Source organism: Zingiber officinale, chromosome 2A (genome assembly GCF_018446385.1).
Source record: "Zingiber officinale cultivar Zhangliang chromosome 2A, Zo_v1.1, whole genome shotgun sequence".
In the NCBI taxonomy this organism is placed as follows: domain Eukaryota; kingdom Viridiplantae; phylum Streptophyta; class Magnoliopsida; order Zingiberales; family Zingiberaceae; genus Zingiber; species Zingiber officinale.
In genome coordinates, this window is record NC_055988.1 from 148935663 (window position 1) to 149007321 (window position 71659).

The 71659-nt window shown below is 38.4% G+C and overlaps 5 protein-coding genes across 9 annotated transcripts; 2 read left to right on the forward strand and 3 right to left on the reverse strand.

Moving 5' to 3' along the window:
* The first annotated feature begins 19028 nt into the window (after window positions 1-19028).
* Window positions 19029-21258, forward strand: LOC122042623 (ACT domain-containing protein ACR8-like). Its single transcript, XM_042602822.1, has 6 exons — window positions 19029-19423; window positions 19506-19551; window positions 19641-19823; window positions 19912-20484; window positions 20574-20678; window positions 20767-21258. The coding sequence occupies exons 1-6, from the start codon at window positions 19080-19082 to the stop codon at window positions 21130-21132; spliced, it is 1617 nt and encodes a 538-aa protein (XP_042458756.1). The 5' UTR covers window positions 19029-19079; the 3' UTR covers window positions 21133-21258.
* Window positions 21259-22005: 747 nt separating this feature from the next.
* LOC122042624 (AT-hook motif nuclear-localized protein 1-like) lies at window positions 22006-26325 on the forward strand. 3 transcript variants are annotated; one of them, XM_042602824.1, is made up of 6 exons: window positions 22010-22188; window positions 22328-22823; window positions 23733-23812; window positions 25247-25378; window positions 25519-25680; window positions 25808-26325. In XM_042602824.1, exons 2-6 carry the CDS (start codon window positions 22328-22330, stop codon window positions 26084-26086), a joined length of 1149 nt encoding a protein of 382 aa, XP_042458758.1. In that variant the 5' UTR covers window positions 22010-22188; the 3' UTR covers window positions 26087-26325. The 3 variants fall into 3 exon arrangements, with proteins under 3 accessions (XP_042458759.1, XP_042458758.1, XP_042458757.1); XM_042602825.1 differs by having other exon boundaries at window positions 22006-22823; window positions 25283-25378; XM_042602823.1 differs by having other exon boundaries at window positions 22010-22823.
* A 902-nt stretch (window positions 26326-27227) lies between these two features.
* LOC122042625 (enolase-like) lies at window positions 27228-32391 on the reverse strand. The gene is made up of 17 exons (XM_042602826.1): window positions 32230-32391; window positions 32008-32071; window positions 30885-30949; window positions 30657-30704; window positions 30443-30529; window positions 30250-30330; window positions 30064-30165; window positions 29907-29987; window positions 29756-29830; window positions 28951-29013; window positions 28774-28854; window positions 28428-28622; window positions 28296-28346; window positions 28121-28209; window positions 27981-28032; window positions 27750-27806; window positions 27228-27525 (listed from the first exon to the last, which is right to left on the reverse strand). The coding sequence occupies exons 1-17, from the start codon at window positions 32293-32295 to the stop codon at window positions 27445-27447; spliced, it is 1338 nt and encodes a 445-aa protein (XP_042458760.1). The 5' UTR covers window positions 32296-32391; the 3' UTR covers window positions 27228-27444.
* Window positions 32392-33953: 1562 nt separating this feature from the next.
* On the reverse strand, window positions 33954-39594 carry LOC122042626 (molybdate-anion transporter-like). Of its 3 annotated transcripts, none has more exons than XM_042602828.1 (10): window positions 39304-39594; window positions 39027-39171; window positions 37984-38152; window positions 37639-37894; window positions 36547-36635; window positions 34981-35163; window positions 34808-34893; window positions 34646-34730; window positions 34376-34551; window positions 33954-34271 (listed from the first exon to the last, which is right to left on the reverse strand). In XM_042602828.1, the coding sequence occupies exons 1-9, from the start codon at window positions 39518-39520 to the stop codon at window positions 34417-34419; spliced, it is 1365 nt and encodes a 454-aa protein (XP_042458762.1). In that variant the 5' UTR covers window positions 39521-39594; the 3' UTR covers window positions 33954-34271; window positions 34376-34416. The 3 variants fall into 3 exon arrangements, with proteins under 3 accessions (XP_042458762.1, XP_042458761.1, XP_042458763.1); XM_042602827.1 differs by having other exon boundaries at window positions 33954-34284; XM_042602829.1 differs by having other exon boundaries at window positions 33954-34300.
* A 2868-nt stretch (window positions 39595-42462) lies between these two features.
* Window positions 42463-43823, reverse strand: LOC122042628. The gene has a single exon (XM_042602830.1). It carries the CDS (start codon window positions 43698-43700, stop codon window positions 42771-42773), a length of 930 nt encoding a protein of 309 aa, XP_042458764.1. The 5' UTR covers window positions 43701-43823; the 3' UTR covers window positions 42463-42770.
* Between the last annotated feature and the right edge of the window lie 27836 nt (window positions 43824-71659).

Sequence of the window (71659 nt, forward strand, 5' to 3'; positions counted from 1 at the left end):
ACCTAACTTAAACCCTTTGCCTAAACACCAAAACATATGGTCCCACGGACCATTGGAATTGCTCTAACAAGTACAACAACGAAAGTCCAAATGGGATCTTGGCAAAGTCAATGTCTAAGTGGGAATCTTGGCGGTGTAAGTCCATATGTGTAGTTTGGGTAATGTAAGTCTAAGTGTGACTTAGCAAGATTGAAGTCCGGAACAAGGAGCTTTTGGCAATGAAATACTTGATAACAAAGGACAAGGTTAAAGAAAACTCTCAAAAGTAAAGCATGAAGGATCGAGAAGCATCCGAGGGACGAAAAGTTGATGGAGGAGACTAGAAAGCAAGGTCAAGGTTGTGCAAGTGAGGGCGAGTGAATGAAAGATTGTACTAAAGGTAAAATCCTAGGTTTAGGATTTTACCAGCCGACTGGCAATTGGACCAGCCGAGTGGGGAAGGGCACAAAATATTTCTATGCCCAGCGGCTGTGAAAACCAATCTATCGGTACTGTAGCTAGCTGACTGACACTATAGCTAGTTAACTAGTACTATAGTCAATTGACTGATATACTGTATCAGTTGACTGGTAAAGAACCGTTAGTAGAATCATGGATTCTGTAAAGTGTCGTTAGCCAGCACCAGTCATCTAGTGAAAGGAGCAATCGACTAGTAATGGTAAAATCAGCTTGCTAATTTTCCTAAGCTCTATATAATGAAGCTTGAGGAGGCTGCCCTAGGTGACAAAAAATTAGAGGTAGTTAACTCCTAATTAGAATCATCAAGCTTTCATATGGCTCTCGTGCTTTTAATCAAGTTATGGTAAGGTTTCTCTACCGACAAAGAGATTTGAGCTAGCCGAAGTTTGCCAGGTAATCATCCACCAACGGATAAGAATCGTCCACCTTACGGATAGTCGTGGAGTAGAAGCATCATCTCTGAACTACGTTAAATGAACGTGTTTGGGTTTGTGTTTGTTTTTCTTAGCATGTATTGTCTACTAGGGCTAGCTTTCATTAGTACTTGTAGTTTGTTTTCTATTCTGCTGCGCTAACAAGTTTAGGAAGCGAACATTATGGGTGATCGGCTATTCACCCCCTCTAGCTGGCATCAAGATCCCAACAATTGGTATCAAAGCAAGGAGCGCTCTTGAATGACTAATCGCCTAAAGGAGCAAACGCTAGGAGAAGAAGATGGAGTCGGAAGGACCATTAGAATGGGCTATCCAAATCTCACTCCATATGATTGAGACGATTTGGAGTATTGGAGGAAGTGGTTGGAGACATTGTTCCAAATAGATTTCGAGTATCCATGGCAAGAGAAAGCACTAAAAAAGTCTCTTTCGTGTAGGCGGAGAAGTCTCTTATGCTCGTTGAACCCTCAGAAATGTGCTAGGAAATGAATACAAGAGTTGTTGAATATTTTCTAGGTCCAGGGGTCTTTTTATAACCCTTGAAAAATATTATCTGCAGCTTGAAGGTGCCTTCAAAGAGGTCTAAGGCACCTTCCATTAGATAGAGTTTATCTACCGAGGATAAAACTTTATCCTCGGCTAATGGCTAGGGAAGGCGCTGGAAGGCATCTTCGCACTGTTTATCGAAGGCGACTTCCAAGCCATGAAAGGCACCTTCCATAAGGTAGATCAACTCCCATAAGCTAATCTCTTCGTGTTGGTGATGCTCCAGCTATCCAAAGTTGAGCTCACTTGAACCCAACTCTAATCTTCTCTTCGATCAGTCTTCCTACCCGACTTCTCATCCCTTGGATCGTCGTGTGCATCCTTCTTATCCACTGGTGTACTCTTTCGTAGCACCTCGTTTTTCGGATACATCGAGCCCGTCGACTCCTTTCAAGTGTCATCCTTCCCGCTAGCTGTGTCTTCTGCTTGACTTCTTGTGTTCCTAAGCTCTTGTACACTTAGACACAAGGATCAACTATAACAGAGCTTAACCTAACTTAATTGGCTACATTAAAACTACCACAGGATACTTATACTTCCGACTTAGGCATAGTCGGGGATCAACTTACCTCCGACTCTGTCGGTATTTGAGAGTCTTGAGATCGAGCTTATTATTCTATCTCCAATTCTACTAGTACTCGGGAGTCGTGATATCAAACTTATTACTATCTCTCGACTAGGACATAATCACATATCGACTTATATTCTCTTTGACTCCATCAGTATTCAAGAGTCTTGAGATCAAACTTATTATTACCTTTCGACTTGGGCATAGTCATAGATCGACTAATTCTTTCTCCGACTCCATTGGTACTCGGGAGTCGAGATCGAGCTTACTATTCTTTCCCGACTTAGAAATTGTCACGGATCAAGTTATTATCTCTCCTATTCCATTGCTACTCGGGAGTTATGAGAATGAGCTTATTATTCTCTCCCGACTCGGATATAGTTATTGATCGATAATGCTTTCTCTTCTGACTCGGCAGACACTTGGGAGTCATGAATCAAGCACAAGGTTATTTATATCGGTAAGCCTTTCCTAAGCACGATGTCGGTAAGTCTCTCCCTGACTCCATGGACACATGGGAGTCATGGACCGAGCATGATGCTATAAATGTTGATAAGCCTCTCTTCGACTCCGTGGACATTTAGGAGTTGTAGATGGAGCACAATCTCACTTATGTCAGTAAGCCTTCCCTGAGCACAATGTCGATAAGCCTCTATCCCTAAATCCTCAATTGGAAGCCATCAATCTAATTATAGACTCGCCAACTCTTTCCCGACTCCTCAGTCGGAGGACACAACCTCGTAACAGTCTCACCGACTCTTTCTCGGTTGCTCGGTCGGAGGATACAACCTTATGACAAACTCACTGACTCTTTCTCAACTCCTCAGTTGCAGGAAACAACCTTACGACAGGCTCGACTATTCTTTTGCCCATCCTATCATAACACAATAGTCCAGTCAATCTGACTTACGTTTCCTTTGACTATACTTAAGGGGCAGACTTATGATACAGAGATATACAATAGGCTTCACATGGATGAGTGATGTTTTTATCTTTTTCCCCCTTTTATGGTCAGTTAACTTGGGAGAATAGAAAGCAAAATTAAGGAAAAGTTTTCACAGTAAAAAAGGTTGCATCATTTATTTCATTAAATTTTTAGATGGAAGAGACACGCAATCCATCAACAGATAATTTTGGAGCCAAAATCGATCACCTCAAAATCGAACGGAAAGCAGTGGATAGGAAAAAACAACGAATGTACCCCTTTTAATTCATAAAATTACACCATATATATATAAAAAATAATGTATGTACTCTTTTTAACTCATAAAATTACATTATATATCCCAAAAATGACCATGTACCTTTTTTATTTACAAAATTATGTTACATGTTCCACCTTCCTCTATCAAGATAAATAAGCATGCAAAGGAAGGGATTTCTTCACTCTTTCTCTTCTCTTCTTCCGAGGATAATTTTCTACCATAGATTCCTTTCCCTTCCTCATTCGTGCTTTAGAGTAAACAAAGCTTTAGGGTTGGGATCGAGGGAAGGACAAGGGGATCCTTTTCCTTATCTCGCGCACGACACTGTTTGAACAGGGTGATTTCCCACTCCCTCGTCTACTTCTGCAAATCAACACCGCCATTGGTAGGCTTTTTCTTAGGTCCTACACCACAACCCTTGCAATGGTGGGCGTTACCTGCCTCGTTGCCTACCTGATGTGCGTAAATATTATGATCGTTTATGCATGTTTTAACGCACATTCACTTACTTTATACGTATATATTTTTTACATGATTGCCTCTATTATCATGCATGTACTCATCATATATACTCTTTTGTTTGAATATCTACTCTTTGTTTGATTTTGTGCTGACAGGGATAACTTTCGGAGCAAAAACAGTGATTGTTGTCGCACCAAAATGAGCCAAAAAAACACGACCGTGCACCTCGCACAACCGTGTTGCCAAACAGAAGAGGAGCAGTGCACGGCCGTGCAACTCTTGCACGGTTGTGCGGCCAACCAGAGGCAGATAAGAGCATGACCGTGCAAACCTACACAGTCGTGCCCCCCATGACCGAAGCCAAGCAAGGAACAATCGTGCGACCCTGCACGACCGTGTCCTAGGAGCCGAGCCCGAAGTTCATACGGTCGTGCCAATTGACACGCTCGTGCAGCGCAGCCAGAGACAAGAAAGGGCACAACCATGCCATATTGGCATGGTCGTGTCGCCGCAGTCGTGCCCTAGCCTATAAAAAGGTTTTAACCCTTCTCGTCAAAGGGGGAAGCCGGAAGCGAGCCGTCAGAGAGGGAATCACCTTGGTGTCGTTCCACGTCGTCCAAGACCTCCGTCCAGCGATCCTTCATCACCACATCAACTCTACAAGCAAAGGATTGGATCCGAAGATCACTCGTCGTCGTTGAATAAGCATCCTTTCTCTTTCTCTCTTCTTATTTGAGATTGTATGCTTAATTACATCATGTCTTCGGGTTTTTCTCTAGCGTCTATAGAGTAGATTTCTTGTTCTAGGTTTAGGGAGTAGTTGAGGATCGGTTTGATGTAAGACTCGTACTTATGCTTATATTCATTGGATGATTTCGCTTACTTTGTTTCAATTGCATATTAATTGATTGTGTAGGAATTGCTAATCTCGTAGAGAGATTATCTTAGATCGTACACTCGAGGGGACCTAGTGACAGGGATAACCTATTCACGGACATCTAGGGTATTTCCTCGAAAGGAGAGGCAACTTCTCCGTAAGGAAGTAAGAGACCAAACCGAACACTTACTTCTATCCTTAATGACATCAATTAGAGTTACGTTCTTGTGATCTACCGAGGCGCCCTAGTGATAGGGGTTAACTGTAACAGGATTCCACAAAGATCTTCTTTATTTAGTGCTTAAGAATAGTAGCTTTAGCTTCCGACGAATGCATGTTGATGTGTTAGAGTGTATACTAAAAGCCTAGCTTTTGGTATAAACATTTATCTAGAAATAAGAATCACATTGGTCAAATGTCTACATTTGTGATAAATGTAGTTGTTCAATTAATTTATATTGTAGATAACATGGTGTGTGGTGTCACACACAGAGGATCATGTTATCAGTACCTTATAAATTATAAACAGTAGCTCACGACCAAAATGAAAAGGAACAAACCATTAGAAGGTCGTAGTGTAATTAGGTATTAGTTTATCTTGACTGTATAATTACACTAGTACACTTAGAGTGTATTGAGTAGGACCATTTGAGGTCGTTTCTTTTATACTGATTTTATAAAGAAACAAAGACCTCGGTTATTATGGAAGTGTGTGCTCTTAATCCTAATATAATAACAAGCACATATATTTGATATTTATTTCTTTAATTTATCAATGGGTGAGATTTAGTTCGATGAATCAATAAGCCCGATAAGTTGGGAAATGGTATCACTTATAGTGTGTGTTGTTGATTATAAAAGGAAACTGTGCCCTAGAGATACTAGGTTGATAATGTCCTCAAGAGGAGCTCATAAAGATTGTCATGTTAAACCCTGCAGGTGGACTTAGTCCGACATGACAATAAGGTTGAGTGGTACTACTCTTGGACTTAGATATTAATTAAATGAGTTGTCAGTAACTCACTTAATTAGTGGACATTCGACATCTTAAACACAGGGAGACTAACACACTCATAATAAGAAGGAGCCCAAAATGTAATTTGGGATTGGTGCGGTAGTTCAATAATAGTTCTCTAGTGGAATGAATTATTATTGATAAAATTAAGTTGTGTGTTCGGGGCGAGATGCTTAATTTCATCGGGAGACCAAAACCAATTCCTCCTCTCGGTCCCTATCGTAGCCTCTAGTATATAGAGATTTATACCCACCGCATACCCACCTTCTTACCCATCCAATGGGGCCGGCCAAGCTAGCTTAGAACCCAAGCTAGGGCCGGCCAAGACCAAGTGGATGAGCCATGTAGGTGGCCGGCCAAAGCATGGGTCCCAAGCTTAGGTGGTCGGCCACTAGAATATTAAAAAGAATTTTTATTAAAATTATTTCTTATGTGGATATCATAGTTTTAAAAGAGAGTTTAAAAATTAAAAATTTCCTTTTATAGCTTTCTACAAAAGATTAAGAGAAGAGATTAATCTCTTTCCTTATTTGTAGTTTAAAAGGATGGTTTTAATTTTTGGTAAAAACTTTCCTTATTTGTAAATCATCTACATGTTTAAAAGAGAGTTTAAAATTTGAAATCTTTCCTTATTTGTTGATTAAAGGAGGATTTTAAATTTTAAGAAAACTTTCCTTTTTAAACATGTTCATGATTTAAAAGAGAGTTTAAAAATTAAATATTCTCTTTTATAAGTTTCTACAAAAGATTAAGAAAAGATTTGATATCTTTCCTTATTTGTAGATTGAAAGAGATTTTAATTTTTATAGATAACTTTCTTTTTATCCACATGTTTAAAAGAAAGATTTTAATTTATTAAATTTCCTTTTTATAAACCAATCATGAAGGGATAAAATTATTGGAGAAATTTTTATAAATTTCCGGAAACAAATTAGGAAGTTTTAATTCTTGTTTAATTAAAACTCTCCTTGATTTGAGGAAATAAGTGGCCGGCCATGTTTTAGTGAGAAGGAAAATTATTTTAATTAAAATAAATTTTTTCCTTTTCATGGCAAAAGAATTAAGGAAGTATTTAATTAAATTTCCTTATTTGCCAAGACCAAGGATTATAAAAGAGGGGGTAGAGGAGGCTTCAAGGCTAACGACTCTATTCTATTTTTCTCCCTCTTTTCCTTGGTGGTGTGGCCGGCCCTTCCTTCTTCTCTTCTTCTTCTCTTTGTGGCCGAACCTCTTCATGCTCATGGAGTTTTAATTGGTGGCCGGATTTAGCTTGAGGAAGAAGGAGAGAAAGCTTATATCCCTAGGAGCTTGGTTGGTGGAAAAGATCTTCATCTTTTGGAAGCTTTGTGCTTGGCCGAAATTTGAAGAAAGGAGAAGGTGCTTTGGTGGTTTCTCATCTCGGAAGATCGTTGCCCACACAACGTCCGAGGTTAGAAGAGGAATACGGTAGAAGATCAAGAGGTCTTTCTAAAAGGTATAACTAGTAATTTTTCTTTCCGCATCATATTAGTTATTTTTGGAAATAATACCAAATACAAGAGGCATGCGATTCTAGTATTTCGAATATGTTTTTCGATGTTGTGTTCTTTTGTTTTGTTTTTTTTTCTCTTGTGATTTGATTGTTCTTTTCGGTTAACCTAAAGTTATTTTAGGAAATTAAATATTAGCTTTCCATAAAAGGTTTTGTCTAGTCGGTGGTGGTTGCTCCCATATCCAAGAAGGCCATGTGCCTCGCCACGTCAGTACTGGGAACCAATTATGGAAATTAATATTTAATGGAATTAATAACTTAAGGTGATTTGGGTCGAACGTGTTAAGTTCCGCAGGAGACCCAAGTCAAAACCTAAAAGAATGAATAAATCAAGTTTTGGATCAAACGTGTTAAGTTCCGCAGACGATCCAAAATTTAATTTAAAAGAACACATGGTAGCTAGGAAAAGGTTCAGACCTTTGTACAAAATTTTTGTACAGTGGAACCTCTAGGTTTTCCGAGTAGCAACCAACAATTGGTATCAGAGCTAGGGTTTTGCCTCTGTGTATTTGGTATTAGTTTAATTATGCACATGTCATACATAATTTAGGCAGGTTAATAGTAGGATGTGCTAACTCTGTGGATGCAGGATCCAACTATTATGGCTTTTAGTTATTATGTGTGTGATTGGACCCTTGGACATGTCAAGGGCATTTATATGTGTGTGCATGATTGTATTAAAATACAGCAGGAGCTGTATTTAGATTTATTAGGATTTTATTTTTGATCTAGATACATGTACATTCCTTTTATGGAATATAGGATCAAAATGTAAAATTCTATTTATGTCGCGGATCGAATCTTGCAAAGCGTGGAACCTTCTAAGGACCAGAGGCGCAGCGGAACTAGGAGCAAGATGGATGCGACAGCTAGACCAGGTGGCGTTGGCAAATATGGCAGCAGCTTGGGATGACAACACACGGAGGATAACCAGAGATAAAAGCCATAATAGTTGAAAATTAGATTTTTCTATTTATTGCTTTTATATTGTGCTGTGTGTGCATGTTAGTTTACAAGTTTAGTAGGCTAGCATAGTTAAAATTCCTCATTTATAAATAACTAAGTGGGAGAGGGATTTTAAGTAAAACCCATGGTCTCCATTACTGGTTTGTAAGTGATGCAAACAAGCTTGCGCGTTGGCTCTGAGTGCCTTCCTCCATAACGGATGAGCTTGTTTGTGGATCACTAGAACAGACTTCCATTTTTGGATGACTATAGGAAGTTAATTAAGAGCGTGTGATCTTCCCCAACGGAAGGGGCATAATCTTATTAATGGACTTAGTGTCAAGTAATGGTATACACTTAGACACATCTAATAGTATCCTCCCCATCGGAGTCACTGCTATTATTTGTGTGACCAAATGAAATCAACTATTAATTTGTCATAAAACTAGGTTAACAAGATAATAAAATTAAAGGGTTAAAACCCCTCTTACAAATGATTGATTTTGTATACGTCCACACTAACGTGGCATACAAAATTAACGGTGTTTGAGATAATTTTATTTGTCATAAAGTTACGTTGACAAGATAATTAATGGGTAAAACTCTCCTCTTACAAATGTTGATTTTGTATACGTCCACACTAACGTGGCATGCAAAATTCACGGTGTTTTGAGGTGATGGTAAATTTAAATAGTATTGTTAGAGGAATCAATATTATTTTAAATTTAGAGTCTTGACCAAATATTTGATTAAAGATAGACCAACTATTAATTTTATTCGTCATAAAGTAAAGTTGACGAGATAATAAAATTAATGAAATCTCCTCTTCAATTTTGTATACGCAAAATTTATGGAGATTTTAAGAAGTTGATCTTGACCAAATATTCTTGTGATTCTTAGGATGTTTGTCAATCCCTAGTAGTCATACTATAGAAAAGGACTTAGTAGTCCCAATTGTAATGATTGGAAATAGAACTTGGACATTAAGGTAGACTGTCTTCTTAGAACTAAGAACAATTTAGGTGTATTTAATTCATTAGTTGAAACATGTCTAGTGGTGTTATCTACCAGAACCTGGAGTGTAGATACAAGATGCCATTAATCATGTCTGCAATTCATTGCAGGGTTCCAGGAAACCCGACAACTAAATGAAAGGAAAATCACCGTCCACATGGGCACTACTGTAAAAGTGGTAGCTATTGCAGTGGGAGATGTTTATCCTTTGATAAGAATAAAATATGGATTTTAAGTAATTGTCTTTACGTACCAAGTTTAGAAAGAACTTGATTTCAGTTTCTAAACTATTATAGATATTGTGTCTATTTTGATAACAAAGTTGTTATCAAGAAAAATAGGGAAGTTATCTATTCTGGTATGATGGTTGACAATTTATAATCCAATAACTCCCACGATGCAACAAATGGAAATTAGTAACACATCTTCTAATTTTAAGAGAAAGCAACCTTCGGAAATGAACCAATTATATCTTTGGCATCTAAAAGCTAGGTTATACTTGAGTAGGATTCATTGGTAGCTGATGAACTTTTGGGTTCATTAGTAGTGGAAATCTTTCCAACCTGCGAGTCTTACTTGGAAGGAAAATAACCAAGGAGCTTTTAAGTCTAAGGGGTATGGAGCCAAAGATATATAGGAATTGGTTCATTCTGATTTGTGTGATCCTATGAGCATCCAGGCAAGAGGTTGTTTCAAATATTTTATCTATTTTATAGACAACTATTTGAGATACGGATATATTTACTTGATGTGCCGCAAGTCTAAGTACTTTGATTAGTTCAAAGAGTACGAGGCTGATGTGGAGAAACGACAAAGTAAAAATATCAAAGACACTACGGTAAGATCGTAGTGGCAAGTACCTCTTGGGAGAATTTAGGAGTCATTTATCAGAAGTAGGGATTCAATCCCAACTAACTGCATCTGGTACACTCCAACAGAATGGTGTAGTAGAAAGAAGGTAAAGGACTCTTATGGAATAATTAGATAGATGATGAGTTATTCAGAAAATTATCAAATTTGTTTTAAGGATAAACTCTGAAAACGAAAGTGAACATAGTACCTTCCAAGTTAGAACTCTCTACTCATATAGAATTGCTGAATAGGTGAAAACCTATTTTGAAGCATATTCGGATTCGGGTAATCCAGCACATATGAGAGACAATGATAAGTTGGATAGGAGTTCACTTGTTTGTAAGTTATCCTAGATAAACAAAAGTAGGTTTATAATCTTAAAAATCAGAAAGTCATTGTTAGCATCAATGACTGATTTTTAGAAAAGGACTATATAATGAACCACGTGCTCATAAGTAAATTTGTTCTTAAGGAAATAATAAAGGACATGTCTAACCTAGTACCAACTGTATAAGATGAGATACCACAAGAAAACTGTAACACGTATCACAAATGATATACAATTGCAGAAAGTGCCTTGTCGTAGTGGGAGGGTTGTTAGGCAACCTAAATAGGTCATGTTTTGGGAGAGTTTTTGGACTCGATCCCTGAAGGACATAAACCTGATCTCCGGACATATGACGAAGCACTCCAAGATAAATATGCAGCATCTTGGCAAAGAGTAATGAATAATAGAATTAGAATATATGTATTCTAATAAAATCTAGAAGCTTGTAGAACCACCAAGTGGTGTAAAAGCCTTTGAGTGTAAAAGGTCTATAATAGGAAAAGAGGGATAGACAGGAAGGTAGAAACCTTCAAAGCAAGGCTAGATGAAAAAGGAAACTTTTTCACTGGTAGCCATGCTTAAGTCTATTCGGATTCTTTTATCTATTTGGCAAGTGGATGTCAAGACAGCATTCCTTAATGGAAGTCTTGAAGAAAACATCTATATAAAGCAACCAGAAGGGTTCATTGCAAAGGGTTAAGAGCATCTTGTGTGCAAGCTCAATCAGTCTATGGACTGAGGCAAAGCTTCAAGGTCTTGGAACATCCGGTTTATCAAAGTAATCCAGATCTATGGATTTAGTAACCGGATAAGTCTTGTGTATACAAAAGATGTGATGGAAACGTGGTGATATTTCTTGTACTATACTTAGATAACATTTTTGGTAGTTGGAAACAATATCAAAATGTTGTCAGAAGTAAGGGTATGGTTGTCCAAACAATTCAATATAAAGGACTTGGGAGAATGTATATATTCTTGAGATCAAAGTAATAAGGGATCGCAAGAAAAGAATATTTTACTTATCCCAAGCTTCATACATCGGAAAAATCCTTGCTCGTTTTAAAGCATACAAAACTCCAAGAAAGGTTTCTTACCTTTTCAGGATGGAGTAACTTTATCTAAAGATATGTCTCTGTAGACATCAAAGGAGATAAAGGAAATAAAGGCAGTTCTTTATGCTACGGCTGTTGGAAGCCTAATGTATGCTATGCACGAGATTAGAAATCTGTTTTGCCAAGGGCATAGTTAGCAGATATCAAAGTAAGCCTGGACAAGGACAGTGGACTGCAGTAAAGCATATATTGTAGTACCTTAGAGGCACTAGAGATTATATGCTAGCTTACAAGGCAATTAATTTAGTCCTTGTGGGTTGCATGGATTTTGACTTCCAATCGGATAGGGACAATAATAAGTCAACCTCGGGGTTTTGTGTTTACTTTAGGAGGTAAAGTCATAACTATGGAAGAGTGATAAGCATAGGTGTTTTTCTGAACTCCACCATAGAAGCTTAGTATATGGCAAACCTCTGAGGTAGCCATAAAAGCTGAATGACTCAATAACCTCAAGATAGACTTAGATATGATTTCTGGTTTGTCCAAAAATTATTACAATTTATTGTAATAATGTTGGTGCAGTAGCAAACTCGAAGAAACCATAAGTCTATAAGGCAAGTAAACACAATAGAGCGCAAGTACCACCCAATACGAGGAATCGTATAAACGAGGAAAAGTTGTTGCCGCCTAGATTACATCAGGTGATGACCTATAGATCTTTTCACTAAGGTCCTTAAGGCAAGAACTTTTGATGGGCATGTTGAAGGGATGGAAATCAGATGTATGGCAGCAGATATGGCAGCTTAGTCTTTTAGTATAAGTGGGAGATTGTTAGAGTGTATACTAAAAGCCTAGCTTTTGGTATAAACATTTATCTAGAAATAAGAATCACATTGGTCAAATGTCTACATTTGTGATAAATGTAGTTGTTCAATTAATTTATATTGTAGATAACATGGTGTGTGGTGTCACACACAGAGGATCATGTTATCAGTACCTTATAAATTATAAACAGTAGCTCACGACCAAAATGAAAAGGAACAAACCATTAGAAGGTCGTAGTGTAATTAGGTATTAGTTTATCTTGACTGTATAATTACACTAGTACACTTAGAGTGTATTGAGTAGGACCATTTGAGGTCGTTTCTTTTATACTGATTTTATAAAGAAACAAAGACCTCGGTTATTATGGAAGTGTGTGCTCTTAATCCTAATATAATAACAAGCACTTATATTTGATATTTATTTCTTTAATTTATCAATGGGTGAGATTTAGTTCGATGAATCAATAAGCCCGATAAGTTGGGAAATGGTATCACTTATAGTGTGTGTTGTTGATTATAAAAGGAAACTGTGCCCTAGAGATACTAGGTTGATAATGTCCTCAAGAGGAGCTCATAAGGATTGTCATGTTAAACCCTGCAGGTGGACCTAGTCCGACATGATGATAAGGTTGAGTGGTACTACTCTTGGACTAAGATATTAATTAAGTGAGTTGTCAAGAACTTACTTAATTAGTGGACATTGTTATCTTAAACACGGAGACTAACACACTCATAATAAGAAGGAGCCCAAAATGTAATTTGGGATTGGTGCGGTAGTTCAATAATAGTTCTCTAGTGGAATGAATTATTATTGATAAAATTAAGTTGTGTGTTCGGGGCGAACACGGGATGCTTAATTTTATCGGGAGACCAAAACCAATTCCTCCTCTCGGTCCCTATCGTAGCCTCTAGTATATAGAGATTTATACCCACCGCATACCCACCTTCTTACCCATCCAATGGGGCCGGCCAAGCTAGCTTGGAACCCAAGCTAGGGCCGGCCAAGACCAAGTGGATGAGCCATGAAGGTGGCCGGCCAAAGCTTGGGTCCCAAGCTTAGGTGGCCGACCACTAGAATATTAAAAAGGATTTTTATTAAAATTATTTCTTATGTGGATATCATGTTTTTAAAAGAGAGTTAAAAAAAAATTAAAAATTTCCTTTTATAACTTTCTACAAAAGATTAAGAGAAGAGATTAATCTCTTTCCTTATTTGTAGTTTAAAAGGATGGTTTTAATTTTTGGTAAAAACTTTTCTTATTTGTAAATCATCTACATGATTAAAAGAGAGTTTAAAATTTGAAATCTTTTCTTATTTGTTGATTAAAGGAGGATTTTAAATTTTAGAAAACTTTCCTTTTTAAACATGTTCATGATTTAAAAGAGAGTTTAAAAATTAAATATTCTCTTTTATAAGTTTCTACAAAAGATTAAGAAAAGATTTGATATCTTTCCTTATTTGTAGATTGAAAGAGATTTTAATTTTTATAGATAACTTTCTTTTTATCCACATGTTTAAAAGAAAGATTTTAATTTATTAAATTTCCTTTTTATAAACCAATCATGAAGGGATAAAATTATTGGAGAAATTTTTATAAATTTCCGGAAACAAATTAGGAAGTTTTAATTCTTGTTTAATTAAAACTCTCCTTGATTTGAGGAAATAAGTGGCCGGCCATGTTTTAGTGAGAAGGAAAATTATTTTAATTAAAATAAATTTTTTCCTTTTCATGGCAAAAGAATTAAGGAAGTATTTAATTAAATTTCCTTATTTGCCAAGACCAAGGATTATAAAAGAGGGGGTAGAGGAGGCTTCAAGGCTAACGACTCTATTCTATTTTTCTCCCTCTTTTCCTTGGTGGTGTGGCCGGCCCTTCCTTCTTCTCTTCTTCTTCTCTTTGTGGCCGAACCTCTTCATGCTCATGGAGTTTTAATTGGTGGCCGGATTTAGCTTGAGGAAGAAGGAGAGAAAGCTTATATCCCTAGGAGCTTGGTTGGTGGAAAAGATCTTCATCTTTTGGAAGCTTTGTGCTTGGCCGAAATTTGAAGAAAGGAGAAGGTGCTTTGGTGGTTTCTCATCTCGGAAGATCGTTGCCCACACAACGTCCGAGGTTAGAAGAGGAATACGGTAGAAGATCAAGAGGTCTTTCTAAAAGGTATAACTAGTAATTTTTCTTTCCGCATCATATTAGTTATTTTTGGAAATAATACCAAATACAAGAGGCATGCGATTCTAGTATTTCGAATATGTTTTTCGATGTTGTGTTCTTTTGTTTTGTTTTTTTTTCTCTTGTGATTTGATTGTTCTTTTCGGTTAACCTAAAGTTATTTTAGGAAATTAAATATTAGCTTTCCATAAAAGGTTTTGTCTAGTCGGTGGTGGTTGCTCCCATATCCAAGAAGGTCATGTGCCTCGCCACGTCAGTACTGGGAACCAATTATGGAAATTAATATTTAATGGAATTAATAACTTAAGGTGATTTGGGTCTAACGTGTTAAGTTCCGCAGGAGACCCAAGTCAAAACCTAAAAGAACGAATAAATCAAGTTTTGGATCAAACGTGTTAAGTTCCGCAGACGATCCAAAATTTAATTTAAAAGAACACATGGTAGCTAGGAAAAGGTTCAGACCTTTGTACAAAATTTTTGTACAGTGGAACCTCTAGGTTTTCCGAGTAGCAACCAACATGATGGACAATGAGTAGAGGATAGAACGTGATACATCAATATCACCACAACGAAACCGAACTCCTAGAATTTTTCATAAACCGAACTCTCTTCACTAGTTCTCGTTTCCGCTTCTCATTCTCTTTTCTTTAGATAACTCACAATCATCGATAGTTTAACTAATCTTAAGTGAACCATTGCTAGTGCTTATAACTAGTCCTCATGGGATCAATAATCTTTATTACTGACGACGAATCTGTGTACTTGTGGAATCATAACACTACCATATGTCGCCGTGAGAGGAACTTCTTCCTGCCACGACCACCCCTCTCGCTCTGATCTCCTATGTCGCTCGGTGAGGATGCCACCCCTTTCCCTCTGATCTTCTGCACCGCTTGGGGAGGACACCGCCACCTCTCCCTCTTATGTCCGACACCACTAGAGGAGGATGCCACCTCCGCCTCCCATGCCGACACGATGACACTCATTCTCAGGTCGTCACCTACTAATCGTCTCTCAAAGTCTTCTCCATCTCTTCCTCACGTTGTCGTTGTCACCTGCGGCCAAGAAAGGAAAAGAGGAATGACATCTCTCCCTTATGTGATTGTCGTCAGCTAGTCCTGCTATCCCTCTTCTCATCCCCCCTCCCCTTAGCGTTTCCTCATCGTTTCAGTCAGACATCTCCTCTTTAGCAATTGGTCTCTGACGGATCTCTTCTCCCTCTCTCACAAGATCGTCGGCTCCTTCCTTGCGTCTGACCACCAACTGCCTCCCATAAGACCCTCACGTGAGGGGCTTCCTCCTCTCACATCTCTCCTAGCCATCGCCGCCACCCTTCTTGCTCCCCCCCCCAACTACCTCTCCCTCTCACGCTCTCCCTCATATGGGATGTCACCGACTAAGCCGCAAGGAGCCACAGACCATGCGCTTGATGTCGCTGACTACACCACCTGATGTAGTAGACATCACTGCCCTCCACCGCTATCATCGAATTGGCCTCCCTCACCAACCATCCCTGCATCTACTGACAGCTATCATCTCTGTTTCCCCTCTGTTGTTGCAGTCCACCTCCACCATTGAGCCTGTAGCCGCATTGGAGAGGCGACGATCGTGCCTCTCTTGGTGCCTCCATCTATGACAGATGCAACTTCAAGCAACCTCCAGTGCCACTCTGTAGTCCAACCTTCGTTTCCGGTGTAAATCCCACTATTGTCGCCACTTCTGGCACAAATCCAACCATCGCCGCCACCTCCAACACGGATCCAACCACCACTTCCGGTATAGATTCCATTGTTGCCACCACTTCCGGCACAGATCCAACTGTTGTTGTCGCTTTTAGCACAAATCCCACAATTGTCGCCGCCTTCAGCTTGGTTCTGCTGTTGCCGTTGCTTCCGATGCAAATCCAACCGCCACCTCCGCGCGTAGATTCTGCTGTTGCCACCGCTTTTGGCACGAATCCAGCTGCCACCTTCGCTTCCGATGCAGATCCCCTGTTGCCGTCACCTTCGGTGTAGATCCCACCGTTGTCGCCGCTGCCTCCTCTAGCATAGATCCCGTCTTCGTCATCGCCTTCGGCACAGATAACGACGACGCCACCCTTCTCGCAACACTGCCTCCCTCGTCACCGCTTCCATTCTCTTGTCGTCGTTTCTATGTCGCCTTGGTTGTCGACCTCACACTCTAGTCCTCTCTCTCCTTATACGATGCAACCACCAACCACACATTCGGCCACCTCCCATTTGTCGCCGCCTCTGACGACAGATATCACCGCTGTCGCGAGCCCCACGTTGCTATGCTCTACCCTCAAAGCCCATCGACCATTGAGCCGCCGCCGTGCATCCTGGTGTGCTTCGCCTTCTTGGAGCCCTCTAGCCTCCTAGTGGTCGTCGTCACCGCTGCACACTCCGATTGTGCTCTGCCTTTTGGAGCCCTCCGGCTTCGAATCCCTCGTCGTTGAACTGTTACCCCGCTGACTTGGCGCTCCAATTCACCCCCATTCCCACCACGTGGGTCAAGGTACACGTATATTTTTGCACACTTATATTTTCGTTAGCCTGCTACTGTGCATCTTCTTTATCTCCCCTATCGAAGACTAATTTGAGCGTCGGAGTAGACGAGCCAAGACACCCTTGATCTCCATTCTAACACTCTCATGCGCTCCTCTACTTTCCACAAGCTCTTCAAACGATTCAGTTCTCCCTGCAGCATCCGTGACACCATTCTATGGCTCTGTAAATATTTTCGATGGTCCCACCTCCCTTTAGCTCATGATGATTTGGTCAATATTGAGGACAGTTCAACCCTATTTTCCTTTAATCATGACGACTTAGTCTACTTCCAATCACCGACAAATTATTTATCTACGGTATTAAATCAATTAAATGAAAGATAGGATAGTAAGGGTGTCAATTCGGGTGGGTCGGGTCGGGTCGTGTTGGGTCGAGTTGAGTTTTTTTTTAACCCAACCCGAACCCGAGTTCAACCCAAAACCCCTAAACCTGAACACGACCAATCCAAATCCAACCCGGATAACCCAAAAATCTAATTCAAAACGACTTTTTTTTAGCTATTTTCCTTATAATTCTTCATTTTTATCTCAATACTCCATCATTATCATACAAACATGATATTAATATATATAAAAACATCTTAATTTTCAAAATAAAATTTGATTTAATAAAAAAAAATTACTAAACCCTATATTTAGGTCAACTCAAACCCGACCTGATCCAACCCGAAAATTTTTAACCCTCTAACCCGAACCCGATCCGAATATGAAAATGCCCAACTTGAACTCTATTTTTTCGGATCGACTCGAGTTGGATCGTCATTTCGGATTTATTTTTGGTACCCCTATAGGATAGTACTTTTAGCCGGTAAAAAATTCTATAATAGTATTAAATCAATTTAACCAACTTAAAATAATTTTAGTTTATTTTGGCTAAAACTAATTTATATTATAGCCATTTTATCAAAATAGAGAATGCCCTTAATTTTTGCCCGCGATGAAATGGTATTTTCATGATCCGAGGCATTTTTAAAAAATATATAAATAAAAATTTAAAAAGGTTAATTGAAACGTTTTATTTAATGGAAATTGCTTTTAAATTTTCTTTGACCGCATCGGCCAACAAAACTTTGGCTCGCGTTTATTTGGCGGGAAACTGAAGAACCCGCGCGCTTTTTTGTTTTTCCTTTTTTTTTTTTTCTTTCTTTTCCCGCCAACTCTAACTATTTTTGGTTGGATTTCGTGAATCGTGATCCACCTCACGATCCGATCCAATTAGATTCAATTTTATAAGGTCAAATTTTGTAGACTTGGATTTGATGACATCATCTGACAAGGACGACAAACTTTGAAGTGTGTTTTTATTTTAGAAAATAACAATTCCCTATATTCATAATTATTTTTTTTATAAATGATCCTAAATAGAATATAGTTCGATCTCAGACATTAAGTACTTGGCACCGATCCTCAATATAACTCATTTATGTCAATACATTAAGGTTTTTCTTGTGGGGACAAATTAATTTGGATATTTACACCTTCATTATAACAATTTATCATGACACGACAAGTATTTTAATTTTGCATTTCATTGTTTTCCGTATAAAGGGGCAAAAATACATATTTAAAGGTGATCAAATGGCCTTTAGACAATTAATTATTTTAATTTTGTAAAATTAAGATACAAAAATTTGAACCAAATTTAAAATGTAATTTCATGCCCATCAACTAAGTATTTGAAATACACTTTTGTACTTTTAATACACCAAGCATGTACAATAACATAATTTGACTTTGATTATATTTAATAGTTGACGTTTTTGATAAATTTTTTTGAATTTAAAGGGAAAAGAACAACTAACTTGACCACGTCTACTAATCTCATAATCCAAGTCATGGCTTGGACATGCGGCGCACTTCCATCGCACACTTAGAATTTCAATATTTATTATTAGTAGTAGTATACATTATTTAAATTAATTTTTTCATTTTTTTTGTACCTTTTATTTTAATTCAAGTCAACTTAACTCTAAATTTATTTATTTTTGAAAATGGTAACATTCAATTTCAATCGCTTTTCCCCACGTGGTGTCACGTGAACATCACGTGACGATAAAAGAAAATAATTAATTTGATGTTTTTTTGTGATATTTTGCCTAAATTATTTATTTATTTATTTTCCCCTAATATTTTCGTTATTGATTTATTTATTTAGGCAAGAGAGGGATGTTCGAGTCACGTTGCTGCGCCGTACTTGCCAGCCGTCGGCCACCACCAGTCCACCACCCCCATGTGGCCTCCGACAGCACCCAGACGTCGACCAGAACCCAACACGAAGATCTCGGCGACGTGTCGCCCCCGACGGCGGGCCCCGCCGCCATCATCTCTGTCGGGGTGCGCCGCTGGGGTCCATTTCCACCCCCACCCACCCGCGCCGCTGATCCCTTCCCGCTTTAAATATTTCATTCCCTCACCGCCGCCCCGACTCAACTCAAATTCTGAAAATCTCTCAGTCCGGCCTGTTCCTTCCGTCTCCAGTCCCAGCCACAGAGTTAAGGCGACGCAGATCGGGATGGCTCGTCCGGCGAACTTGAACGAGTACGAGAAGCTACTCCTTCGGATGGACAGCCCCAGGTAATGAATGATCCGATCGATCTGCCTTTTTGTTCATTCAAAATCCGTTTAATCTTGATGAATCTTTGGCTCTCTGTTTCAGGGTCGTCATCGACAATGCCGTCTGCGGCACGGCGACGCTCGTCAAGGTGATTAGCACGCGATTTCAGGCAAATTTTGGGCTCGTCGATGTGGATCTGGAAGGTGATTTACAGATCTGTTTAATTTATGGCCGCAGGTCGACAGCGCGAGAAAGCACGGCGTCCTCCTGGAGGCGGTGCAGGTACTCACCGACCTCAACCTCACCGTCAAGAAGGCCTACATTTCGTCCGACGGCCGCTGGTTCATGGACGTCTTCCATGTCACCGACCAGTTCGGCCGCAAGCTCACCGACGAAAGCGTCATCTCCTACCTCGAACAGGTTTGGATCTTTGACCTGCTCCGGCGATTGAGCCCAAAGATGAGAAAAAAAAATCTTCCTTTTCGCTTACCCGCTGATAAAAATGTAGTCTTTGGACACCGACGGCGTCGAAGAACCCCATCGACCGAGCGAGGAGGCCGGGCTCACCAGCCTGGAGCTCACCGGCGATGACCGCCCGGGTTTGCTTTCCGAGGTCTTCGCCGTGCTCGTCGACCTCGGTTGCGCCGTGACGGAGGCCAAGGTGTGGACGCACGCTGGCCGGATCGCCTGCCTCGTCTCCGTCAAGGACGAGCTCTCCGGCTCCCCCATCCACCGCGACGCGCAGCGGATCCACGGAATCGAGTCTCGCCTCCGCCACGTCCTCAAGAGCGACCATGGATCGTGCAGCGCCCGCACCGCCGACATCTCCTCCATGGCCGCCACCCACGCTGACCGGCGCCTCCACCAGTTGCTGTTCGCCGACTGCGACTACGAGCGAACCTCTTCGTCCTCCCCTCCTTCCATCTCCGTTCACAATTGCTCCGAGAAAGGGTATTCCGTCGTCTCCGTGCAGTGCCCCGACCGCCCAAAGCTTCTCTTCGACATGGTCTACACGCTCACCGACATGGACTACGTCGTCTTCCACGGCACCATCGACACCGACGACGATTTAGCTCATCAGGTTTCATCTTTTTGTTCCCAAAATTCATTCCGTCAACACAAAATGATCAACATTTCCACCAAATAATCACAAATGCGGGGTCGATTCAGGAGTTCTACATAAGGCACAAAGACGGCAGCCCCATCAACTCGGCAGCAGAGCGGCAGAGGGTGATCCAAATCCTGCGCGCGGCCATCGAAAGAAGAACATCAGAGGTAACCCCAAACCCCTAACAAAATCTACCACCAGTCACAAAGCTGAGATTTTTCATGCTAAAAATCCGATCTTGGTGCTTGAAATCAGGGAACGAGATTAGAACTCTGCATCGAGGACCGCCTGGGGCTGCTCTCCGAGGTTACGCGGACGTTCCGCGAGAACGGCTTACTGATCGCGAGAGCGGAAGTGTCGACGAAGGGAAACGTGGCCTCGAACGTCTTCTACGTCACTGACGTCGCCGGCCAGCCAGCCGACCCCAAGGCGGTCGACGCCGTTCGGGAAAGGATCGGCCCCCATTTCCTGCTCGTGAAGGAGGAGCAGAGGCCTCGGTTACCGTGCCCAGCAGCTGACGGCAGCGAGGAGGCGCAGGTCGCCGGCAACATCGGGATTTACTTGGGCAATCTTTTCCGGAGAAACCTGTACAACTTAGGACTGATAAAGTCATGTTCTTAGGCAATCTATGCAGTTTGACTTTGACTTTGACTTTGAATTCCTCCTGGATTCTTTGTTTTATTTTTCATGATTTAGGCATGTTTTTGTACAGCGGAATTGAATCTTAATACTAATTATTTTTGTTTTTGTTGCTGTTCTTGAGAATTCTTGGCTCCTTGTGGATTTATTGCCAATCTAAGCACGATTCAATGGAGGAATTGTATATTTTTTCTGGCGATCGAAAGATTCAATCGAATCTTTTCGGTAGTAGAGAAGGGCCAAGTATAATAAAGTGAGCATGGAGCTCGGGCTTCAACAGTTGTAGGCCAAAAGGCCCATAAGAATTTATGCAAAATAGCCCTTGCAAAATATAATTACACATCATTTTAATATTTTTTTATCAATATGAAATATTTTTTTATAATCGTCAATAATAATAGACCACGAATATCAACTATCTTATTCTGCTGTTTATTTTTTTTAAATACGAACTAAAATTTTAAAAATATTAAAAATAAAAAAAAAGATAATCAAGCCCAACAAAGAATGGCCTGGTTTTAAGAAATAAATGTCACTGAACCCCAAACGTTTTCTGATAATAACAATTTCACCATCAAGTGGCATTCTTGGAATTAATCCCTACACTAAGCCCATAATTCAATTGCGGATTCGCACCTGCCCCCAACGGTTGCCTCATTCAAACCTAATTTTAATTATTCCACTTAATTGAAAGAATTAATTAACAATTGCAATACATTAATGAAACGAACGGAATTATTTATTAGTTAATTCCCTAAAATAATTAAGAATTTAATTATTAATTAATCCGGCCACCTACTGCTAAAAAAGATAATACTAAAAAAGGCTAAATCGATACCCATTTCCCGACCTCGATCGATTTAATTATTAAAAAAAAAATTGTTTATCGAATTTCTCCTCTTCAAACAACTTCTTCGATTCTCCCGTCGGATTAAACTAAATTAAATCACTTTTTTTTTCGCACCATCCGCAATAATTTCTTCCCCTCTCGTTGCTTTTTTTTTTCCTTCCACCATCTGCTTTGCGTTACTTTAATCGGTATTTCTTCTGTATTTTAATCGCGAATTCCTCCTTTTTTCTATATTTTGATAAAAAAAAGAGTTGGGATCCATGTTGATGAGCGCCTACAAACCCTAATCGGATGGATTTGGTGCTTCTGTGGTGAGTGATTTCGTAGATGGAGGAGTCGGGCGGTGGAGTGGCTTCGCCGGCGGTGGCGCCGGGGGCGAACGGGGAGGTCGTTGGAGCGGCAGCTGAGGAGAAGATGGAGCAGAAGAATACTCCTCAGGGTGGCGGCGTGGCGGAAGCTACTAAGAAGGAGAAGCTCGGTCGGGAAGGTGATGTTGTAGCCATCGTCGCTTCAGCCGCAGAGGAGAGGAACGGTGGCCAGGGCGGTGGAGCGGCGGAGGTGAGTGGGGTGGCCGGTGCGGCAGCCACTGGGTTCGGCGTGGCAAGCGTAGGGGTGAGGAAGAAGAGGGGCAGGCCGAGGAAGTACGCGCCGGACGGAAGCCTGGCGCGGCCGCTGAACCCAAGGCCGCTCTCGGCGTCGGTTCCAGCGGGAGAGTACACTCCCGCGACGGCGGTCGGGGCGGTGATGAAGCTGGGTAGAGGCTGGCCGGAGGGCGTAGGGTTCCGCGAGGCACCACAATTCTCTTTCCAAGTAGAGTCTTCAGGTACTGGCACTTCTGTTTTTGCATGTCCCTCTTTTACTTTCCTTCTTCCTTGTCAAGAAAAAAAATGTAAATAGAAAACTTCAACGGCTTGTGTAGTAGTTAAAATGGAGCACAGAATTTGCGTTGAATATGTGAAGTTAATCTTTTGTGTTTGTGAAAATAATCAAAATAATCTTCGTCAGGTTTGTATTTCTTCGATTTAACTCATGGGCCTGAACTTCTGTTGGACACTCTTGACTTGTTGCATATGGCTGTCTTTATTAGTTATCAATATGGGACTTCACAAGTAGGTCAAAGATCTTTGTGTGGGATCATTTAATTATCACTTGTTTCAATTCGAGATGTATTTTTCCTCAGACGGGAAGTTGGTGTGGAGCTGAAGCACCAGAAAGTTATCGGTGTCCATTTAGGCAGGAATTATGGTTCTGAGATCTAGAGGTTGGAGGTAGCTTTTATGGGAGTGTCTTTCTTTGGTTGCTCCACTAAGGACTATGAAAGCAAGAAAAAAAAAGGGGCAGTCAATTTTTGCTGATAATTGGAGTTGATTACTTGTTTTTGTTGATGGAATCAAGGATCAAAATGATGACAGCTGCCGTTTAGGATATAATCAATCATTTTGGGCAGCCTTTGTCGACTAAAATTATTACTGATAATATAAGGCCTCTGGGGTTGGCTGTATATATGGGATTGACTTAATTTTGACTAACTGAATATGAATTATTTTTAACCTGTAAACTTGACTTGTCATTGAAGATTACTTGAAGAGTGAAAACCAGAATAGAGGGTCTTGGACCTAGTTATTGCAACTGAGAAACCCATGCCATTGTTTTCTATTTTGTTGTGCTAATTATTTATATGAATTTGTAATTATTTTCCAATTTATTTATTTATTTTACTGTGTTCAAATAGGCACATTGCAAGGTGAAATGGTAGCTTGTTCTGCTGGTGCAAATTTCACACCTCACATTCTTACTGTTGCATGTGGCGAGGTATTGCATACTTGATCAAGTTTCTTCCTGTTGTAAACAACTAATAGCAAAAGCTTTTAAGCTTCAATGATAATTATTAGACATGGAGACAAATTCAGAATTTTATTTTATTTTTTTATCATGGAACCTAAACTGATGTTGGCATTCACATCAGCCAATTTTGCTTGTTAAATAAATCTGGTTCACCTAGTTCGTGATTTTACATACTAGTTATTATTTTTTTTTGCTTTTTGGTTGATCAAAATTGTAAATTTCGTTTTAGTTTTTTTGTCAGACGCTACAGCTTTGATTATGTGAACTTTTTTCCATGTAGAAAACAACAGAAGTATTTTACTTGACTACATTTTTTTATATGTAGTTTACCCATATTCCCGTGCACAGTAATTTTTTTATCTAGTTATTTGGATTTTTTTTTGTGGTTTGTGAAATGCCTATTCGTGTATCTCGTAGGAGGCTAGACAATGTTTATGAGTTTTGCTTATTTCTGTATCTTGCATACTGATCTATACTTTTCCTCTTTTTTTTTTCTTACTGGAGACACCAAATTAACAGACATCATCTTAATTATAAATCACAAACAGAAATGAGAATTTAAATGGTTGGCCAAGAGCAGCAATGATGTGAGTCACAATTGGATGAGGAAATAATACAAAATCTATACAATTAAACATTCAATTTACAAAAAGTTATTGGATCTACTTATCCAAAAGTATAGGGCTGGCTGCTTGTTGATACCTAATCAGAAGCAAGGTCTTGGATCATTCTAATCAACCAACCCCTTCCAGAAATTTGTCAGATCCTAATTGTGATCTACAAGTTCTACTGGATTCCTGATGGATTCCCCCTGGGTTTGAAATTTGAACTTTCTCTTATCAACTTCAGGTGATTCTGTCATATTAGCTTATTCTGACACAATCTGAACCCACAAGTGAACCAAAGAATTTCAAAAATATATTATTGCAGCTAACTAAAAATCAATCACCAAAGGATTACTGTTATGCAAATACAATCTTATCAGTATCATATAATATTGGCAATGGAGGTTTGTAAACAGGGAAACTAATTAACATGACAATGAACCCTTGAGAATGGCCTTGTATTTTCTTTGCGACCAAGATTATTAATTGTTCATGAATTACGTTGTATATTATGGTGATATAAACATTACAATTAGGAAGGTAATTTTCTTCTATTTAAGTTTTGCATTTTTCTTTTCGCTCAGTTTCAATTGGATTTTCAAAATTAGTCTTTCGTGGGTACTTGCTTCGAGTCGGTGTCGGTGCTAACAGATAATAATACTTTATGTAGATTGAGAAAATGATATGAGCAACAATACTCCGAAAGAATCACTTGCTTACAATTTGAACCTTTTTTCTTCGACATTGTGTACCTTTGATGCTTTGTGCATTACTAATTGATCTGAAACTATTTTAGGATATTACCATGAAGATCATATCCTTTTCTCAGCAGGGGCCAAAAGCTATTTGTATTTTATCTGCTAATGGGGTTGTATCAAATGTGACTCTTCGTCAACCTGATTCATTTGGTGGTACTCTGACCTACGAGGTTTGTTTTAATTTGATGGATATGCAAATTCATTTCGTGTTTAAGATCTTACAAGAAATCCTTTTTTTGTTTAATTCTTTCGTTAACCGATTTGTTTACACAATCTTACTTTATGCAACATTACCTTCACATTTCTTCAGGGACGCTTCCAATTGCTTTCGTTGTCTGGATCATTCATACCATCAGAAAATGGAGGGACAAGAAGCAGGTCTGGAGGGATGAGTGTCTCTTTGGCAAGTGCAGATGGTCGGGTCATCGGCGGAGGGATTGCTGGTTTGCTCGTAGCCGCTAGCCCCGTCCAGGTAATACAACGTTCAGCCCATCCAAATTTCATCAAACAATTCCATCATCGCCATGCCATGCCAGTCCCGACTTTTTAGAACCAACAGGTAAAATCTTTCACAATCTAAATTACTCCACACGTTTCAGGTCATGGTAGGAAGCTTTTTGCCAAGCTACCGCTTGGAGCAGAAGGTGAAAAAGAACACAAAAGTGGAGATCGTATCGCAACCTTTGCCCATGCTAACCATCCCTTTCTCCAGCAAGGAAGTGGAAGGGGATCCTTGTGACTCAAAAGCTCACTCGAGTCCCAAAACTTCCAAATCAAACCCTACGACTTTGTCTTTCTCCTCCTTCAAGTTAGAAAACTGGCCTGCTCCTCCTCCCTTGCAGTCTGTACCCGGCACACGCAACTCTGTATTAGCCTAAAATTTCCTCTCCGAAATTTTAGATTTTATGTGTTGATGTTCATCTGTAGCTCACGGCACTGACAATTTGTAGGCATTAGAATAGTTCTCAGAAAGTGTTTTGTGTGTTCTTTTCCTCTGTCTCTTGTGCTAAGTTGCATGTATTTGGTCTGCCATTAGTGGATGAATTCTACTTGTTCCTCGCCGCAACTCTGTTTTGAGCTGCGCTATTTAAATATATCGAATGATGGATTTAAGTTATATTTGGTATAGGAAAGGAAATGAAATTATATGGAAATGATTTATTTCATTTCTTTGTTCGATTGAATATGAAATGGAACAAAATTTACATTTGTGGTTTGGCTCTTCTTGTCTCGGTTAGTCCATTACATTTCGTTCACCTACTTTTGCAGGACTAGTCTAATTCTACTTGCCTAATTTACTTAGTTCGCCTTCTCCGAGAGATACAATCCACTTTTCTAGTCCAATTATCTCCTTGCCCCATGATCTACTCGATATGTTCGAATCATTTATACTATATTTAGTAGAAATAAACTATAAAATAGATCAAATGGAATATGAAATTTTATTTTAAAAAATCTATTTTAAAATGTTCATTCCCTTATTTCCTTATATATTATTCTAAAAAATATCTGCCCAAATTAGATTGGTTAGCATGATTTTGATTATTATCAGATTAATTCTGTGGTATTTGTTAAATCTACTATTATTAGCAAAAAGGCGATTCGCTCGCCCCAGCACCTCGCCAATCCGTCCTTAAGCCAATACGGAAAAAATAAATCACGGATGACTACTAACCATTAGTGCAAATGACCAAAACATGAGGGAGATTATGCTCTGTCACATCAAGTTTCGACCCCAAGTGCAAATGGCTACGTGCAGTTGGCCAGCGCGTAGGTCTCAAAGCTTCTGAGAAATTCATTTGGTTTATGATAGAAGAATAAGAGTGATACAACATGAACATCAAATAAATTCTACCTTCTATTATTATTAGAATCAAATAAAAATTTCTAAAGAAGTTAAAAATGATACAGAATTGAAATACTTGAACATATGAAAAAGAAAATCAAGAATATTTAGAATCAAATGCACATGTTGAGAAGTTTTATCATGTATGGCAAACCAATCAAGGCACAAAATCATAATCTCAATAGAAGTGATTCCTAAAATCCTCAAAGCAAGCAAAATGAACACAACAAGACAACGCCATCATTGAACATATTCCAGGTTCAATTAGGAAAATTGCCACTTATTCTGCCCACTGCATGAAACAGTATGTTACAACACGGGCATCACAAAACTTGGAGAAACCAGAAACTCATACGGTTGAAGAGACAAGCGAGGGTGATCTAGCATCACCTAGTAAGGCTCCACCGGTGCCCTAAACTTTAAACCGGCGTAAATTGCTGCATCGCCAAGCTCCTCTTCGATCCTAAGAAGCTGCGGGCAGCAAGATCAGGAACGCGTCAAATTATTTCATGTCAGGTGCTATATATCATATGAGTAAATACTATTCGCAGTTAGAAGATCTGGTTTAACATTTCAGAAGTATACTAACAATTGACATGCTGGATGCCTTGTGTTGAATGTGTAAACTGACACTGGATTAACGAGGACAGGAAGAAAGATAACCGAAATTAGATGGGATATCAAAAATCACTTGCCTGGTTGTACTTGGCAAGGCGTTCTGATCGGCATGGAGCTCCTGTTTTGATTTGACCCTGGAGAGTAACAGATATAACTTAAACTTCATACAACAACAATTAAGCTTTTTCTCACTAGGTGGGGTCGGCATAACTTAAACTTCGTATGGAAGCATTTATACAGGGAAACAAATTAAAGAAAAGAAGCAACTGTAAGCATGGTTTGTGTTACAATAAAAAAAAAGGACTTACAGTTGCTAAACCCACAGAGAGATCAGCTATGAAGGTGTCCTCAGTTTCACCACTAAAATCAGAAGAAAAGAATTTTTTATTTAAAAAAAAGGTTTGATCAAGAAGAGAGGAAATGCAATAGTGGGAGTTACAAGACATACCTTCGATGGCTTGCCATTACACCCCATCCAGCACGCTTAGACATTTTAACAGCTTCGATACTCTCTGTGACTGATCCAATTTGATTAACCTGTGGAATATCAAAGACTGGACTAGTAAATAAAGTCAAGATTAATAAATCACAGTGTTAACAAATACAGGATAAACTTATGTTACCTTCAACAGAAGGGCATTGCACGCCTTCTCACTTATGGCCTTCGCAACCCTCTGAAACAGTTAATAAAATGGTAAGGATTTTACTCTTCGTGGTAGAACTCCAATTTGCGAGATTAACCAACAGACAGTTACCGTGGGGTTGGTGACAAGAAGATCATCCCCAACAATCTGGACCTGCTGTCCAATCTCTTCAGTCATCTTGCTATAATGGGTCCAATCATCCTGATCAAATGGATCTTCTATAGACACAATGGGATACTCAGATGCAAAAGACTTGTAGACATCTTTCAAACTGTCACCTGAGATTTTTTGGGAGCCATCATTGTTCTATAGAGAAGAAAACGAGCTTTATGAAGTTACTTTTGTGTGGAAAAGATTAACAATAAAGAACTGAAACAAAACAAGATAGTAATAGAGTTATCCGCATTTATATCAATTCCCAACTATTAGATATCTCAGAACAAAAACTAGAATTTACCTCCACTTTGAAGTTAAGATCGTAAGTCTTATCTTTGTCATTATAAAACTCGGAAGCTGCAACATCCATCCCAATAACAACCTAACAGGCCCCAGAAAAGAAAACTTTTAGACCCTTAAACTCTGTGCTATTTTGGCCAAGATTCAAGCAACATGGAAATAAAGAAATTTAGGTTACCTTTCCAGTGTATCCAGCTTTCTCTATAGCTGTCTTCAAAAGTTCAAGTCCCTCTTTGTTTTCCTATAAAATTCAAAAGAAAGCAGTATTATTACTTGTAGGGAAAAATATGGGAAGCAGGTCACTTTATCATACTTTCAGCAAAGAAGCACGTGATGTAGGCCTTTTTCTCAGATATATTGACACAACATCAGGATCCATTGCTTGTTGTTGGTGGTGTTATAGAATCTACAGATTTTCAATACCAACTAAATATACTGTCCAGTTCAGGCCTAATGATAGTTCATGTAAGCAACTAAATGGAAATGCATAGTGGTTGGAAATATTCCTACCAAAAGCAAGAAGAGCAACAATGGCATAAAGACAATGCCTTATTGACAAAACAAATGTCTATGGATAGCACCTACAAAGCCAATGCATAGTTGTAGGGAATTTTCCTACCAAATGCAAGAATTACAACAATTCTATAAGACAATAATCTATAGATAACAGGGCCTTATTAACAAACAAAATATCTATGCATGGCCTCTACAAATCCCTCTATGAAGGGTTCATCTATGACCATTGATTTCTCATTGTGGATCTCATCCTGCATATAAGAAATAATATGATTTGCCAATAAAAGTAGTACTACATGTGTATGGATGAGAGGAATGAAGGGTCATAGATGGACACCCTTCAAGAGGGCTCCATGGAGGGACCTTCTACAGAATTTAGATCACTAAAGATCCATGAATCTTTTGGTAGTAAGTTTTTATAAAATCCTGCAAGTAAATTTTCAGTCTCCACATAAAAACTAAACCACCTGAATGTTGGGAGCAAAACCACCTTCATCACCAACATTAGTAGCATCCTGCCCATACTTCTTCTTGATTACAGCCTGCAGTATAGTAACACACAATAGGTACATTGTGCAAGAAAGGAATATTAAAAATAGAAAACTCAAAAATATATACCTTCAAATTGTGATAAACTTCCACACCCATTTTCATGGCATCTTTAAATGAGGATGCTCCCACAGGAAGAATCATAAATTCCTGATTAAAAGTCAAAATGGGCAATGTAAGAAGTGGATTGTTATCTATTCAAATAAAGATTCAAATGAAGCCTTACCTGCATAGCAAGCTTGTTTCCAGCATGTGATCCACCATTGATAACATTAAATGCAGGTACAGGCAAGACCAAAGTTTTATTTCCAGCAAGATTAGCAATGTGCTGAATAAAAGATTGGAATAGCAAACCTTCAGAAACATGGATCAGTTTGCTATGAAGGAAAAAAAACAATGGAAAATCATAAACCTGATAAAGAGGTATCTTCTTCACACTAGCTCCTGCTTTGCACACAGCAAGAGAAACAGCCAGTATAGCATTTGCTCCCAGCTGTAGGTATGAGAGTATAGAGTATGATCAGTGATGATTTGAAGCCTACTACCATTGTTTGATATGCCATAGTTAAATCTGCAGTAATATGGAAATTAATAATAAATTATACCTTCTGCTTGCACCAGCCCCACTCATTGGAGGTTCCATCAAGCTTTTGGACCATAAAGTTATCAATTTCAACCTGCTCAGTTGGATCCTGGAAAAGAAATAGCAGTTGTATGTTTTCTCAACTGTTGGTCCCAGAAGCATCTCATTCACTACTCATCTCAAGATAACTTTAGTTATGCTTCATGACAAGAAAAATAACATTGTTTAGCACTCACCTTCCCGATCAGAGCAGGTCCAATGATAGCATTTACATTTGCAACAGCCTAGAGCAGAACAGCCAAAATATACAATCAGTTCATTTTCATCAAAATATATAAACAACCAAAATGTCAAGCGGATTCTTGTTCTATTGATTACATATATCTAGTCTACATATATACAATATGAGAAAAGCATATCTGGACAATGTTCTAACTCTATAATTGAAAAGAAAGGTACTCGACCTTGAGAACACCCTTGCCAAGATAATCTGATCCTCCATCTCTTAGCTCTAGAGCTTCATATACACCTAAACCACCAGTAAAGGATATACGACTTAGTAAACAATAAAGCAATGAACTCTGATCACACATTTAAAAAATAAATGAGTTGCATTTTGAATTGCATGTAAGCAGACATAATCCAAACTGGAATACCAAAAAAGGATGCTATCAATTACAATCAATCTATGGTTGGACATCCTTGCATCTAGCTTTATCTAAGGTGAGCTTTTACAGCCATTTTCTCATAAATTGTACTCTCGTATGACAAAGTCTATTTTACAAACAAGGGATCTACACAAGGTTTTGGTCACGTGTTTCTTCCCATGAGACATCAAAACAATTGCTGGATCATTTAACTTATTTATGGGTATGGAAAATCTAAAGAAATTGTCTGCACTTGCACAAAAAAATTTACAACCAAGTCAATTCTGACTCTGATCCTCGTAACTTATTCACACTGCCTTTATTCCACTTATAACTGTGGAGAAGGAATTTGCACCAACGGATAAATCAATGAGTGCTGACGATTACAAAGTATGTTACAGAATTTTTAGTTTTCCCCAAAACATCCTGAATAGCCTGGTTCAAGCAAGCAATGTAGAATGACTAGGCTAAATTTCGAAGCATAAGCTGAATTTCTAACTGAACGCCCACCAAGACAATTCAATACAGCAGGTCACTTACTTTAATGGTAGAAGTACTTAATTCTTCCACGTTTTGAAGTCCTCAATTTCAAGTCAACATTCCTTTCCTAACTATTTTATGATGGAAATCCATTTCTTTTATTAAAATAAAAACTAACTTTAGGGCAGTTCGTTTCAACGGGAGAACTAGCAACTATGTCAGATCGCTGATGTCTAACGCTGCTAAAAATAGGAAACTAAATCAGTGTAATGACAGCAATAAACAGTAGCTTCCTTAGATCTCGGATCAAAGATAGCGCTTGTTACAATAATATACGAAAATCAGTAAACACCTTGCCTCGAAGCAATTGAAACTTTACAACATAGCATCGATCGTACACAGGGTAAGCAACTCACGGTCAAATTTTGAAAGATCGAGAATGAGATGTGATACACCGTACCTGTTGAGGCACCGCTAGGGACGGCAGCTCTAGCGAAAGTTCCATCTGACAGGCAAACATCCGCCTGATGCAAACAAAAAAGCACCAAGGCACTCAATAAATCCCCAAGAACACCAAAATATCCAAAACGAAGCAAAACAAAACGATCGGAGAATCTAGGGCGACCTAAAGTGATATTGGCAGATCAACAAAACATGATACAAGTTCTTGTGCAAGGATCACCTCAACTGTGGGATTGCCTCGGCTGTCGAAGATCTGACGAGCCTTGACGCTTGCGATCTTCACCATCTCTTTCGCCAATCTCACTTTCTCTCACAGGATTCCTGCAATTGTTGGAGCGACCACAAATATCTGGAAGCACATTGGGTGAGATTCATTTTAAAGGGCGGAGAAAGCAGTGGCTCGCCAAAAACAAATCGCGCCGTTGAATTCGATGCGTGGGTTCAAGAAGAAGCGTTTCACGGTTTTCTTGTTGCCAGTTGCCACTCCTCCGTTCGACGGTTCGGTCGCTTTTTTTAAACCTCGCCTACATTTTATAATTCACCCACTTTCTTACCTCTCTTTTGGTTGGGAAATGTAGATAGGACCCACAACAATGCCGATTCCACTTAGCGGCAAAGGAAAAAAATTAAAAAACTAGTGGGCCCACTTGTCCACACATTTGACTTTTGAAAAAGCGAATTAGGTTGTGATTTGAATACTATATATATATATTTTATAAATATAACTTAAATCTATTATTCTAGAAGATCTATTTTTAAATTTTTAAAAATTAATCTATATCAAAATTTATCCAAAAAAAAAACATATATATATTTCTTAAACCGCTTGCTTTAATATATTTAAAAAAGAATAGAATTTAATACGGTAATCAATTTAACCTTGAAAACTCTATTTAAGTAGGATTTTTTTTCTATATAATTGATAGTGTTATTTGGCCTCTCGTTAATTTAATATGTGAAATGTAAATGACAAGGCAGCTTCCATCATCTCGCAGGCCTAAGGGGCAGCATGCAAAATTAAGGTCTCACTATGTAAATCAGGCCTGCACAACACGTCAACGCTTACTACTAGACTATTGTTGACAGTAATTATTTCCGTTTGTTTAAAAAAAAAATAATACAAAATTAGTGATCCTGCACAAAAATTAATTCATATTGTTTAGCAGATTGTTGACACATCTGATTGGTTTAAACTTAGTTTAAGCTTGGTTCGCTTAGATGTTATCAATCTCTCAATTCAAATTTATTTGATTGTTTAAAATTTTTAATTGTTTGATCTGCTGGATGCTAAAATACAAATCGGCCATCTCTTTAAGCTTTGGTGCGTGCAGTACTTGAAGATGAAGCTCTCGTCCAGCTTTGGCAACCTACAGCAGGAAGGTTAATTAGAACTATTGTTTCCCTTTGTTTAGTGCACGATCTCAATCTTGCGATGATAATTTCTAAATGGTGTTCATGTGCCTGATCGGCACGCTTGTGCTGGGCCGTCTATAGTATACGTCGATGAATGCGTGCATGCTACTTGGAATGGTGGAAATCCAGGGTTTAGCCGAGCTCATAGCACAAGCAACAGCGTTGCACCATGGATGAACCAAAGCTTAACGGTGTGCAAGGTTTACCACAACTGCAATCAGTATAATGCATTTATTTTTCTACTAATTATATTCAGCTACAATCCACAACTGCTCCCTTTTAAAAGTAGCTTATTATATTCTCATGAATTAATGGCCTAAAATTTACCATATCATATGACTATATATCTATATTTACCTCCCTCTCTATATATGCGGAGCCGGCACTAGAAGGGCGTTAAGGTAACAAATCAACCTTTTTTTTAAAAAAAATATCATTTTGAATAAATAGGACATAAATTTTTAAAGTTCAAGACTAAGCAAAAGAAAAATTTTCCTACAATTCAGTAAAAACCCAATTTTCTCAATGATGGAAGTCATAATTCTTACACTTTTCATTATCAATAGCCCCCAAGCTTTCCAGTGATTTTTCAAGAATTGATCAACATGGAAACATTTCAAATTTTCAATTAATCAAGGTCTAAATTAAAAGAATATGGCAAAGTAGTGTGCCAAAAAATCAAGAACCAGGAAATATTTGAGTGTTGACTCTTTGAGGAATAGGAAATAACTCTTCTTCGTGTCGCCTGAATCTACTTGGCATGTGGATCATGTAGTAAAATGTTGTCTGATGTGCAAAAACTTGAATGTTTACTTCTGGGCTCTTCAAATATAGCAGATTAGAAAAAACCTGAAAATGCACACTGAAGGAATATAGATCTACTTAAGAATAGCCATATCTGGACTGTAATTCTATACAATTCCGGTAGTTACAAGCACAGAACTATAAACTACCTGAATCTGCTTGAAAGGTTATTGGATTAATCAAACACGAGCTATATATTATGCCAGTTTTGACGAGACATCTTTCTCCATGATCGCAATTTATATATGCAACCAGAAGCAATCAACAAGCCAAATGCCGCAAGAGCCATGATTGTGGAATTCTCAAGATTCCGATGATAACCGCCCTACCAACAATGAAACAAATATTCCGGTTCAGTATAATCCACATATTTACTATAAACACAAGCTTCTTTGGAGGATGCATGTACAGATCAATACCTGAAGAAGAACAAATAGGAGTGCTGCATTAGCTGGTGCTAAGGAGAATGTTATCATTCCACCACGAAGCTCATTTGGTAGGTACCTGCAAAGACATAATAAGGATTTACATTGAAAACAACATATATCAAGGATTGAGGGAAAGGAAATTGAGTGACCCACATTGTTCTCAATCTTGCGAGTGAAGGTAAACTAAAACCAACACATGCATGAAAGATGCAAAATAGAAGAACTAGAACTCCAATCTCCTGTTATTATAGGAGAGTAGCAAATTAGTTCACACAACAGAGCAGAATTGATGGTCCAGAACAACAATAAATATTGGAGTAGTTTACCTGGTAATCATAAGCGACGATGAACAAAGCTATACTAGCGACTCCCATAGCTGTCATTAGGCAATCCTCATTGCCTAGCAATTTTGCCTCACTGAAAAGCCATGGGAAAGCAGTGCTGCCGAGCATTCTTGAGCCAATCAAGACTGGATATATTAAAGATAGATTTACCTCCCTTCCGTCTGCCTGAAATCACACACAATTTAGATAATCAACAAATAATCTTGAGATCAAGCAGATGGTAAAAGATTTTTTATCTAAAGAATAGGAATGATATACCATCTGAGTCTTAGAACTAGAGGATTTCATAAACAACAGTTTTACTTTTGGAAATGATGATAGGCATTATGGAATTATTTATCTTTTGTGGATAATCTTGTTCATGATTATCATCTTTATTCATTCACCTTAAGATGTAACAAATCCTTAATCATGCATATTTTGTTCAAGCTCGATATTAGAAATTCACAAAACATATACATTGCAGAAAGATCCAACTCAGATATGTTACTATTGTCCAAGGTGTTTTGCAGATTCAGATTTGGGAGTCTAACTACTTATGGAAGTAGATCAAGAAATATTTTTATTATGTTAGCATATTCCAAAATACACAACAACAACAACAACAACCAAGCCTTTTCCCACTAGGTGGGGTCGGCTGTATGAATCCTTTTACGCCATTGAGCTCTATCTCCTATCATATCATCATCTATATTTAAATAAATTTTATCTTGTTTTATTGTTGCTAACCAAGTCTTTTTTGATCTTCCTCTTCCTCGTTTGATATGCAAAATAAAGCCACAAAAAGAAAGTCAAAAGGGAGTGCAAGGGGGCAAATAACTGGATCTTGATGACTCAAATCTTTTGTTAAAAAATTAGAATTTGTCATTTCATTATTTTCTAACCCAGATGCATCTTTCTGAATATTAAAATTAGAGTCCAGAGTTAATTAACAAAAAAAGGCAGATTGTCTTTCATTATAGAACAAAGAAAGAAAAACTAGATGACGTTTGAGAAACTTTCATGCTCTTAACTACAAGGCATAAGTTCTAATGAGTGGGGTTGGCTATATAAATCCTATTCACCATTGAATCCATGTAAAGCTACACCATTACTAATATTCAGAATTTATAAATAACTTATAGTCATGTTAAATGGATTTTCTTGTTCTTCTACATGCTAAATCTGATGGCAGCATGGTATTGTCCTCCAATAATATAAGAGGAAACAAATTGTTTCTAAATTGTCAAAGCAACTAAGGATTCTGAGCTAATAAGGATATTTGCAAGGGTTTTCTAGAGAGGGAATACCTTCTCTCTATTCGTACATTATTTAGATGATCATTTTATAATCAATCATTAATTAAGCAACATGATCGTGAATTAATCAAATGAAATCTATATTCAAATATCAGACTCACATGCAGAAAAATTAGACTGTCAAACAATTAGCTAGTCATAAGTAATCATATATTGACAAACATTGTGACACGATTATATCCTCAATTGATTGATAACTTTCAAAACTTCTAACTGCAAAAGATATGAAAATTCCAGGTCGCTTGCCTACCACTATAGTTGGTGCCCAGAGTATCCAGAACACTGACATGGAAAAATGGATGCTTGCCTGAGCCCACATGAGAACCAGAATATTTTTGTCTGGCTAGCAAGGGAAAAACACACTATAAGAAAGTTTACGATGTTATAGAATTGGTTTCAAGAATATGATTAATAAATGGCATAATACAAGTAATGAATATGGACTAGAACCAATGCAATTTGTTCTCTAGGTGATATAACAAGAAAAACAGCAATCTTTCTATGGCTACCTTATGCTCCACAAACTATGACAAGTGCATAGTTTTGTCTAAAGGAGATTAACATGGACTTCATGAAAAGTATGTATAGCAAGAACCAAAAACTATCAGGATATACTCATGCATATACATTGTGCAATATCTTACAAACAGTATATCGTTGTCAGAATGACAAACAAGATTGGTGCAGATCATTACTTTCATGATCCGTATTTATATCAGAACAATATGAAAATTAGGATAGTGCACCACATGAAATGCATAATGATCAGCACGAATATAACAATAACCTGAAGTCCCTTTGGCCTATGAAATTGTTTAGGTTTTGGAAAGAAAAAAAAATCAGTGAATGATTATTTTATGATGAACTATCATACAAGTAATGTATATGAAGTTTGAGCTTAAGAAACAACTCATTGGGTAACAAGCAGTAAGATGCAATTTGAAGCACAATTTTTTAGCAGAATTTTCTTGAGCACAAAATCCATGTGCAAAAGGTGCTTTTGTAGTATCTTAATGTTCATTATCAATGTCTAAACTAGTATCAGCACAAACAAGCTTCCAGTATCATTGTTTGTTTACAAATTTTTGTAATTGCAACACAATCTTCAATGAATTAGATAATATTTGTTTTATATTTGAAACGTCCATAGTACAATTTGTTAAGAACTTTTCGCTTGGTAGATCACTATCAAATTTCATTTTAAATTTCAACCTTCAAATGTTGGGTTAATACAAAAAAGTAGATTAATTAGTTCTTTTAATCATGATGTATGTGATAGTTAGACATTTTTTGACCAAACCAGAACATGTAGAAGACATTCTTAAGTTCTGGTGCTCTGTACCTTTAAGAATATGAGCTGAAAATGACTTTTTATAACTCCCAACAACAGTTGCATGATGACTTTTGCTCCATTCTTTCTTGAAATACAGAGTGCTTAAAACAGCCAATATGGCAGCCAAAGCAGATGAGTTAAAGGATCTTGAATGAACACCCTTAACTAACAAATTTGAGAGGCCTTGGCTACCAATTAGAGAAAAAGACTCAAAAAAGGTCATCAACCAAAATGTATCATTCAGAAGATCTTGCTTATGACCTTGCTACAAATAGAAAGAAGCTTTAGCTTAGTACTCCTGATTAAGAAAAAGAAAAAAAAAACCATTCAGAGGACAGCTGGGGCAAAGCTAACCTTCTCATGTTCTATTACCATCCATGTCTCATAACAGAAAGAAAATACAGAAGAAGCAATTGATAAGCATATATTTGACATCCAAAAAATTGGATGCTTGATCAAACTCTTCAAGGCTCCCAGAAAAATGTGAAGGAAGCAAAAAAGCAAGCAAGCCTTTCTTGCACCCCTGCCCAAATCAGTTTAACACCAAGAAGGTAATCAATCCTTTTGGAACAATGCCAAAATGTCACAAAAGAGCAGAACAAAGAATGAGTGCAAGTGTTCTATCTTCTTCATAATATCTTTGATGCAACATAAAGGCACATGATCATAAAAACAAGTTTAACAATAATCATGCAGCCTTCATTGTTATTTTTTTGTCTGACATTCATAAAAATAATCATAGGGGCTGCTGAATAGCACTTAGACAGCCTTGCTAAGAATTTCAGATGGACTATAGAACTAAAGAAAAAAGACATCTCAGTGCTAGGCTCTTTTTGATGTGAAATAGGAAGTGAGTGAAAGGACAGATTTTTTAAACAAAACTTTTAAATGTTATCATTGGTTGCTTCAACCAAAATGAAAAATTCATAGTAGTAAAACTGAATCAAGTGATTAATGAAGTTTATAACAAACCAAGAAGAACCCTAAACTATACTTGCTTCACTACCATCCAAAGTTGAACTCCTAAACAAGCACATTTACACTTAGGGCTACTATTACATAATAGGGGAAACGTCTCAATGCTGTCATATCAAACATATATTAATAAGTCTAGGATAAAAACTTTGTAATACATTTCACAATATTACCAATTTTAATCTGATATTCTTTGACCATGAAAGCATTGACTTTTGCATTTGTATCAGATATTCACAGCAAGTCCCATATCAATCTAAGAATTCCCCAATAGTCCTGCCTCTAAAAGGAATCTGATGCATGTTTTCACTACACCTTACTGACCACTAAAACTAATTGATTTCTAGACATAAGAATCATCCACAAACAAAAGAAAACATTAAGTTATAATGAATGATAGCGGGGAAAAAAGACGGACTTACAAAATGTCAAAGAGAATGCCGGAGAAAGTACCAAAAATGAGAGCAGCAAACGCCCCCATCGCCAAATACCATGCCATCTGCTCCCGGCTACTTCCATACTCTGCAAAATCATTCTCACCAAATACGGATTCAACCCCCTGCATAACTGCAAGATCACAGATTTACATAAAGATCCGAGCTTCAGCTACCTATCCATAGAACAACGAACAAAAGGGGGGAAAAGATACAGCAAAGCCCTAATCAAATTGGAGAAAACAAAACAACAGGATGGAAGAACCTGAAGCCAGAGCGTAGAGCATCAGGAAACCGCTCTGGAAACGGAGAAACGGAGCCGTATGGCCAAGATCGAAGAGAGACGAAGCAACGGCTCCCCTGCCAGAGATGCTCCGGGAGAAGTAAGGAAGGAGGAAGATGGAAGCAAAGCAGGATGCGAAGAGGACGAGGAAGGCGGAGGGATGCAGCTCCCATCGGTCGCTCTCGATCACCACTCCCATGATCTCGCTCGCGAGATCGTGCTTTTCGTTCCACTTCTTCTCACGAAAATAATTTACATCAATCTATCAAATGTTTTCATAACTTTTTTTTAACCGAACATAATATTTATATATTTTCTTAAAATTAATATATTTTACCAAAATATTATTATTCCCATAGTGCAATTTAATTTTACACAGGTTATTAGAAAAAAATTTAACGTTATTTGTTGAGTCCACTTTTCTTTTTTCTTTTTCTGTTGTCTTTTTTTATAATCTAGAACGAAAATTTTCTATTCGCCGTCAGAAAGCGTAGATTGATCGATCCTATAGAAATTTTCTATAGATAAATCAAGAAGCATAAATGAACCATAATAGATGATTTAATATCATAAATAAGTTAAACTCTTTCGGATATAATATAGTAACGTTCAAATTTAGAGAGTTCGTCTCACCATTTATCATTTCACCAAACTCCAAGGCTCATTGTTGAATCCACTTGTTCTTAAACTTTAATTTGAAAATAAGTCAATTAGAAAACTTCACACCCTACAGCAACTTCTAAATGTCATTTATGGTCTCCAGGTCAGGGTGTCAATAGAATATTTAGATTGTCATCTAAATATTTATTGTCGAACCCCAACTATAATATATTTATAGGAATTTTTTCTTTAAATGAGGAACGTAACCAAAAGAATACTGGATTTTTGAGTTGACTGTCAAGTGCACTTTCCGATTTATCTTAGTGGTCGATGAAAAAATTTTTATAGGACTAGACTAATCCTCCAAGAATAATCAATGAAGATAAGTGAGATCATCAATTGTTTTTAAATGTCATATATGGTAAAGAAGAAAAAGATAGAAAATATAAGAAAAAATGGAAAATATTTTTTCTATTTTTCAATTTAATGATAATCTCAATAAAATTTATCTGTACGTGGATGATGAATGAATAAAATAAACTTAAGAAAATAGAAAGGAAGAGTTTTCTTCCTTTATATATTTATTTATCTTAATTGAGGAAGGTGAATATATATGATATAAATTTTTTATATATGATTAAATTTTGTGAATGAAAAGTGATACATTTGTTATTTTTTTTATTGGTTCGATTTTGAGATGATTAATTTTGATTCTAAAATCATCCGTTGATGAATTATATTTCTCTTCCCTCTTGCAATTTTTAATAAAATAAACGACAAAAATTTTTCATTATATTTTTTTTTCTTAATTTTAATTTTCATTTTTTCCAAATAAACATAGCATACATGTTACTAAGTAGTTATTGATGAAATAGATGTAATCCCATATAAACTTTGAATTTTGATATTTAAGAGAAAAAAAATTAAATTAGACTTGCTATTGTATTTAATGTGTTTTTACCCAGTTGAGTGATAACATGGATACTGATTTGGTTAGGGATAAAAAAAATATCTAAAATTTCATGATATCTTACATACATCACTCAAATATATTGAATTATATTAAAAATTTTAGTATAATATTGATATACAATTTAATGATTTAGTATTAAGTACACCGATATAAGAATTTAAATATAAACGATATAAAATTTATAGCATACTGAAATTTGATATATCAATTTTTTTTGATATGATATAAGATTTCAATACCAATATGTCATACCAAACCAACTTTAAATTTAATACGGCCAAAATAACACATCTAATGACTTGGAGGTATGTAGAGACAAATGAAATATGATATGAAACATCCAAAGAACATTAACATACAAAGAATATTGACATAATAAGCATTGAGATAATGATTATAATAACTCTAGAGTGATGACTTAATGTGACCAAGGCATTGATGAAATTAGGCTATATAGTTAAAGAGGTAAAGGATGAAAGGTAGAGAAGCAAATAGTTTGTGCGCATAAGAGACATCCAGTAACTTGACAGAAGATGGTCGACGGACAAAGTAAAACCATGAATTGATAAAACTTTAGTGTGGGCTGTGATTTTTGAGTGACTTGTACGCATGGAAGCTTGGGTAAAACTCAATGTAAACAAATTCGACCTTACATTTGGTGGTTGGCAGATTCTCGATCCATTGAAAAGGAATCCAACCGATTAGTGGAATAGAGAAATCCAAAACTCTAAGTCCATTGGGAAATCGGATCGCATAAATAAAAAGTTGGTCGGGTGTCTAATCGATTGGTTGTGCATCAACTACCGACAAAGATGAAAATCAAAAAAGAGACATTAGAGCTCGACAACAAATTACACCAAATTAAGTAAACCTTTTGATGTGGAAAATAAAATATAAATCGATAATAAGTCAATAGCAAACTTAGCCTCATTTTTAATTAAGCTTGTTTCTTAGAAACATAGGTTAGAGGCAATAGAGTTCAATATTTCATGTTTAAGCATGTTCATTATCAATTCATCGAGCTCCAATCAAATTTATCCGTATAAATGATTAAAATCTAATGCGGCAAATGTAATTTATTTTATTATTCATAATCCCGATGTACGGTAGATAATTTCGAAATATATATTGCATTTGCATTTAATTTATGTAATAACATATACATTTTTTCAGATATTTCAATAAGCATCTAAATAACCAAGAAAATTTATACACTTAATCATGAATTAACACGAGTTGAACTCGTAATCATTTTTTTGTCCGTAGAACTCCAATTTAAACATTGAATCAGCCGTGAACAAAGTGAAGTAAAATTACAAAAGCATTTCACTGAACCGTTCATGCAGATTTCTCATTTTTATCTCGCTGCAGATTTCTCATTTTTATCTCGCTGTCAATTTTAAATTTAAAGACATGGATACGTTAAAGAAATTTATGATATATTTGGATTTAAAATAATTCGAAATTCTTAGATTCATCCATTAATTCGGATAAAATTGATTGAATTTTTAACATTGAAGGGAAAAAATAGTAGAGAACGACAAAAATAAACCGAAAGAAAAAATTAATTAGAACAAAAAATAATTTTTCTCTTAATTTACTTAGTTTTTTAAAATATTAAGATATTTCAGAAAATAATCCAATATAGAAAATAAAAATTGCTGTTTAGGTATCTTTCTTACCCTGCTTTGATGGAATGTTGAAGGTGAAATCGTTACTTTTGGCGGCTGTTTAGGGCGGCTGTATACTTCCCGGAGGAAAGGGTAATCATGGACGCTTCGTCCGACAACAACAGTATCTCACGGAGAGAGGGATAAGAAAACCAGAGAACATTCCGCACCGCTCTTGAGTCTTAATGGAATGTTCTCTGCTGCAATTAGGAGTGGTGTGGTTTGGGCGAGAGCACCCAGTGCTGGCCATGGCCGCGCACTTGCACGCCATTAACGCGGGCGAAGAGCATGACGGCGCGGCGGACCCCGCGGTCGTCGAAGGCCGTGTGCCAATCGTGGCCGAAGAGGACGCCACCGGGGCGGAGCACCGCCCAGGCGCGGTTGATGTCCGCCCACGCGGAGTGGAAGTCGTGCCCAGCGTCCACCTCGATCAGGTCCCCGTACACTCCCCACTCGCACATCGCCCCCAGCGCCGACGCAGTCGAGAACGGCACCGGCACCACCCGACCCTCCGCCCCCGCCGCCACCACCCCCGCCATGAACTGGTGCAGCAGCAGCGAGTCGCCGTGGCGCGGCCGCGGGAGGTCGGTGGCGAACCGCGCCCTAGCCCCTGGCCATCCCCGGAAGTCGTCGATGCAGAGGATAACGGCGGGGAGGGAGAGATTGGCCGCCACGGCTGCCATGTGGAGCGCCGAGGCGCCGAGGAAAGTGCCGAGCTCGATGACGGTGAGGGGGCGGACTGACTCCATCAGGTCGCGGAAGACCGGGAGGGTGGAGCCCCAGCCGCGGGGGCGGCCCTTCGGGGGGAGCAGCAGCCCCGCCTTCTCCGGCGACGGGAAGCCGTCGAAGGGCGATTTGCCGTCGTGGACCTTATCGAGGATCGTCTTGAGGACCTCAGAGTGGGGGATGGGATCGGCGCACCGGGTGCGAAAGCGCAGGAGGTCGTGCGGCGGCGGGGGCACCGTAGAATTGGGCAGAACCGGCGGCGGCGGCGACAGGGGAGGAGAGTTGAAGGAAGCAGAGAGGAGACCGAGGGTGTAGCCGACGGAGAGGAGGATGAGATAACATATGGGGCGTCGGAGGGCGTGCAGAAGGGAGGGGTTGGCATCGGCGGCCGGAGAAGGAGAAGATTTCATGGATTCAAATTCTGAAGCTTCGAGAAGTGGAAGAGAATTGAAGAGGAAGGCAATGGAAAGGGAAGAGATGAGAAAGGAATGGAAACGGATAAAGTATCGTATGCGAGGACAAACATGTGACGATGGAAAGCTTGACTTTTATTTATGCGGACTTCCGAAAGAAAAGAGAAAATTGTTAAAATTAAATTAAATTAATATCGAGAAGGAAAAGGATCCGTAGTGGCAGTGGCAGTGGATAATCCCGTAGAGACTTCTGGGTCTGGCATAGTCTCCATGAGACTGTTGCAGTCAAGTCAGCCTGAGAGGCTACAATCGCAACCCTAGTCTGGCGGTCGTGATCCAACGGCCTTGCCCGGTGGCCGCTAGCTGGTGGTCGTCGGTGCCCGCTAGCTGGTGGTCGTCGATGCTTTCTGGGCAAAGGGAATAGCGAAATCAACACACTACATTGGATAGGATTGTAATAGTATTAAGGCCTTTGAATTTTGGAAGGAAATAGGAGGTCTATGTCAACATTTCAAGATGTTCAGTTACAATGCATCGAATTTTAATCGAGCATTATTTATATACCATTTTTAGGTTTAAGAATGAATTGATCAACGACAGAGGCAAAGGGCCTCTAGCAATTCTCAAATATTTATAGTTTGCTTTTCAACCATGGCACATTATAGAGATTTCTCTAAAATTTTAAGACCGCTTATGCTTTTAGATTTATCTAGATGATGACCAGTAAAAATTTTACGTTAGACTAAATTAATCATTTTTAAAATTAATCGGTTGAATGCTTATATTATAAAAGATATGAATGAATTGATCAACTGCCCTTACCGGACAATGGTTACCTATATATGTATAGGATATGAAACGTGATTTACCAACTCCACTAAACCCTATTAAAATACTCCTGACAACCTAACCAAAAACACAACATTTTTTAAAATAAATGGGACGACAGAAGTTAACCCCTTCAATTAAATCGAATAAATATCGAATTGTGTTGGAATTTAAATTTTTTATTTGATTAATTCATTTTTTTTAAATGATTTTTTTACAATTAATTTAGTTATTTTAATTTTAAAATCTTTTATCTGATTAAATTGAATAAATTAAAATAGAAAAATAAATTAATGTATCTCCCATATAATTTTATTATTATTAAAAAAAATTGATTCCGATTGAACTAATTAATATTTTATCTGTTCAAATTACTAGTTTTTTATTGAAAAATCTAACAGTTTAGTTAAAAAAAATTATTTAATTTGATTTCAATTAATTCTATTTAATTTTAATCAAATACTCAACTAAATGATCAAACAAATAAAGACTAGACGAGTTCATAATGTCAATGTCAAGATGCATGGGGCATGCAACCTCATGAGAATTCTAACAATAATTAGTCATCGTGTATAATGCATGAATACGAGAATAAATATTTATTATCAAATAATTAAATAATATTATTTAATACTAGTATAATTTATTTTATAAAAAATTTTAATCCGAACATAAATTAAAAAAATTCGATTATTAATCCTATCTCAACTTATATAATAAGAATATCTTATATCAGGAATAACATATGAGATACATATATAGATAAATATGGATGTGTTTTTTTTTTTTTTAAATCGATGAGATATAGATGGATTAATTGTTAGGACCAAAAGTAGCTAGAGGGGGGGGGGGGGGGGGTGAATAGCTCGTCGCGTTCGCTCGGTGCTTGGCGTTGCTTGTTTCTTCAAGAATATGCAGCGGAAATACAAAGAAACAATCACACAACGCTAACACGGTTGGTTTACTTGGTATCCACCTCACAAGAGGTGACTAATCCAAGGATCCACACCAACACACACACCCTCCACTAAATAAAACTCTCCTTTATGGTAACTACCAAGGGCGGAGAAGCCCTACAAGACTCAATACAAGAAGAGAGGGAAAGGATACAAGAAATACAAGCTTACAATGAGTATAAACCCTAACCCTAGCTTCTCTTCTTGGCTTTGATCCGCCTCTTGACTTGGAAAACTTCCAAGATCCTTCAAGAACTGGCGATCTGAGCTTTGTGAGTGCTGTGGAGGAACTGGCGAGAAATCTGGAGTGAATCGGAGAAGAGATGCCGAAGGAAATGAACACCTGCGGCCTTTATCGACGCCAACGGTCGGATCCCGATCGATTCGAATGTTCCCAATCGATCGGGGAAGCCTTGGATCGACTCACGGATCGATCCAGAGTGCCTCTGTGCTCTGGGAAAAACGCCTGGATCGATCCACGGATCAATCCAGCGCTTATCGCGTGAAGCAGCCGCGTCTCAATCGATCCACTGATCGATTGGAACATCTGGATCGATCCACGGATCGATCCAGAGGCTCTCTGTTCGCTTAGGAGAAGCCTGGATCGATCCACTGATCGATCCACTGATCGATCCAACACTTGGTTTTTGCCCAAAACCAAGTTCCAAGCCTCTCAAACCAACATCCGGTCAACCTTGACCTGTTGGTACATCATGCCTAGCATCTGGTCACTCCTTTGACCTGCTAGGACTTCCCACCAAGTGTCTGGTCAATCCCTTTGACCCACTTAGACTTTTCTATTCATGCCAAGTATCTGGTCACTCCCTTGACCTACTTGGACTTCCATCAGATGTCTGGTCAATCCCTTTGACCTATCTGTATTTCCTCGTGCCAAGTATCCAGTCAATCCTTTGACCTACTTGGACTTCCCAACACCAGATGTCCGATCATCCTTGATCCATCTGGATTTTCCCTTGCCTGGCTTCACTCACCAGGACTTTCACCTAGCTTCACTCACTAAGGTTTTCCATCTGCCTAGCTTCACTCACTAGGACTTTCACCTGGCTTCACTCACCAGGACTTTCACCTAGCTTCACTCACTAGGGTTTTCCTTCTGCCTGGCTTCACTCACCAGGACTTTCACCTAGCTTCACTCACTAGGGTTTTCACCTGGTTTCACTCACCAGGACTTTCACCTAGCTTCACTCACTAGGGTTTTCCTTCTGCCTAGCTTCACTCACCAGGACTTTCACCTAGCTTCACTCACTAGGGTTTTCACCTGGTTTCACTCACCAGGACTTTCACCTAGCTTCACTCACTAGGGTTTTCCTTCTGCCTGGCTTCACTCACCAGGACTTCCCTGTCAAGTATCCGGTCAACCTTGACATACTTGACTCTTCTTCAATCAATTTCTTATTGTCAAACATCTAAACTCAAACCAAGACTCAGCTTGGTCACCCAGGTCAACCTTGACCTGAGGGATGTTGCACCAACAATCTCCCCCTTTTTGATGTTTGACAATATCACAATAACACTTACAATACCACATGTAAGTTAGGCTAATCCTATAGCCTCAATCTTCATGCCACTAGGTAATGAACATATAAATTAAGCTCTTCATTCTCCCCCTACGAGGGCACACTCCCTCTAGGTAATGAAAGCCTAACTTACACCCATTCATAGGTCCTTTCATTCTCCCCCTATTGGAACACATCAAACCATCTTTGGGCACACATCAACCCATGCCCCAATTTTGGGTACACATCAACAAATGCCCCAATGTTGAAAACTCTCCCCCTGAAGAGTTGCTCATCGTTGTTCACAACTTCACTCGTTGTGGTCAACACGATAATGAAGGTCTCATACCCTTCATTAACCTTAACCCTACATTCTCCCCCAATGTAGGCAAATGCCCATCCTTGAGCATTATCCACTTGAAGCCACTTGAACAATGAGGATATCCACTCCCCATTAAAGTTCAAACGCTCAAACTTGAGCATGTTCTTAACGGAAGGTTGACCACCTTCCAAGGTTCATGAAAAATAATTTTCATGTCTTTAAAGAGTCCCTCCCCCTAAAGACATGGTGGTAACTTCTGTCATTGCACCAACAATGACTTGGAATTCCTAAACCTTTAGGAAACCCAAATTTAGAAGTTTTGAGGTTCAAATACTCAAAATTTGAAACAAACCTCAACCTAAACTTCAATGAAGCCTTCCTTAACCAATCCATCCTTGTTTTCACATGAAAACACCCTTTGTATGTATACAAATGTATTTTAGGGTTTGGAATGGTTACCTAGACTCAAAGAGGTTCAAAGATGCTGAAATCAAGCCTTCCCACCAAAATCAGCAACTTGGATCGATTGGAGTTGGGTTCCAATCGATTGAACCTTTCGAATCGATCCACCGATCGATTCAGACTACCGGATCGATCGGTGATCGATCCAGCGAGCTTCAGCTAGTCTTTCGAATCGATCCACGGATCGATTCGGGCACTCAATCGATCCATGGATCGATCAGACTCGATAGTTGCTGAAATTCCATTTCGGTCAACTTGAAACCCCTAGAAAATTCTACAAAAATCCAAAAATCATGAAATTTCGTGTAGACATTATTTAGGGCATACTTAATCATGGAAAAATAGCTTTCTATGAAAATACATCATATTTTCAAAGATTGACACAAACTTGAAAACTTGCAAAAACTTTAGTATTTTTCTTCAAGTTTGTGTCTAACTATTCAATGGTGATTACTATCAAAAGATAGCCTTCACCAAGGTTTTCCAAAAACATTTTAAAAACATTTTCAAAACCAATATCCCATCATGTTCCTTGGGCTTAATGCACATGACTTGTACATTAGCTTTCCCAATGATGGGAAAACACATAACTATGTGTTTTGATGAACCTAAAAACTCAAAAGAATGCACTAAATCAACATCTTGAGCTTTGTTCATCATCCTAACATCTCACTTGTATCTAATGTGCACTAATCACATACAAGTCACCTTATAGTCTTTGTGAGATGTAGATTTTGGTTTTTGCCCTAATCTAGGGAGCATGCATATCTATCTAGGCATTTTTAGAGATATTAGACATCCACCTAGGATGTCACTCGTTAATAAGTGTTGTTAAATGCCATTTGTCCTTAATTACAAGGAATTAAACTTAATGCATGATAATGTTATGACATACATCAAAATAAAATAATTTTCAAAAGAAAAATATTCTATAACTACATGATGTATGAATGTCATGACATGGTATTTTTGGATTTTTCATAATAAAACATGAATGCAAAACTAGACATGATGTCATGGCATATGATGGGCAAACAATCATGGCAAGATTTAACATAAATAAAATATACCTAGATTAACTATCTAAGTATCTTTAAAGTCTTAGCTAAACTTACAACTTAAACCTAGATTGCCCTAAAGTGCTTCAAGAGAATGTCAAAGCCTAAATTGACATTTCTAATTTCCTTGATTTAATGTATGCCAATTGAAAATAAACATGTCCTCAAATGTTGGCATATTCCATTTTTCCTCAAGAGTGATTACATAAATCAAGGCCCTGATTGCCTTAAATTTCCAAGAGAATACCAAAATCCCAACTTGGTATTTCTCAAGGTTTTCCCAATTTGTGCCATTTTAAGATAAAATCAATTTTTCACCATTAGACACATTTTACTCTTTCAAGGAGTAATCAATAGGTCCATTTCATTTTCAAAGGTTAACTAAAACCTTGAAAATGCTCCTTGAGTGTCAATTTCCTCAAAGTTGGGTTAACTACCCTTCTAATCGGAATTGACACTCTCTAACCCATCTATGGGGTAGAGAAGATGCTCCTAGGAACCCAACACCTATTGGTGCTCCTTGGATGTTCTAGGTACTCACTAGGGATAACTTCCCTAGATACCTTCCTAGTGACCTTGTTGGGCTTCTTAGAAGCCTTGGTCACACTTTCTAGGTCAACTCTAGGGAAAACCTCCCTTGTGACCTTGTTTGTGACTTTCTTAGACTTCTTAGAAGTCTTAGTCACATTTATTGCAAAAATACTCTTAGGGATGACTTCCCTAGTATTTTTGGCTTGACCACTAGACCTAGGGTTTGTTCCATAACTATATGGAACTCTATGGTAAGAGGGCACATCCTTCTTAGCCTTTGGTTTGTATCCCAAACCTCTATGGCCATTGGATGACTTTTGTACCCCTAAACCTAGGTTATGCTCATTTTGCCCTAATAGGATATTTTCCATCCTTTTTAGGGTCTTTTCCATTTTATCAAGTCTTGACCTCAAGACTTGATTTTCCATCACTAAGTCCTTAGTTTTTGGTTTTCCATTAAGTTCATGAGCATTTTTGTGCCTAGGCTTGTAGATACAATCCTTAGAGTTCTTGCCTAGACTTTTACTTACATTCCTAGCCTTAGGTGTAGTAGTTTTAGCATGAAAAGCTATATGTTTTTCTTTAACGCTATCATGCTTTCTATTTTCATGGTAAATAGCATTAAAATGATATAAGTTAGAACTATCATGCTTTTTACCATAATGTAAAGGGGTAGGCTCAATAAATGTTACCTTCTTCTTTACCTTGGAGGCTCCCCCTTGACGAATGCCTCCTTGAGCCTTGACCATCTTCTTCCCCTTGGGGCATTAACTTCGGTAATGCCCTTTTTGGGTGCAAGAAAAGCACACAATGTGCTCCTTGCTCCTTTTTATTCCGGGGATGGTCTCCTTGGGCTTCTCCTTGCCCTTTTGTGCCACTTGGCCCTTCTTCTTGGCCAAGTTGGGACACTTGCTCTTGTAGTGCTCATGTTCCCTACATTCAAAGCATATAATATGATTTTTATTATTAATTGATATATTTATACCTTTGCTTGTAGGGGTGGCAGCTTTTCCTTTGGATCCGGAGGTAGAAGCTTCCTCTTGATCGAACCTTGATTCCCCTCCATTTGATTTTTCTTGACTTGTGGAGGTAGAAGCTTCTTCCTCCCCTTCTTCTCTTGACCCGGATGTAGAAGCTTCTCCTTCTTCTTGATCCGGTGTCACCAAGAATTGCTCCCCCTCAATCCTAGAGGTGGAGGCTTCATCATCTTGAATATGAAACAAGGAGTATGCTCCCTCCTTGTTCCCTTCGTTGCATTCCCTTGAGGATGAAGCTTCTTGGATTTCTTCTTCTTCGGAGGTTGAGCATCTCTCAACCTTGGAGTCCTCCTCTTGATCTTGCTCTAAAGAGTCACCCTTTCCGGATTCTTCATGATCTTGTACAGTGGAGGGGATCTCTTCATGAAACTTGGCCAATTTGCTCCATAGTTCCTTTGCATATTCAAATTCTCCAATTTTGCAAAGGATGGTGCTTGGCAATAAATTGACCAAGAGCTTGGTCACTTTGTCATTGGCCTCGGACCTCTGGACTTGCTCTTGGTTCCACTTGCTCCTCTTGAGAACTTTACCCTTTGAATTTCTTGGAGTCTTGAAACCTTCCATTAGAGCAAACCATTGCTCTATCTCCATCATAAGAAAATTTTCGATTCTTGATTTCCAAGAATCGAAACTCGTAGAAGTGTATGGTGGAGCCACCCTTGTGTCAAATCCAAGTCCATCTTGGAATTGCATCTTGAAGTTGAGCTTGATAAAGTCTTGAACTTGAAGAATTTGCTCCAACTTCTTCACCCTCTAGCTTTTCTTGTTACGCTTGACCCTTCCGGCGATGATTCCGGTGAAAAGCGGCCTCGCTCTAATACCACTTGTTAGGACCAAAAGTAGCTAGAGGGGGGTGAATAGCTCGTCGCGTTCGCTCGGTGCTTGGCGTTGCTTGTTTCTTCAAGAATATGCAGCGGAAATACAAAGAAACAATCACACAACGCTAACACGGTTGGTTTACTTGGTATCCACCTCACAAGAGGTGACTAATCCAAGGATCCACACCAACACACACACCCTCCACTAAATAAAACTCTCCTTTATGGTAACTACCAAGGGCGGAGAAGCCCTACAAGACTCAATACAAGAAGAGAGGGAAAGGATACAAGAAATACAAGCTTACAAGCTTACAATGAGTATAAATCCTAACCCTAGCTTCTCTTCTTGGCTTTGATCCGCCTCTTGACTTGGAAAACTTCCAAGATCCTTCAAGAACTGGCGATCTGAGCTTTGTGAGTGCTGTGGAGGAGCTGGCGAGAAATCTGGAGTGAATCGGAGAAGAGATGCCGAAGGAAATGAACGCCTGCGGCCTTTATCGACGCCAACGGTCGGATCCCGATCGATTCGAATGTTCCCAATCGATCGGGGAGGCTTTGGATCGACTCACGGATCGATCCAGAGTGCCTCTGTGCTCTGGGAAAAATGCCTGGATCGATCCACGGATCGATCCAGCGCTTATCGCGCGAAGCAGCCGCGTCCCAATCGATCCACTGATCGATTGGAACATCTAGATCGATCCACGGATCGATACAGAAGCTCTCTGTTCGCTTAGGAGAAGCCTGGATCGATCCACTGATCGATCCAGCTCCTGGATCGATCCACTGATCGATCCAACACTTGGTTTTTGCCCAAAACCAAGTTCCAAGCCTCTCAAACCAACATCCGGTCAACCTTGACCTGTTGGTACATCATGCCTAGCATCTGGTCACTCCTTTGACCTGCTAGGACTTCCCACCAAGTGTCTGGTCAATCCCTTTGACCCACTTAGACTTTTCTATTCATGCCAAGTATCTGGTCACTCCCTTGACCTACTTGGACTTCCATCAGATGTCTGGTCAATCCCTTTGACCTATCTGTATTTCCTCATGCCAAGTATCCAGTCAATCCTTTGACCTACTTGGACTTCCCAACACCAGATGTCCGATCATCCTTGATCCATCTGGATTTTCCCTTGCCTGGCTTCACTCACCAGGACTTTCACCTAGCTTCACTCACTAGGGTTTTCCATCTGCCTAGCTTCACTCACCAGAACTTTCACTTAGCTTCACTCACCAGAACTTTCACCTAGCTTCACTCACTAGGGTTTTCCTTCTGCCTGGCTTCACTCACCAGGACTTTCACCTAGCTTCACTCACTAGGGTTTTCACCTGGTTTCACTCACCAGGACTTTCACCTAGCTTCACTCACTAGGGTTTTCCTTCTGCCTAGCTTCACTCACCAGGACTTTCACCTAGCTTCACTCACTAGGGTTTTCACCTGGTTTCACTCACCAGGACTTTCACCTAGCTTCACTCACTAGGGTTTTCCTTCTGCCTGGCTTCACTCACCAAGACTTCCTTGTCAAGTATCCGGTCAACCTTGACCTACTTGACTCTTCTTCAATCAATTTCTTATTGTCAAACATCTAAACTCAAACCAAGACTCAGCTTGGTCACCCAGGTCAACCTTGACCTGAGGGATGTTGCACCAACATTAATGTGACCATATCAATATATAAAAGAGTTTAAACAGTTAATACGTTATGCTATAAAATATATAAGAAGGATAAAGCTGTAATAAAAATTGGAGAGGAACAGGTGAAGAGAGAATGATGAAGACCCGATAAGAATTAAGGTGGCAAGATGAAGCAATGCAGATAGTAAAAATTAGATTATGTGTCTGTGATTTGAGAAGGATCAATAATTGAAATTACTAATAAATCTTGAAATTATTTTTCGTGTTAAAAGCAAAAAAAGACATTAATATAACTTAATTTTGGATTTTATCAAATCAATTGGGAGTTAGTTATTAAAAGGTCCAGATTCTTAATTAAATAATAATAATAATAATAATGGATAAAAATTGAAAGAACGTTGTTGAAATCCCGATGATACGATGATAAAGATGCCTCCCAAAGTGGGTCAAAGTGGTGAAGATTGATTGACATGAAGGTCAAAGTCAAATAGTCAAAGCCATAGAGTCGGGCAGACCTAAAAACTACGGCCAGGTAGTGTTTGGTTGAGCAGGAGTGCATCGCCGGTTGGATACGAGGAGCCAACTAGACCGTCCAATCAGTCGTCCTTTGTACCTTGTAGATGAAGTTGAAAGCCAAATACTAAGTTACCCTGCTCATCGTCTTTATCGATCGGACGGTATGGGCCAATCGGACGCAGTGCGCCTCTCTGACAATATGGAAGCCAAGGGAAGAGCAGGTCAGCAGCTGCATTCTATGTGGTCGAGCTGGCGATATCCCAGCCAAGTGGTTGTCAGTTGACCTATAGCGGGACCTATATATATATATATATATTATTATATTATACTCGTTTGGAAGTTTGTACTGAAAAGGACAGAGAATATCTTACAGGTAAATCGTATTTTGGAAACTTCTAGCCGGTCATGCCACAGAGATTTACATGCTCGCTTAAAGAAAAATGTCATAGATACTTTTAGACTTGTCTTTTCTTAGAAAGGCTTCATAAAATATGCATATGCTTTGGAATATGTGCATAGGTGCTACAATGGCACTATAAAAGGGTCTTCATCTACAGGCGAAGATATGTGATGCTTCTTATTTGCACACGTCTTTCACTACAGTTTATTATTTTCTTTTCTGAGATCGAGACTGACTTAAGCGTCGGATGGCCAACACTAGGGACCTTTTCCCTGCTCCGGCACTAACACTCCTTCTGTTACATGACAGCGTAGAGTTTTCACCAAATCAACAGCAGAGCCTATTTCCTAGCTAACCATCTTCTTATCTTTCGGACAGGATCACCCAACGTTTTTTTAAATTTATTATAAATAACTCATCTCGTATTAATATATTTTTATTTTTAATATTGTTATAGTAGCTATGAGATCGTAACTATTACAACATGAATATTTTTAATACATAGATGAAACCCCCATGACATAATGCAGATAATGGGCGCATGATATCTCTGACGTAATAGTCAAGAGAAATCCCACCATGCATATAATGTCTATGTACCTATATTTACCTTCTTTTATATAAGTGGAACCAACACTAGGGAAGAGTCGTTAATATAGCAGATCTCTATTTTTTTTTCATACAAAGATGAATGAGACACCTTTGATAATACATGAAAAAAAAAATTACTATTCCAATAAAAAAAACATCATTTTAGATTTAGCCCAATAATAATAATCCTAGTTAATTTTATTGACTATCTTAGGAAAAGACAGATCCTTTGGTCCGTTTTTTTTTAGAATGAATCACTTGTATATATTAGTAGGGAATCATGGCCCGTGGGGGCCATGATTCCCTACCAATATATACAAGTGATTCCTTCTCTGGTCTAAAAAAACGGACGAGAGGATCTGAGCTATCTAAGGGGTGATCGGTTCGGTTCTACGGAAGTTTCTCACATGCCAACAGGGTAAATCGGGAAGCGCACGCGACCGCTAGCCCAGAAGTCTAACATCCTTTAATTGCACCCTTTATTTGAAGGAAAAATTCCTATAAATACATCATAGTTGAGGATCAAATTATGAATACCTGAATGATAATCTGAATGTCCTACTACGACATCATAACTGGGAGAAATTTTGCCCAATAATAAATCATGTTTGATAACTAATGATGTCCTCAAGGGCTATTTTGCACAAGGAATAAAGTTTGAGGGATCAATAATAACTCTTTGGTCACCTACATGTGGTGAGAACGACAGGCACGCAATCTTGAACCAAGAATCGGTAAATGCGTATCCCAATCAGCCCAATAGAGCTCGAATTAAGGCATCCAACTCGTGACAGAACCGCCGTGCCAAACCAACTGGCATCGGTAGCTCAAAGGGAGGCCTGATTGAAAGCGCGGATGCGGGACAGATATAGCGCAGACATATTCTCAATAAAATAATTTTATTATCTGAGTACCAATTACGCTATTCTTGTAGGGGCACATAGACATCTGCTCCGAGACGTGGGAGAACATGATTGGACATGTGGCATAACGATCTGAGGACATATGCGTAGGATGCCCGTTCAAGCCGTTTACCACTCGGACCGAGCCGTATAAATGAGTATCCACTCTACAGGCGGAGGTACGACCTTATAAAAGAGTCTCACTCTTGCGGGCGGAGGTACAGCGACAATATACTTTTTACGTTTGTTTGTTCGTCCCTTTTTATTTTCTTTATCTCTTCCTACTTACACCAAGGTCTCACTTAAGCGTCCACCTAGGCCTCCCTTCTAATATTTTACTGATAGTCTCGGCGCTTTAAAATTGCTCATCATCATTGGAGACTCTCACCGGAATCACGGTGAAGCAGGGCCGATTCTCGCCGAGGGCCTGGGAATTCTCTCATCGGCCACCTACTCAAAATCACCCAGACAACAACCGAGCCTACGTCAACCTACTGGACAACAGCCAATCTGGCACAAGTTGACCCGACCCCCATTGATCCGCCTTAAACCCGGCTCACCTGAAGACTCGGCTTAGACGTGCCGAATCCCTGATCTTAGCCGGATCATCAGCTTTATTAAATCCTAAATAACAACAGAGGCGAAAGTCAACGTTGCAATTTACATTGTCTATATTTTGGTGGTGGGGGTGCCTTATTGGTCTAATGTCTATGTTCTCGTGTGAGACAAGGGAAGAGAAAAATATATTATCAATACTGCAAGCAATAACAAATTAAAAGTAGGCAACAACCAATCCATTTCACTTTAATTTGCATGAGAATAGATTATAATGTAAGCAATTTAACCAGTTACCTTAGTTTGTAGTTTTGATTTCATCTCGTTATCATTCAAAATAGTTGTAAACAGCTCATTAGGCTGGCTGTGAAGTCACTCACTAGAAGTTAATCACGTTATTTAACAATATAATTACTTATGAATAAGACAATTATACAAGAGAGAACATGACAAGGAAAGACGGCATGGTTGGAAAAGGACAAAATCACAATGTTGATTATAACCTTTAAAATAACACTCCCACATAAATTAGAAAAAACTTTTAATTAAATCAAGTAAGAAACAACTTACGCGATCAAATATTCTGAACTAAGTTAATGGGGAGTATCTGAATTCTTTCCAGTGAAGGCTGGGAGGTTTGGTTTACCTTTCGTAGCAGATTCTTCTTTTACTTCTTATGAAGTAGCCTATAAGCAGCCAAAATCATTAAAAAAAAAATTTAAATGACTAAATAAGTGTTGGGTTCCGAACGAAAGTTATAAAAGAAAATACAATAGAAATAGAAAAAGAACCCGAGATCCATGCATGCAAGTTCTAATTACATGGTTGATTTTATAAAAAAGTTACTTCTCGTGCGTAAAATACTTTTGTATATCTGGAGATCAGGTTGGTAGATCTCAGTATCATCAGTATATTCACATTTCTAGCAGTGTCCAGACGAGCACAATCGTCGCTCGTCTCACAAGTATAATTAGAATCTTTAAAATTTAGTGCACATAGTGTTAACTACAATTGCATATATATAAATTTTAGATCATCTTCTTAGATAAAACTATGGTCAAGTGTTATCTAATAACATGGTCAAGTCTTATAAGACATTAGCTAATAATGTGGCCAACTCTTATATACCAAGGTATTATCTAATAACATGAGCTTAATTTGATTTAGGCTTATTTGAAAAAAAATCTAAACAAATATTAAATTAATCATTAATTTGATAAGTTTAAGATCCAATTAAATTAACCTAGTAGTCCAATAAGGTTATGATCCGGTCTCAAATTGGAAAAGATAGCGTACTAGGGGTAGATGACTCTGATATTTATTGGGCGAAGACCCCTAGCTAAAAAAATGACTCCAAGCGATCATTGTCAGTACCCTGTGTTAGGTCATGTTATGTTTTGATGTCATGTGTCTAAGTGTACAGAAACTTCAGAGCACAGGAGGTCGAGCGAAAGACATAGCTAGCTAGAAGGACGACATGGAAGAGAGTCGACGAGTTTGGTGCATCCGAGGACGAGGCACTCTGGAAGAGTACGCTAGCGGACGAGAATGAAACACGCAACAATTCCGAGGGACGAGAAGTCGGAGCGGAAGGTTGCTCGAGAAGATCGGAAAATGAGTTTGGGTGAGCCTTATTTCGGATGGCCGAAATCACCCAAACGAGCGGAACTGGAGCGGAAGTCGGACAAAAAGTCAACTGGCTGTTGATTGTTGTCCGGGCGTCTGGAGCGATTCTAGGCGCCCAAAGCTGGTCCAGACGCTTAGACCACTTCGGGTGCCAAGGGCGCCCTCGACTGTGGATCAAGTTTAATAGGGTCTGGTGCCCAGATCAGGTCCAGGTGCCCGAACTAGAAAGTTTATCGAGACGCCACCTATTGCAATCCGGTGCGATGCGGATAAAGTTCTATCAACATTCAGGCGTTTAAGGCGCCTCGATCAGGGCTATAAATACAGCCCTGATCCCAGTAGATAAATAGAACACTTGTAAACAATTCTTCTTCTGTTTAGCTTTGTAATTGTGTGCTTTAACTGCTGTAAGAGGCTTCTCCGTCTGAAAAAGATTTATAGTGAACTTTTAATGTCTTGGATTAATAATCTTCTGATTGTAAATCAAGTAAATGATTTGCCTCCTCTTTTTTCTTGTTAATTAGTTTCTTTTTTGTACAAGTGTTTATGTTGATCAAGCTGTAAGTTTCGAGAAAGATATTTTTGCTTTTAATTGTGCAAGGTAATTCACCTCCCTTTTGCCGGTCGCCAGGGGACTAACAATTGATATCAGAGCAAAGATGCTTCAGAAGGACTAACCGTCAATTGAAGCATAAGAAATGATTATAGCTAGCATATACCCACGATTATTTGAGGGAGAGTTTGCATTTTGGAGACGTTAAATGAAGGTATACTTTAAAACTGATTTCAATATTTTTTCTAACAATTAAGTACGATTTTTGATATGCCCAAAAGCAAAGAAGGAAAAAAACTTGAGGAGCATCGATGAACTGAGAAGTAGCGCAACGATTTTATGGAAAATTGTAAGGTTGAGTTCCACCTTCTGATCATTCTGCCTCCTCAGGATCTCAACAGAATTGATAACTACAAGAGTGCAAAAAAACTTTAGGAAAAGTTCTTGAAGCTCTATAAAGAACCAAAAGAAGTTGAATTCAACTCCTCTATGGACACCGAGTCATCATCAAAAGAATCCGAGACCATGGGAATTGCCGGAACAACTCTTATAGCAGAATACCTACATGGAGACAAAGAAAGTTCGTTCGAGATGAGCATCAATGAAAGGGGAGAGTCGTCGGAAGAAAGCGACGATGAAGGGGGAGCATCTACCGACAAAAATGATAATGGTATGTTAGTTATGTAAACTTCCTCCAAATCAAATATCTAAGTGTATTAAAATGATAAGTAGATCTTTGTGTAAAACCAGATCTAAGTATATAAATTCAATAAAAGAATATGCATGCTTAAAAGAAGAATTTGAAAAGTTAATAGATGAAAATATAAAATTAAAAGATAAAATATAAATACTAGAAAAGGATAATTCATGCTTAAATTTTTTAGATGTTCCAGAAAGAAATTTCAAATATCATCGAAGACTTAACTGGTATTTTAGATACCACAAGGGTCAAATTATAAAAGTAGATAGACAATTATTTCCTAAAAAGTACTTGATAAATCTAGTTAGAAGGAACTTATTTTGGGTGCCAAAATCATGCTTAAATTGAAAAATCATTATACATGTTTTATTTTTAATTTAATTTCATATTCTTGCTTAAATTGTCTAACAATTTTTTTATTCAATTTCTGTTTGAAATTAAATAGATATTAATTTTTCTGAAAAAGATGACTTCATTTCTTATCCTTAGAAAATTTTTCATAATTTTCTATTTATTATATTATTTTTTATAATTTTTCTAACAAAAATCATATTTTTAATTTAAAATTACTTTGCAGAGTTTTTTCTGCAAACTTCAATTTTCTATGAAAAGTTATCATGTTCTCTGATCAAAGAAAATATTTTTATGTGAATTTTCTATGAATTATTTATCCAAATATAAAATTTTAATATAATTTTTTTTAAAATTTATTTATTTTATAAAAATACTTGCTTTAGACATTATCAGAAAATTTCTCATGAGTTTTTTTGCTTAGAAACTATTTTTAAAATTTTTTTAAAGAAAATAGATCTTTACATAGAAAAGAATTTATTACTACTTAAATTTAATTTAATATTTTGCAAAAAATTTATTCCAGCTTTGGATATTTTTGCTTAATAGTTGTAAAAATTCTCAGAATTTTTAAATAATTAAAAATAATTTTAAAATTATCTTTTCCATAAATAGTTTATAAATTGTAAAAATCCAGATTTTTCGTAATTTAAACTTTATAATTTTCTAGATAATAGTCATTATATTTTTATCCCTTATACTCTATTGTAAATTTATTTCAAGTTATTCCTATGTTACCCCTATTTTTAATGTGATCAAAGGGGGAGAATTAGAGGTTAAGTCTAGGGGGAGGATACATTTTTTATTTTTACACATTTTTTCCTTAAATGCAAAATATGTGTTTGTCATTTTTACTCTTATTTATTTTTAGTTTATCCATACTTAATTTGGATTGCTCATATAAAAAAGAAAGAGATTATAAGTACCCCGTGATAGTTTTGACATGATCAACCAAGTCAAGTTAGGTCATGTTATATTTTGATGCCCTGTGTCTAAGTGCGCAGGAACTTAGGAGCATAGGAGGTCGAGTGAAAGATGCAACTAGCGAGAAGGACGACACGGGAGAGAGTCAACGGATGCGTCCGAGGGATGAGACACTGCGGAAGAATATGTTGGCGGACGAGAAGGAAGTGCACAATGGTTCCGAGGGATGAGAAGCCTGAGCGGAAGGTTGCTTGAGAAAGCCTTAAAATGAGTTCAGATGAGTTCTATTCCGGATGGTCAAAATCACCCAAACGAGCGGAGCCGGAGCCGGAGCGGAAACCGGACGAAAAGTTAACTGGCTGTTGATTTTGGTTCGAGCGCCTGGATCGATTCGAAGCGCTCGGAGTTCGAGCGCCTAGAGCTGGTCTGAGCGCTCGGACCACTTCGAGAGCCGAGGGCACCCTCGACTGTGGATCAAGTATAACAAGGTCCGGGCGCCCGGAGCAAGTCTAGGCGCTCGGACCAGAAAGTTTATCGAGACGCCACCTGTTGTGATCTGGTGCGATGCAGATAAAGTTTTATTCACGTCTTAGTGTCTAGAACCCTTCCAGGCGCCCCGATCATGACTATAAATACAATCATGATCCCAATAGCTAAATAGAACACCTGTAAATGATTCTTCTTCTGTTTAGCTTTGTAATTGAGTGCTTTAACTGCTGTAAGAGGTCTCTCTACCTGAAGGAGATTTATAGTGAGCTTTCAATGTCTTGGATTAGCAATCTCCTGATTGCAAACCAAGTAAACGATTTGCCTCCTCTTTCTTCTTGTTAATTAGTTTTTTTTGTACAAGTGTTTATGTTGATCAAGCTGTAAGTTTTGAAAAAGGTATTTTGCTTTTAATTGTACATGGTAATTCACCCCCTTCTCGCTGTCAGCCAGGGGATCAATAGTCCTGCGTGTCAAAAGGAATGCTACTAACGGAGCCAGGGATGAGTCCATGGCGCAGACACTCCGACGCTTAAGTCAGTGATCTAATGGAAAGTGATGAATAGTAGAATAAACAATGATTATGAATGCGTAAAGTTGCGTAGCATCGCGTACCTGCACCTATAGATGGAGACCCCCTTTTATAGTGTTACTGTTTGTCTATGTGCGAATCTCAAAATAATTCCAAAAAAGGGCAGACCATAAAGATGTTCTGACACCTTTCTTAAAATGGACCCTTAATCTTTACGTAGAAGTTTTTACGGTACAGTTGGCACAGGGAATATTTCCTTGATTCTTTGACAGCTGTTGCACAAGACGACAAAAAGGAATATAGGGTCGTTGGATTGAGGGAACCTTAGTATACTTAGTTGGTAAACCAATCGGGTTCCCTTCGACAATCTGATCGACTATCGTATGTAAGAGTAGTCATATCAGATTTAAGGAAAGACATCAGGGACTTGACCTTCGCCAGACCTCCCAGTTTGGTTAATGAATTTGGTAAGATCAAGTGTGTTAGGTTGTAATGGTTGTAAACAAAGTCCCATATTGAAAATACATGGAAAGAATCATGAACTTATAAGAAAAATATATCTCCATTGATCTGAGATCTTTTGGTTAGAACCCAAAAATAAAATCATAAAGGCTTACGCCAAAAGTGGACAATCTCATATTATTATAGAGATATCTTGCTTCTTTTGGTCTTTGATATCAGAGCTTGGACTGCTAGAGGGACTAATCGCCAATTATACACAAGAGTCATGGCGCAATTGAGCCATATCGGTGAAATATTGACCTCTAACGAAGGAAATGAGACCTTTCATGTCTGGATCAAGATGACTCGACACTAGGCAGAAAATCCTAATTACGGCTAGACAAGGAAGTCCTAATTGTTGGTGCAATCGACTTCCAAGGTTTTAATGTCCGACAAATATGTTTAAGTAAGTTTAATGGAGCTTGATCATGGAAAGTCCTAGTCATGGCTAGACAAGGGTGGGAAGTCAACCGAGTGATTAATCCTAACTGCGGTTAGGCAAGGGAAGTCCTAGTTACGGGCTAGGCAAGGGAAATCTTGGTAGATCGTGGAAACCAGGTGGATTCGATAGGTCTGGAGGACTTGATCCCTAGGTAGCCAAATACTGCGACAAGGAAAATCTCGGTAGATCGTGGAAGCCAGGTGGATTCGATAAGTCTAGAGGACCTGATCCTTAGGTAGCTGAATACTGAGTCTTAGTGAGTGAAATCATGTGGAGAAAGCCCTAGGGGGTGGTAACCTTAGGTTCTGGTGAGTGAAGCCAGATGGAGAAAATCCTAGGGGGAGATAACCTTAAGTAACGAGAAGTCTTGGAGGAGTGAACTCCAAGCAAAATTGATCAGATGGTTTCCAGTCGATCGCGCACGGTCGACTGAACTAGCGGATCTCGGTAAATCTAAGTTTAGGTTTACCATAGTATTCTGTATTACTATTATTGTTGTTGGCAAATGTAGTATTGCAAGAAAAGTCTAAGTGGATTAGGCGATCAGACACTGAGCAGACAAAGTCCAAACAGGTCTAGAGGACCAATGTTTGGTTAAGGTATACAACTGGAGGAGCAACAGTGAGGTCGTGTTCCTGAAAGGAACAACCTAAGATCGCTGATCCCACTGAAGAAACTGGGAAGGTTTCCAAGTTGAGATTAAGATAGTTCTACTATCTAATATTACTCATGCATTATATATATTACTGTGCTAACCTTTGTGTTACAGGAATATTCTATTTAACTTTGTGCTGCAGGTTCAACATGATCGGTCGACTGAACGCAGGGATCAGTCGACCGAACCAGGTTGACTCAGACCAGATCAAAATCGGACAGAACATGGCTTCCGATCTAAGCTTGATCGATCAACCAAAGAGGCTAATCGGTCAACCGAACACTGATGACTCAGCACATATTAGATTGAACCGAAGCAACGATGGAAGACTGCCTGATTGGTCGACCGAACTAGTGGATCGATCGACCGAACAACAAAGACATTAATGGCACATTAATGAAGAATCTCGATGAATGGGGAAAGCTCACTATTCGATCGACCGAACCATTAAACATCATTAATGGCCGAGGATCGGATCTCAGCGAAGAAGACAGGGAGCGGGTTCGGTCGACCGAACCCAAGGATCGGTCGATCGAATGGTACCAATTCTTATAAAAGTGGAGCTCGAGGTCTGAGGCTGCAACCAAGTTGTCTGTTCATCTCTGTGGAAACTCTCTGTTCGTGCTACTGCTCTGCAACCCGTCTTCAAGCAAGCGTCTACTTCATTCAAGTGCAGACCAAGCTTCATCTCTCATATAGTGTCGGCATACATTTACATTAAAAGCTTGCATTGTACTTAAAATTCACATAAGATATTAGGTTGTTACTATCTTATATTCTTGCATACTGTACCATTGCTTCTTTCTAAAGATTTCGGAAAGAAGAATATTAGTGGATTACCCAACAGTGTGATCAAGGATCGCAGGATCTTGTAGTAGGAGGCGACTTAGGCTCCGAATCAAATAACCACACGAGTTCTTTATTTTCCGCTGCACTACTTCTATTTTTACAAGTAAAAGAAAAGTGTTTTTGACGAGCAATATTCACCCCCCTCTATCGCTTTATTACGATCCTACACTAGTATGTTAGTTCGATCGAGAGTTAGGAAAGTCCTGGTGGGTCAAGAATCAGATGACATTAAGCGGATATGCATAAGGAGGAGGTCCTTTATTTGAGGGGGAATTATTGGGTTGTAATGGTTGCAAATAAAGTTCTACATTGAAAACACATCGAAAAGATCATGGACTTATAAGAAAAAAAATATCTTCATTGGTATGAGCCCTTTTGGATAGAGTCCAAAAATAAAATCATAAGAGCTTAGGTCCAAAGTGGATAATATCATACCATTGTGAAGATATCTTAATATTTTTGGTCCTAACAAAGTGTCCAGTGTGTCCGATCGGACGTATGATCTAATTGGCTAGATAACTCGGCCGGGACAGTAGCTCACACTATCTTGAGTAATGAAGAGAACTCTGCTCTGCATGACACTGGCTTAACTCGGGGCTTCATCTATATTGATGGACTCGTGCTCCGACTAGACCAAGAGTCCAATCGGATGACCACTTGGCCGAGATAATCGACCATGCTAACCCAGAGTGTTGACCCCTCCTTGACTCTGATTGCCATGTCAGTCGGCTTCCTTGATTTCGACTTGCCCCAAGGGTCATACCTTATTTGTCGTATCATAAGCATCCCTTTCAAGTCTAGTCGAAGGAGGCTGCAAGCTCGATTAACTAGACCTTTAAGTCTTTTTGCGCTTCTCTGCCTTAGTGTATTCGTGTAGTGCTTGACTCAACTATCTCCCATTTGGGTAATATTTGTCAAGTGATTATACGACCAGATAATCAAAATACACAGGGAAACCCGCTAGCTTATAACACGAGAGTTTAGGACTTAATCCATAGAGCATGCTAGCTTATAACTCGGTAGGTCGACACGAGAGTCTGGGACTTGAGCTTGAGAGCATACTTGCTTATAACTCGGCCAAGTGGAATAAGAGTCTGGGACATAGGCACGAGGACAAACTCGCTTATTACTCGGCCGAGCGATACAAGAGTCTGGGACAGTCGCGAGGGCAAGCTCGCTTATAACTCGGTAGGGTGACGCGAGAGTCTGGGACAGGCATGAGGACATACTCACTTTTAACTCAGCTGGTCAACACAAGAGTCTGATACTTGGACATGAGAGCATGCTCACTTATAACTCGGTCAGACGAAATGAGATTTTGGGATTTGGACGTGAGAGCATGCTCGCTTATAACTCAGTCGGTCGACACGAGAGTCTAGGATAAGCATGAGAGAAGACTCGGTTATAACTTGGCCAGTCGACACGAGAGTCTGGTACTTGGGCGCGAGAGCATGTTCGCTTAGAGCTCAGCTAGGTGACACGAGAGTCTTGGACTTGGGTGCGAGAGCATGCTCGCTTATAACTCAACTGATCAGCATGAGAGTCTGGGACAGGCACGAGGATAGGCTTGCTTATAACTCGGTAAGTCAGTAATAGAGTCTGGGACAGGCGCGAGGGAAGACTCATTTATAACTCGGTCGGTCAGTATGAGAGTCTAATATTTGGGCGTGAGAACATGCTCGCTTATAACTCGGTCGGGTAGCATGAGAGTTTGGGACTTGGGTGCGAAGCATGCTCACATACAACTCGGTCGAGCAACATGAGAGTCTGAGACTTGGGCACGAGAGCATGCTCGCTTATAACTTGGTCGGTCGATACAAGAGTCTGGGACAAGTGTGAGGGCAGATTCACTTATAACTCGACTGAACGACACAAGAGTTTAGGATAGGCGTAAGGGCAGACTCGCTTATAACTCGACCGAGCGACATGAGAGTCTGTGACTTGGACACGAGGGTAGACTCGTTTATAACTCAACCAGGCAGCGCGAAGTAATACATAATTTTTTATGTAATCTTTTTCTTCATCTTCCCTGGTACATGACTACTATGCTTATAACAAAGGAGAGTACAAATTATGTATTCAATCAATTCACTATCTTTATTCTAAAATATCATGCAGTTGTTCATGCAACAAACAATCTTCTCTACAAGTAAACGTAAAACCCTCACCAATTTCTTGGTATTATAGAAGCAATCAGTCATTAGATGATCATCAGGGAGCAACTCTGACATTAATTAATAAATATCATCGTAACATCATTTTGAGAAATGATGTTCTGCCTTAATGTTTAATAACCTTACAGTAGCTGATAGTTAGGAATGACCAAATGAAATCCATTCTCATACTATTCTTTTACTGGCTTTTAATATGTCATACAGTTGCTGAACTTCAGGTGTTGGTATTTTATCTATATTGGAATGATCAACTGCATTTATCGTATTATGAACCATTGATTGTATTGTATTCTCATTAGATGATGATTTCTCTAGAACAGTTATGTCAGATGAAGAAGTAACCGAAGTTCCAATCCGATGAGACAAATAAGATTCTCTGTGATAGTACCAGTTGTAACAATTTGGAACAAATCCTTTTTTATATAAATGTACTTTCATACTATCCTCATCATGAAAAATTTTATTTCTACATTTCGAATAATTACACGGACAACATAACTCGGCATCATTCATACATTTTGGATGACTCTTTACAAATTTCGCAAACTCTTCAATTCCAGCAAAATATTCATCTCAGATAAATTTATTTTCTAATCTATTATACATCCAATCTTTGTTCATATACATTATATTTTAATGAGCATAAAATTTACAGCATAACAAACATAATATTGATTACTTAACAATTATGCAATTAATATAAGAGAGATACTACAATATGATTCCATGTATAAGAGAGGTAATACAAAACTTAACATATTATTAAGCATGCATCCATCAATATAAGAGAGGTACTACATGGTGTGTGCAAAACTGTAAGGACATGGTAGTATCGTCAAGTAATAAAATATCGATCCATATGGGCTATTGATTAAGCACTAGCTATGTTCGTAAAGTAAGTTATCTAGATGATCGTGGGTGTGTGCAATCACAAGAAAGCTTAAGAGAATGAGAGTTGAGAGAATTGGGAGAATTGAGAGGTTTGAGGGATAGTTGAGAGAGGTTTGAGGGAGAGGGAGAGGCAGAGGTAGAGTGATCACAGAAAGAAAGCAGAGTGTGATCAAAGCAGGAAGACAAAGTATGATCACATAAGGAAGATAGAGTGTGATCCAGGTAGGAAGACAGAATGCGATTACAAAAGGAAGACAGAGTGTGATCAAAACTAGAAGGCAGAGTGTGATCAAAGCTAGAAGGCAGAGAAATCACAGAAGGTTCTGTGGTGAAGGGCAATTCTAGGACTTCGGTTTCACCCAGATAAATGTAAGCACCTAATTTATGTTTGATTTCCTATCTTCAATCGATATCTATATAGGTAGATCATCTTATGATATTCGATGTGAACTTTTGGAACTATGCTAGTGTACCAACCCTAATCATCATCTACTTTCGGAAGGATCACAACTAGTGATCGAAACCTAGGGGAATTATGTCACAAGATACCTCGACCTCTAATTAACCACTTTTCCTATTGTGTGACAACAAATTAGGTTTGGTCCATTAAACTCTATGATGGCCTATGGTTCCTCGCGGCATACAAAGTTGCACTTTTGTATCCGACTCTCTGTATCTCAGTTTTTTACAGGTCAGATGGTCAGGTTCTCCTTTCGGTTCATCCCCAAACCCTCATGGGATACAAAGCCCGTGCTTTTGGCATCAAGGTCATGTTATACAGTAGATTCGGACCATAAACACACATTTCATTGAACAAGAAACATGCAAACTCAGTAGATTAAATGAAACGATATTTACGTATCAAATGAGCTACTCCCTACATCCTAAAATCAAGATAATTACTCCATTGCAAAGGAATTACAAACCAAAGACACTAATAGAAGCATTCATACAAACCAAAATAGATAATAGGGATAAAGAAATGCTTAGAGAGAAGATTTCTGGTATCTTCAGAGTGATTTCTTGTGCCAGAGGTCAACGGATTGTCAGATTGGATGAAGATGAACGTTTTAGGGTTTCCTCAAGAGGGGAAAACCCTCTCCCCTGTAAGGGGAGCGGAGTCCTCTCTGATGGTTGCTACTCGGAAAACCTAGAGGTTCCACTGTACAAAAATTTTGTACAAAGGTTTGAACCTTTTCCTAGCTACCATGTGTTCTTTTAAATTAAATTTTGGATTGCCTGCGGAACTTAACACGTTTGATCCAAAACTTAATCTATTTGTTCTTTTAGGTTTTGACTTGGATCTCCTGCGGAACTTAACACGTTCGATCCAAATCACCTATGTTATTAATTCCATTAAATATTAATTTCCATAATTGGTTCCCAGTACTGACGTGGCGAGGCACATGACCTTCTTGGATATGGGAACAACCACCACCGACTAGACAAAACCTTTTATGGAAAGCTAATATTTAATTTCCTAAAATAACTTTAGGTCAACCGAAAAGAACAATCAAATCACAAGGAAAAGAAAAACAAAAGAACACTATATTGAAAACAAATTCGAAACACTAGAATCGTATACCTCTTGTATTTAGTATTATTTACAAAAATAACTAGTATGATGCGGAAAGAAAAAATACTAGTTATACCTTTTAGAAAAACCTCTTGATCTTCTACCGTATTCCTCTTCTAACCTCGGACGTTGTGTGGGCAACGATCTTCCGAGATGAGAAACCACCAAAGCACCTTCTCCTTTCTTCAAATTTCGGCCAAGCACAAAGCTTCCAAAACATGAAGATCTTTTCCACCAACCAAGCTCCAAGGGATGTAGGCTTTCTCTCCTTCTTCCTCAAGCTAGATCCGGCCACCAATTAAAACTCCATGAGCATGAAGAGGTTCGACCACAAAGAGAAGAAGAAGAGAAGAAAGAAGGGCCGACCACACCACCAAGGAAAAGATGAAGAAAAATAGAATAGAGTCATTCACCTTGAAGCCTCCTCTACCCCCTCTTTTATAATCCTTGGTCTTGGCAAATAAGGAAAATTTAATAAAAACTTCCTTAATTCTTTTGCCAATGAAAAGAAAAATTTATTTAATTAAAACAATTTTTTCTTTTCAAATTGTTAATGGCCGACCACCTTAATCCCTTTAATCAAGGAAATTTTAATTCACACAAGAATTAAAACTTCCTAATTTGCTTTCGGAAATTTATAAAAATTTCTCAAATAATTTTTATCCCTTCATGATTAGTTTATAAAAAGAAAATTTAATAAATTAAAATCTTTCTTTTAACATGTGGATAAAAAGAAAGTTATCTCTAAAAATTAAAATCTCTTTTAATCTACAAATAAGGAAAGATATCAAATCTTTTTTTAATCTTTTGTAGAAACTTATAAAAGAGAATATTTAATTTTAAACTCTCTTTTAAATCATGAACATGGTTAAAAAGGAAAGTTTTCTTAAAATTTAAATCCTCCTTTAAACAACAAATAAGGAAAGATTTCAAATTTTAAACTCTCTTTTAAACATGTAGATGATTTACAAATAAGAAAAGTTTTTACCAAAAATTAAAACCATCCTTTTAAACTACAAATAAGGAAAGAGATTAATCTCTTCTCTTAATCTTTTGTAGAAAGTTATAAAAAGAAATTTTTAATTTTTAAACTCTTTTTTAAAATCATGATATCCACATAAGAAATAATTTTAATAAAAATCCTTTTTAATATTCTAGTGGTCGGCCACCTAAGCTTGGGACCCAAGCTTTGGCCGGCCACCTACATGACTCATCCACTTGGTCTTGGCCGACCCTAGCTTGGGTTCCAAGCTAGCTTGGCCGGCCCCATTGGATGGGTAAGAAGGTGGGTATGCGGTGGGTATAAATCTCTATATACTAGAGGCTACGATAGGGACCGAGAGGAGGAATTGGTTTTGGTCTCTCGATGAAATTAAGCATCCCGTGTTCGCCCCGAACACACAACTTAATTTCATCAATAATAATTCATTCTACTAAAGAACTATTATTGAACTACCGCACCAATCCCAAATTACATTTTGGGCTCCTTCTTATTATGAGTGTGTTAGTCTCCCTGTGTTTAAGATAACAAATGTTCACTAATTAAGTAAAGTTCGACAACTTTTACATAATTTATGTCCAGCTAGAATAGTACCATCCTACTAACCATCATGGACTAAGTCCACCTGCAGGGTTTAACATGACAATCCTTATGAGCTCCTCTTGGGGACATTCTTAACCTAGATTACTAGGACACAGTTTCCTTCTATAATCAACAACACACACTATAAGTGATATCATTTTCCAACTTATCGGATTTATTGATTTATCGAACTAAATCTCACCCATTGATAAATTAAAGAAATAAATATCAAATATATGTGCTTGTTATTATATTAGGATTAAGAGCACACACTTCCATAATAACTGAGGTCTTTGTTTCTTTATAAAGTCAGTATAAAAGAAACGACCTCTAATGGTCCTACTCAATACACTCTTAGTGTACTAGTGTAATTATATAGTTAAGATAAACTAACACCTAATTACACTACAACCTTCTAATGGTTTGTTCCTTTCCATCATGGTCGTGAGCTACTATTTATAATTTATAAGGTACTGATAACATGATCCTCTGTGTGTGACACCACACACCATGTTATCTACAATATGAATTAATTGAACAACTACATTTATCATAAATGTAGACATTTGACCAATGTGATTCTTATTTCTAGATAAATGTTTATACCAAAAGCTAGGCTTTTAGTATACACTCTAACAATCTCCCACTTATACTAAAAGACTAAGCTGCCATATCTGCTGCCATACATCTGATTCTCATGCCTTTCAAAAAGCTCTTGCCTTAAGGACCTTAGGTTATCATCTGATGCAATCTAGGCGACAACAACTTCTCCTCGTTATACAATTTCTCGTATTGGGTAGTACTTGCGCTCCATTGTGTTTACTTGCCTTATAGACTCATGGTTTCTTCGAGTTTGTTACTGCACCATTATTATTACAATAAATTGTAATAATCTTTGGACAAACTAGAAATCATATCTAAGTCTATCTTGAGGTAATTAAGTCATTCAGCTTTTATGGCTACCTCAGAGGCTTGTCATATACTCAGCTTCTATGGTAGAGTCCAGAAAAACACCTATGCTTATCACTCTTCCATGACTTTTCCTCCTAAAGTAAACACAAAACCCCGAGGTCGACTTATTATTGTCCCTATCCGATTGGAAATCAAAATCCGTGTAACCCACAAGGACCAAATTAACTGCCTTGTAAGCTAGCATATAATCTCTAGCGCCTCTAAGGTACTTTAATATATGCTTTACTGCAGTCCAATGTCCTTGTCTAGGGTTACTTTGATATCTGCTAACTATGCCCTTGGCAAAACAAATTTCTGATCTCGTGCATAGCATACATTAGGTTGTCTAACTTGCCGAAGCATAAAGAACTGCCTACATGTCCTCAATCTCCTTTGATGTCATCGAAGACATCTCTTTAGATAAAGACACTCCATGCTTAAAATGTAAGAAACCTTTCGAGGAGTTTTGCATGCTTAAAACGAGCAAGGATTTTCCGATGTATGAAGCTTGGGATAAGTAAAATATTCTTTTCTTGCGATCCCTTATTACTTTGATCTCAAGAATATATACATTCTCCTAAGTCCTTTATATCGAATTGTTTGGACAACCATACCCTTACTTCTGACAACATTTTGATATTGTTTCCAACTACAAAAAATGTTATCTACGTATAGTACAAGAAATACCACCACGCTTCCATCACACCTTTTGTATACACAAGACTTATCCAGTTACTAAATAAATCCATAGGTCTGGATTACTTTGATAAACCGGATGTTCCAAGACCTTGAAGCTTTGCCTCAGTCCATAGACTGATTGAGCTTACACAAGATGCTCTTAGCCCTTTGCAATGAACTCTTCTGGTTGCTTTATATGGATGCTTTCTTCAAGACTTCCATTAAGGAATGCTGTCTTCACATCCACTTGCTAAATAGATAAAAGAATCTGAATAGACTTATGCATGGCTACCAGTGAAAAAGTTTCCTTTTTCATCAAGCCTTGCTTTGAAAGTTTCTACCTTCCTGTCTATCTC

Bases quoted from the DNA above. Each gene is read 5' to 3' on its own strand.
- LOC122042626 (XM_042602828.1), bottom strand. From the start codon at position 39,520: ATGGGAGTGGTGATCGAGAGCGACCGATGGGAGCTGCATCCCTCCGCC. The intron at 39,172-39,303 runs GTTCTTCCATCC...GTGATCTTGCAG, and splicing joins GCTCTACGCTCTGGCTTCAG to TTATGCAGGGGGTTGAATCC. The intron at 34,894-34,980 runs GTAAACTACTCC...CTATAATAACAG, and splicing joins TCGTCGCTTATGATTACCAG to GAGATTGGAGTTCTAGTTCT.
- LOC122042624 (XM_042602823.1), top strand. From the start codon at position 22,328: ATGGAGGAGTCGGGCGGTGGAGTGGCTTCGCCGGCGGTGGCGCCGGGG. The intron at 25,379-25,518 runs GTTTGTTTTAAT...ACATTTCTTCAG, and splicing joins GTGGTACTCTGACCTACGAG to GGACGCTTCCAATTGCTTTC. The intron at 25,681-25,807 runs GTAATACAACGT...CACACGTTTCAG, and splicing joins TAGCCGCTAGCCCCGTCCAG to GTCATGGTAGGAAGCTTTTT.
- LOC122042625 (XM_042602826.1), bottom strand. From the start codon at position 32,295: ATGGTGAAGATCGCAAGCGTCAAGGCTCGTCAGATCTTCGACAGCCGA. The intron at 30,705-30,884 runs GTCGAGTACCTT...GTTCTGCTCTAG, and splicing joins TTGGCAAGGGTGTTCTCAAG to GCTGTTGCAAATGTAAATGC. The intron at 30,166-30,249 runs GTTTATGATTTT...TCTTTTATTCAG, and splicing joins AGAAGATACCTCTTTATCAG to CACATTGCTAATCTTGCTGG.
- LOC122042623 (XM_042602822.1), top strand. From the start codon at position 19,080: ATGTGGCCTCCGACAGCACCCAGACGTCGACCAGAACCCAACACGAAG. The intron at 19,424-19,505 runs GTAATGAATGAT...TCTCTGTTTCAG, and splicing joins CTTCGGATGGACAGCCCCAG to GGTCGTCATCGACAATGCCG. The intron at 19,824-19,911 runs GTTTGGATCTTT...ATAAAAATGTAG, and splicing joins TCATCTCCTACCTCGAACAG to TCTTTGGACACCGACGGCGT.
- LOC122042628 (XM_042602830.1), bottom strand. From the start codon at position 43,700: ATGAAATCTTCTCCTTCTCCGGCCGCCGATGCCAACCCCTCCCTTCTG.